The 71,259-nt window shown below is 41.5% G+C and overlaps 4 protein-coding genes across 5 annotated transcripts; 2 read left to right on the top strand and 2 right to left on the bottom strand.

The window, feature by feature from the left end:
* Positions 1–15,056: 15,056 nt before the first annotated feature.
* On the bottom strand, positions 15,057–23,863 carry LOC137346440 (transmembrane and immunoglobulin domain-containing protein 1-like). The gene is made up of 5 exons (XM_068009890.1): positions 23,785–23,863; positions 21,168–21,446; positions 17,761–18,045; positions 16,318–16,421; positions 15,057–15,134 (listed from the first exon to the last, which is right to left on the bottom strand). Exons 1-5 carry the CDS (start codon positions 23,861–23,863, stop codon positions 15,057–15,059), a joined length of 825 nt encoding a protein of 274 aa, XP_067865991.1.
* A 13,432-nt stretch (positions 23,864–37,295) lies between these two features.
* Positions 37,296–49,764, top strand: LOC137346704 (uncharacterized). Of its 2 annotated transcripts, XM_068010429.1 has the most exons (4): positions 37,296–37,616; positions 39,267–39,371; positions 45,491–45,560; positions 46,109–49,764. In XM_068010429.1, the coding sequence occupies exons 1-4, from the start codon at positions 37,317–37,319 to the stop codon at positions 46,399–46,401; spliced, it is 768 nt and encodes a 255-aa protein (XP_067866530.1). In that variant the 5' UTR covers positions 37,296–37,316; the 3' UTR covers positions 46,402–49,764. The 2 variants fall into 2 exon arrangements, with proteins under 2 accessions (XP_067866530.1, XP_067866531.1); XM_068010430.1 differs by lacking the exon at positions 39,267–39,371.
* LOC137346707 (beta-crystallin A1-like) lies at positions 46,857–51,447 on the bottom strand. The gene is made up of 6 exons (XM_068010431.1): positions 51,339–51,447; positions 51,046–51,102; positions 50,819–50,937; positions 48,856–48,997; positions 47,542–47,684; positions 46,857–47,155 (listed from the first exon to the last, which is right to left on the bottom strand). Exons 1-6 carry the CDS (start codon positions 51,390–51,392, stop codon positions 47,008–47,010), a joined length of 663 nt encoding a protein of 220 aa, XP_067866532.1. The 5' UTR covers positions 51,393–51,447; the 3' UTR covers positions 46,857–47,007.
* An 8,228-nt stretch (positions 51,448–59,675) lies between these two features.
* On the top strand, positions 59,676–70,274 carry LOC137346702 (beta-crystallin B3-like). The gene is made up of 5 exons (XM_068010428.1): positions 59,676–59,741; positions 60,624–60,742; positions 63,867–63,999; positions 68,587–68,729; positions 70,106–70,274. The coding sequence occupies exons 1-5, from the start codon at positions 59,676–59,678 to the stop codon at positions 70,272–70,274; spliced, it is 630 nt and encodes a 209-aa protein (XP_067866529.1).
* The last annotated feature ends 985 nt before the right edge of the window (positions 70,275–71,259 follow it).

The following is a 71,259-nucleotide window of genomic DNA, read 5'->3' as shown; positions in this document are numbered from 1 at the left end:
GGAAGCGCTCCATCCCCGTAATGAGTTGTACGGTCGACAAAAATAAGGCTATTGCAAACGTTTAAAATGTATTTATTTCATCATCTTATTTTGATTGGTGTTGAAGGACGCTCCCATAAGTTGAAAGAGCCATGCATTCAGTGGAAGGTCCTCCTCCCCCCACCCAAAGAGTGCACTTTTCATAAGTGGCAGTGGGGGTACAATTAGCATCAGTGGCCCGAGGTTCGGAAGGAAAGAAACAGTTAGGGCTTCTACTCCTCCTTCCTTTCCCATAGCCCTGGTTGGAGGTACGCATGGGCCAAGATGGGGAGGGTGAACAGGCAGCTGTCGTGGTCCACATCGGAACCAACAACATAGGTAGAGGGATGTGGTCCTGCACTCAGAATGTAGGGAGCTAGGTAAGAAGTTAGTAAGCAGGACCTCAAAAGTAGTAATCTCTGGAATATTCCCAGTGCCACGTGCGTGAGTATAGAAATAGAAGGTTAAGACAGATGAATGCGTGGCTGGAAAGATGGTGCAGGAGGGAGGGCTTTAGATTCCTGGGACGTTGGGACCTGTACAGGCCGGACAGGTTGCACCTGAACAGAGCCGGGACTGAGTTCCTTGCGGGACATTTTGCTAGTGCTGTTGGGGAACGTTTAAACTAGTTTGGCAGGAGGATGGGAACCTGAGGGTAGACTCAGTCGGGACAAAATCAGAAATGAAAATGGAAAGCAGAAACTTAATGGATGAGTCTGAAAGACAGAGGAAACAAAGGTTAGAAAATAAAAAGAGTTTGCAGTGCTCAAGGGTATCGACTTCAATGCAAGGAGTATAGAAAATAAAGCAGATGAGCTGAGGGCACAGATAGACGTGGCTGTATGATATCATAGCTATTACAGAAACATGGCTTCAGGAGGGACAGGAATGGCAGCTCAGCGTTCCTGGTTACAGGGTTTTCAGACGCGATAGGGAGGGGGATAAGAAAGGAGGGGGAGTGGCAATTTTATGTCAAGGAAACTATTACAGCTTTGAGGAGGGATGATATGTTGGAAGGTTCATCAAATGAGGCCATATGGATTGAGCTAAGGAACAAAAAAGGGGCAATCACACTGCTGGGAGTATACTATAGACCCCCAAACAGTCAGAGGGAGATAGAAGAGCAAATATGTAGGCAAATCTCTGAGAAGTGCAAGAACAACAGGGCAGTAATAGTAGGGGATTTTAACTGGGATAGTTTTCGTGTGAAAGGAATTGAGGGAGCAGAATTCTTGAGGTGCATTCAGGAGAACTTTATTGGCCAGTATGTAGCAAGTCCAATAAGAGACGGAGCAGTTTTAGGAAATGAAAATGGGCAGGTGGAAGGAGTGGCAGTGGGAGAGCATTTTGGTGGTAGTGATCATAATTCATTCAATTTTAACATAGTTATGGAAAAGGACAGAGATAGAACAGGAGTTAGAGTTCACAATTGGGGCAAGGCCAATTTTACTAATCTGAGTAGTGATTCAGTGAAAGTGAACTGGAAATAGCTACTTGAAGATGAATCAGTGTCAGAACAGTGGGAGGCAGACAAAGGGGAGATTCAAGGGGTTCAGAGTAAACATGTTCCCACAAAGAAAAAGGGTGGGACAGCCAAATCTAGAGCCCCATGGATGTCAAGAAGCTTACAGGGTAAGATAAGGCAGACAAGGAAAGCTTATGTCCAACACCGAGAACTCAATACTACAGAAAGCCGAGAGGAGTATAGAAAGTGGAGGGGTGAAATCAAAAAGGAAATTAGGAAAGCAAAGAGAGGGCATGAAAGAATATTGGCAAGCAAAATCAAGGTGAACCCAAAGATGTTTTATCAATACATTAAGAGTAAGAGGATAACTAAGGAAAGAATAGGTCCCCTAAAGACCAAAAAGGTAACCTATGTGTAGGGGCAGAAGATTTTGGTATGGTTCTTAATGACTGCTTTGTGTCTGTCTTCACAAAAGAGGGAGATGATGCAGATATTGTAGTTAAGGAGGAGGAGTGTGAAGTATTGGATGTGATAAACATAGGGAGTGAGGAAGTATTAATGGGATTAGCATCCTTAAAAGTTGATAAATCACCAGGGCCAGATGAAATGTACCCTAGGCTGTTAAAAGAAGCAAGAGAGGAATTAGCAGAAGGTCTGACCGTCATTTTCCAGTCCTCATTGGCTAAAGGTGTGGTGTCGGAGGACTGCTAATGTTGTACCTCTGTTTAGGAGCGAAGGATAGACCAAATAATTACAGGCCAGTCAGACTAACCTCAGTAGTGGGCAAATAATTGGAATCTATTCTGAGAGACAGGATAAACTGTCACTTAGAAAGGCACAGGTTAATCAAGGATAGTCAGCATGGATTTGTTAAGGGAAGATTTTGTTTGACCAAATTGATTGAAATTTTTGAAGAAGTAACAAGGAAGATAGATGAGGGTAGTGCAGTTGATGTGGTCTACATGGATCTTAGCAAGGCTTTTGACAAGGTCCCACATGGCAGGCTGGTTAAAAAAATAAAATCCCATGGGATCCAGGGAAATGCAGCAAGGTGGATACAAAATTGGCTCAGTGGCAGGAAACAAAGGGTAATTGTTGACGGGTGTTTTAGCGACAGGAGGGCTGGTTCCAGTGGTGTTCCGCAGGGCTCAGTACTGGGTCGCCTGCTTTTTGTGGTATATATTAACAATTTGGATGTAAATGTAGGGGGCATGATCAAGAAGTTTACAGATGACACAAAGATTGGCCGTGTGGTAGATAGTGAGGAGGGTAGCTGTAGACTGCAGGAAGATGTTGATGGTCTGATCAGATGTGCAGAAAGTGGCAAATGGAATTCAACCTGGAGAAGTGTGAGGTGATTCATCTGGGGAGGTCAAACAAAGCAAAGGAATACACGATTAATGGGAAAATACTGAGAGGTGTAGAGGAAGCGAGAGACCTTGGAGCAAATGTCCACAGATCCCTGAAGGTAGCAGGTCAGGTCGATAAGGTGGTTAAGAAGGCATATGGAATCCTTTCCTTTATTAGCCGAGGTATAGAATATAAGAGCAATGAGGTTATGCTGGAACTGTATAACTCATTGGTTAGGCCACAACTTGAGTGCTGTGTGTAGTTCTGGTCACCTCATTACAGAAAGGATGTAATTGCACTAGAGAGGGTACAGAGGAGATTTATAAGGATGTTGCCAGGACTGAAAAAATGCAGCTATGAGTAAGGATTGGATAGGCTGGGGTTGTTCTCCTTGGAACAGAGCAGGCTGAGGGGAGATCTGATTGAAATGTACAAAATTTTAAGGGGCCTGGATAGAGTGGAGTGAAGGGGTTATTCGCCTTAGCAGAGAGGTCAGTGACGAGGGGGCATAGATTTAAAGTGATTGGTAGAAAAGTTAGAGGGGAGATGAGGGAAAACTTTTTCACCTAGAGGGTGGTGGGGGTCTGGAACTCACTGCCGGAAAGGGTAGTTGAGGCAGAGACCCTCAACTCATTCAAAAGGAGTCCGGATATGCACCTCAAATGCTGTAATCTGCAGGGCTACGGACCAAATGCTGGAAGGTGGGATTAGAATAGGTGGATGGTTTATTGGCCGGCAAAGACACGATATGCCAAGTGGTCTCTTTCTGTGCCTTAAACCTTCGATGATTCTATGAAGGGAGGATAGTGCTTTGAAACCTCTCATGGTCAAATCACTCAACAATTTTTTTTGTTGGAAACCATTTAGATATTTTTGGTAAAATGAAAGCAAAATACTGCAGATGCTGGAAATCTGAAATAAAAACAAGAGATGCTGGAAATACTCAGATCTGGCAGCATCTGTGGAGAGAGAAGCAGAGTTAACGTTTCAGGTCAATGACCCTTCATCACTGCAGTAAGAATGGATCTGACGCAGATAAATTGATATCAAAGGTTAGCAGGCAAAACGGTAACTGAACAATGGGCTGCCTTTAAAGAAGAGATTGTTCTGGCATAGTCAAGATATGTTCCCACCAAAGGGAAAAGGTAGGGCAAATGAATCCAGAGCTCCCGGATGATGAAAGCCATAGCAATTAAGATGAAGAAGAAAAAGTGTGCTTATGACAGATGGCAGGTCGCAACATAACCGAGAACCGGGAGGAATATAGAAGGTTCAGAGGGAAAGTGATAAAGCAAAAAAGAGAGGCAAAGAGAGAGTATGAAAAGAGACAGGCTGCTAATATAAAAGGGAATCCAAAAATTTTCCATGGGCAATCTAATAGTAAAAGGGTAGTGGAAGGAGGAGTGGAGCTGATTAGGGACCAAAAAGGAGATTTACACATGGAGGCAGGGGGCATGGCTGAGATAGTAAATGAATACTTTGCATCTGTCTTTACCAAGGAAGGAAATGCTGCGCAGGTCATGGTGAAAAAGGAGGTAATTCAGACCTCTGTAATTAAAGTTGATAAGGACCAGATGCAATGCGTCCAAGGATAATGAGGGAAGTGAGAGTGGAAATTGTGGAGAGACTGACCATAATTTTCCAGTCTTCCTTAGATTCAGGGATGGTGCCAGAAGACTGGAGAATAGTAAATGTTACACACTTGTTCAAAAAAGGGTGTAAAGATAAGCTCAACAGCTACAGACCAGTCAGTTTAACCTCGGTGGTCGGGAAGCTTCTACAAACAATAATTCAGGACAAAATTAATGGTCACTTGGTCAAATGCAGGTTAATTAGGGAAAGCTAGCACAGATTTGTGAAGGGTAAATTGTGTTTAGCTAACTTGCTGGAGTTTTTTGATGGGGTAAATGAGAAGGTTGATCAGGTAATGCTATTGATGTGGTGTACATGGTCTTCCAAAAAGCATTTGATAAAGTGTCACACAACAGACTTGCAGGCAAACTTATAACTCATGGGATAAAAGGGACAGTACCAACATGGATATGAAATTGGCTGAGTGACAAGAAACAGAGGGTAATGGTTAATGGATGTTTTTCGAACTGGAGGATGGTTTGTAGTGGAGTTCCCCAATGGTCGGTGTTAGGAACCTTGCTGTCCCTGATAAATATTAATGATCTAGACCTTCGTGTACAGGGCACAATTTCAAAATTTCCGGATGATATAAAACTTGTAAACATTGGCAATAGTGAGGATACTGTAAAACGTCAAAAGGGCATAGGCAGGTTAGTGGAATGGGCAGACAAGTGGCAGATGAAATTTAATGCAGAGAAGCATGACGTGATTCATTTTGGTAGGTAGAACGCGAAGAGACAATATAAAATAAAGGGTGCAATTCTAAAGTGGGTGCAGGAGCAGAGTGACCTGGGTGCGTGTGTTCATGGATCATTGAAGGTGGCAGGACAGGTTGAGAGAGTGGTTAATAGAGCATACAGCATCCTAGGCTTCATTAATAGGGTCACAGTGTACAAAAGCAAGTAAGTTTTATTAAACATGTGCAGAGCACTGGTTTGGCCTCAACTGGAGTATCGTGTCCAGTTCTGCATGCCACACTTTAGGAAAGGTGTGAAAGCATTGGAGAGAGTGCAGAAAAGGTTCATGAGAATGTATCCAGGGAGGTTTTCTTTGAAGATGAGAAGGTTGAGAGGAGATTTGATAGAGGTATTCTAAATCATGAGGCATCTGGACAGGGTAGATAGGGAAAAACTGTTCCCTTGGTGGAAGGATCAAGAACAAGAGGGCACATATTTAAGGTAATTGGCAAAAGAAGCAATAGCGGCATGAAAAACTTTTTCATTCAGCGAGTGTTTAGAATCTGGAATACACTGCCTGAGAGTGTGATGGAGGCAAGTTCAATCGAGGCATTCAAGAGAGAATTGGATTGTTATATGAAAAGGAAGAATGTGGAGGGCTACGGGGAGAAGCACTCAGTAAACTGCTCTTTTGGCAAGCTGGCACAGACATGATGGGCCGAATGGCTTCCCCTCTGTGCTGTAACAAATCTGTGATTCTGTGATTGGTAGTTTTTCAGGGAAATGAGTGAGTGTACTATGCTGGGATTGCTTAGAAATTCGAGCGTAGCTTTTAAAAAGAGTGCAGCGGCACGCTGAGTGGCTAAGTTCTTGGGTCATTAAGTTGACTGTTATGGAGTTGCACTATATGGCTGATGTGTGATTTTTTTTTTTCCCACTTTGCTCCTATGTTGTATTTGCAACACTTAGAGGGGTCGTTACCCATGGCAACAAGGGACGATCTGGCCATTTTTAGTTTTCTCTTTTTGAAAAAGTGATTAGAGTTATTGGGGATGAATGCATCCGGGCAACTTTGAGTATTCAAGAAATTGATGGGGTTAACCATTGGAGCTCATAAAATATGGGTGCCATTTATTGCATCCTGCACTTTGGGAAAGCCAACAGCACCATAAAACCGGATACTTCTACATTGTTGCTGCCTTGCTGTGATGTCAAACTTGATGAATTCCCTTCACTGAGTATCCATTCTTGTCGGATTATATCTCTGTGAAGTACCGTCAAACATTTTTCATCTCCCAGTGGGAAACCTGCAGGATATAGATCGAGCGAGTGCAAAGGCTACCCAAAGGAGGGACCCATCCCAGTTTCCAGGTCCTCTCTAATTCGCATGCTTGAGATGAGCAGTGTAAAATGCACTCTCCACAGTCAGCTCACCAACTAGGAGGTGGGAAATCAAGTGCTGCAGCAGATTGTTAAGGACCTTCAGCAGCTTGTTTTTTTTTTGTGGCCAAATCTGAGTAGCAACACCGGACCAGCAGGAAGATGTGTGAGGGCAAACAGATTTCCAGTAGGGCTCCATGATTTTCAGATACACCCCTGGAGATGTTAGTGGACAGAATCATGATAGAAAGGAGGTCCTCGCCCACATGGATGGTCAGTGGGTACCACAGCTGACCCCCTTGCCTCACTGGGGCCCAGCCGATTGTCCCCATCGCGGTCCCAGAAACTTACCATCTTTTGGAAGCTGTCCTTCCTCTTCCTGCTGAAGCTGGGTGCAGTCCCAGCAGTGGCCACCACTCCCAGTGGCACTGCTGGGACTAAGCTGTCAGCCCGCTGATTGGCCAACTGCTCAATTAGGCAGGACTTCCTGCCTCAAGGAGGTGGAAGTCCCGTCCAAGACCAATTAGGGGCCTGGGGAGCGAAAAATCCTGGTGTGGCTCCCCTGGCCCAGCAGAGGCGGGCACATCACTGCCTCTCACCCAACGTAAAATTCTGGCCCTTATAATGACTCTCAGCAGCATCCAAGTGCTTCATGCATACAGTAAGAGAGTGGGTATGTTATTTGTCTAGTCATCCAGATGCCTGGAATAATGATCTAGAGACATGGATTTAAATCACACCATAGCAGGAATTTAAATTCAGTTAATTAAAATAAATCTGGAATTAAAAAACTAGTAAGAGTTAGGGTGACTGTAAAACTATGGGACTGTTGTAAATCTGGCTTATATGTAACTCCAGACCCACAGCAATGTGGTCTCTCTTAACTGTCCTCTGAACTGGCCTAGTAAGCCTTGTGTAAGAGTCCACCTCCATCTGGAATGTGCCTTTGCAAAGCAAGTGTGGAAAGAGATGCAGTGGGTTTTGTTGAGGTTCATCCCAAACAGCTCCGCAACACAGGAGTCTGTGCTCTACGGGCTGTTCCCAGGGAAGCACACCGAGAGTAACATCAACTGCTGCTGGAGGACCATTAACTCGGTGAAGGACGCACTTTGGTCTGCCCAAAACCTGCTGGTCTTCCAGAGCAAAGAGTTGTCCACAGCCGAGGTCCAGGACAATATGCTGAGGGACGCACTAAAGCTTGGGGCAGCTGCTTTCTAGGGTCAATGGGGAAAGATCACTGTGTAAGGTCTTCCCGCCAGAGTATACCAAGGGGCTGAAACCCGTGTAAAACCCCTCGGGCTGTATGCACTAAATTTTTTTTTTTTACTCTTCTTCTTCTTTGGCCTTCTTGTCTCGAGAGACAATGGGTAAGCGCCTGGAGGTGGTTAGTGGTTTGTGAAGCAGCGCCTGGAGTGGCTATAAAGGCCAATTCTAGACTGACAGACTCTTCCACAGGCGCTGCAGATAAAATTGGTTGTCGGGGCTGTTACACATTTGGCTCTCTCCTTGTACTTCTGTCTTTTTTCCTGCCAACTGCTAAGTCTCTTTGACTCGCCACTCTTTAGCCCCGCCTTTATGGCTGTCTGCCAGCTCTGGCGATCACTGGCAACTGACTCCCACGACTTGAGGTCGATGTCACAGGACTTCATGTTGCGTTTGCAGACGTCTTTAAAGCGGAGACATGGATGGCCAGTGGGTCTGATACCAGTGACGAGATCGCTGTACAATGCATCCTTAGGAATCCTGCCATCTTCCATGCGGCTCACATGACCAAGCCATCTCAAGCGCAGCTGGCTCAGTAGGGTGTATATGCTGGGGATGTTGGCTGCCCCGAGGACTTCTGTGTTGGAGATACGGTCCTGCCACCTGATGCCAAGGATTCTCTGGAGGCAGCGAAGATGGAATGAGTTGAGACATCACTCTTGGCTGACATACGTTGTCCAGGCCTCGTTGCCGTAGAGCAAGGTACTGAGGACACAGGCTTGAAACACTCGGACTTTTGTGTTCCGTGTCAGTGCGGCATTTTCCCACACCCTCTTGGCCAGTCTGGACATAGTAGCGGACTATATAATGCCAATGTACATTGCATTTAAAATGGAATGACAAGAATTGTGAGGCACTTCATGTTTTCTCTATCGAACAAATCTGATCTCTATTGTACTTTCCGAAATGTGAAATTTGAATTGTTTTGTAATGTATTTTTGCAAATTTTTATGAATAAATTATATTTTTGGAAAAAAGAAGATTTTGCCAGGAATCACAGGGGTTGAAGTCACAAGTGGTTTAAAGCAGTTTATTTAGAAGCAACAGTTTAGATATGATATATATGCTAAATAGATAGATGTATAACCTGTAACAGGTGAGAACGGTTTACCAGTCCCAAATTAGATGAATGGATGGATGAAGCAGAGTGGTGCTGAGATGCTGATCTCCATAGCTAGCAGTGGCAGTCTCAGTCTCTTCTCCTCTCCGTCTTTTTGAGCTAATAGGGTGTTAGGCTGAAGACAGCATGGATCCACCACAAAAAGCTCTCCCTTGTCCAATGTACCTTTCCCCTCCTAGTACCCTTTTCTTTACCTTATTTCTCGGGGGCTGGTGGGTGTCCTACGCCAATCACTCATTCAATTGCATCTTCTCATCCAATTGTTCAATTACTAAGGGAAAGGTAACCAAAGTATACCCCTCCTATCTCAGCCCTCCAGCCCATGAAGTCTCCTTGTTGCTTATTGTGTTATAAGAACATCTTGTTAGGTTCACCAAGCAGTTTAAATAAGCTGGCATGAGTTCCCATCTTATCAGGCCCAGGAAGCTCTATGCCTAATATAATAATAAAAACAAGAAATGCTGGAACCACTCAGCAGGTCTGGCAGCATCTGTGGAAAGAGAAGCAGAGTTAACATTTCGGGTCAGTGACCCTTCTTCGGAACCCTAGGTCTATGCCTAATGCAGCTCTGTGTCTGGGTGGTTGACCTAGATAATGATTGTCTGGAAAACACTATCTATCGAGACTGCTGTGTCGCTGCTATCTCCAGCAGGCAGCTGGAGGATTCTTGAGGTGGGAGGGGGTGGAAAAGAGAAACCTATTGCTCAAAAGCCACAGCCCAAGCATTTCTTCTACAACTACCATTTCTAGTAATTCTATAATATTCTCAGAACAATCATTTCTTATCATTGTATTCAAGAAGGCAGCTCACCATCACCTTCTTGAATGCAATTAGGGATGGGCAAAAAATGCTGGCTTTGCCAGCGACGCTCACATCCCATGAATGAATCAAAAAAATTACTTTGCAGTGCAATGATTGATATTTAGCCAAATGCAGGATCCATTTTCTGTGCAACATTGTAATGAGATCAATGACTAATTAACTTGCCTTTGGGGATGTTAGCAGAAGGAGGAATATTGGAGGAATACCAGCAGAATTCCCCAATCATTAGTGCTATGGGACTTCTAATGTCCATCAGGACAAGAAGGCTGGGTCTCTGTTTAAGGTGTTACCCAAAGGATAGTACTTTCAACAAATGAGCACTTCCTCTGTCAACCTAGGTTATGCGCTTGGATCCAGAAGTAGGGTATAAACCTGCAACCTAAGTCAGAAGCAAGAATGCTACCACCTGAGCCAAGCTGTCATACAAACATATTACAGTAGATTTTCCTAACTGGACAGGAGAAAGTAGGTCAATCAGATCTTCATTACACATATGAAGGAACCATACATTGAAGTAAATGGAAGAAGTGCCCAAACCTCACTGGAAAAATTATCAAAGAGGTCTACAATACTTCACAAATTTTAACAGCAAATAAAATATTTATCAGCACATTTTTCCCAAAGAATATTCTTGGCTTATTTTACAACACAGCTTTGAAATTAACATATTTTACCTCAGATAAAGACACAAAACAGATAAATAATTTTGATTATTCGAGTAGAAATAAAATCAGTAAAGTTAGTATGTTTACTAAAGAACAAAATCATTTAAAATAACAAATGATGGCTTATAAAAATCTTGCAAAAATATAAGATTTTTATTTCAAGAATGAAATGGCATGGAGAAGGTTATAGACGTGTTTAATCTAATTAAATAACAGAATAGTAATTCAAGTGTTCAACGCTAATAATTGGGGGGAGGGGGCGAGAGTAAGTGAAATTCTACATGTACAAAGCAATATTAGGCAGAGCTGGCATCAGTACATTCCTTCTTCTTACACTGCTTTATACTTTAAAGATTTTCTTCATTACTTTTGTCTTTGTTCCTTTGGCATTCTGCAGAAAAGAACATTTTATCTTGGATTAAATTTCCTTTGAGGAATTTGTGGGTTTCCTCCAAGCTACTCTGTAATAAATGTGCAAAGCGTAATTACAATGTGTCGGTAGCTTGTCTTTAATTAAATATGAAGCACAACAGAAGATGAATGGTACTTACAGCCTTGCCTTCCTACTCAGTATCAGTGCTCATGTTGGTTTTCTATCTGCAGGCCTGAAAAAGAAATTCCACCAAGTGAAATTTTTCTGTGGCTGTAGCAGTAAGTTAGTATGTTGCTCAGTAAATCTGTTTAGATATTGCCTATACAAGTACAATAGCAGATTCCACCACCCACCCCCCAAACCCCGCCTCCCCCCCGCCCACTGCCCCACAAGACTGGACAGTAATAGTTCATTTACTAATATAATGCAGCATAGCATCGTGGCTAAGGTGCCACTTATCCATATGAATGAAACACAAGGCTCCTTTTATCTTAAAGTTATGGATTGTTTGTGCAGTTTCCACAATTGCCAACATTGAAAGTCACAGGAAAAACTGGAACTGACAGGATTTTAGGGAATAGTTCTGTTACTACCAAAGTGGGGTAAAAATTCCTAAAATAAAAATGAAATACTGCAGATGCTGCAAATCTGAAATAAAAACAGAAAATGCTGGTAATACTCAGCAGGTCAGGCAGCATCTGTGGAGAGAGAAACAGAGTTAACATTTCAGGTCAGTGACCCTTCATCAGTTCTGATGAAAGGTCACTGACCTGAAACGTTAACTCTGCTTCTCCCTCCACAGATGCTGCCAGACCTGCTGAGCATTTCCAGCACTTTGTTTTTATTTTAGGGTAAAATTCCTCTTTTCGTAAGAAAGGGAGAATGCTGCTTCCTCCATAATTAAGAACCTATTAACAAAATTGTAGGAACATTGTTCTGAAGCATTTGAGTTCTGAGTGTAATTTCATTAGCAAAATATTGATTATGAAAAATAAAATCAGCCACACTCTTATTTTCCATTAAAACAAGAATTCCCTTCTCATCCATCTCCTATTGGATTTACTACCATGTTCAGGGAACAGAGAACTTTGGTCCGAATCTTCTTTTATAATTGCAATAAATGTATCTTATTTCAACAGCTTTTAGCAGAATACGCTGAAAATTTTGGCTGTGAGCTAATCTTGAGCTGATGTATTAACCTGTAGCCCAATATAAATCAGTCACATTTAACTAAAGAAGTGTATAATTAAACAATTCAATGGCCTTAAGTTCATGAACTTGCAGAGCATTGCTCAATACAATATGTATCCATATTGCTGGGAGTGCTCACATACTTTACACTGTACTTAACGGAGTGAGGTGTAAAGTACAAGTCACTAATTCTATGTAACATTCTGTAACAGTGAAATCCTGTGCTTGAATTCTCACACATTTAATATGCATCTTTCCTGAAATTAATTAAGTGCATAGCTCAGAGAGCTTCTGTACTGGTTTTGCTGAGTCAGTCTTCAACCAAACATATTACATTCAGTTACTTCTCTTTCCCATCCTGAAATACCCCTTAAGTTCTTTTATATTGAGAGTTTTATGTAACTGTTCCAACTTTTAGCTGGATGGGCAACTGAATTGCAGGCTCTTATGTGGCTTCTGAAAGATAATCCGCTGAACAAATACCATATTTGTGGCACGAGGCAGGTACTATGTCAGTTTTAACTACCACCTACAGCAATAGGTAATTAAAGAATGGATAAAGTTCATTCCAAGTACAACTGATGGTTTCAAATGCTCTACACCTCTTTGCATTTGAACCAATGAGCACTTTGATCATTCTACTTCCATTTGGGAGAAGAAATTGTTCCTTCTTCAACTTTTCAGTTTTAAATCCCAAACAAAGTCCATTTTTCCCATCTTGTCACCATTCCAGAGGGCTCCATCTTTTTGAGGATAAAACCACCTGTGACTAATGCTCCAAAATAAAGATGGTTACATTTGGAGTAAGTAAATCATAAAATACCTTTCTTAGAATGATGTTTCAAATTTTGAAATACACTCATGATACTATATATTGAGGAAAATATTGAGAAGCTCAAAATATTGGGAACTGTGGGTCAGAATGTGTCTTATTGCCATGTGTCACAGTGAACAAAGGTGTCCTTTAATGTATATAAACTTTTCCAGCAGTCACTGTGATCAGTTTATTATAATTCCTACCATAAAAAAGTACAATCAATGCTGCAGGAACCTCTAAGCCAGGGCAAAAGATAGTTTTCAATAGCATGTAAGCCACCCCTCAAGTTTGACAGTCATAAAAATCCATAATGATAGTGGAGTTATCCTGTTTCATTCCATAAGGGACTCCATACTTGAATATTGGAATTGATATATCGGCAGTTTTATGAAAAGTTTAAAAAGTCCCCACTACTTCCTGGAAGGACATTTGTCTGAACTGAAGGAAACACACATCTTAACCAATGTTTTAAAGTCACTTCAAAGAGGGTTGGCAGATCCTGCTAAGGTGGATTGCCTAAAAAGTATCTGAAGACTGACATTAACAGTGCTGCATAGCCCATTGGGGATTTGGCTATCAGTCCAAAACAGAGTTGCTTTGTTTCACATTATGGGAGAAATTGTAACCCCTTCATGATGGTTGGGAGAAGATCGGAATTGGGGTGTTGGTGGGGAGAAGCGGTGGAGTGGTTAAATTGGTAAAAATGTGAAACCCAAACCCAACCCACCATGAATGCGCCGACTTCCAGTTTAACTGTGACGGTCTTGAGGGCGTCTGAGTTACCTGCTCTGGAGAGGCCACTTTCCTCAAATTTTGTGAGGCATTTAAATTCAATAGCTGTGGGCTGGGTTTCCCAGCAGCTGAGGGGAGGCAGTTGCTGCCAGGACCCAGTAGGTAAGTGCTTTTCCAGCCCTGTTCATGGGCCAGGAAAAGCAAGAATGCTAGCTCCCAGCACCTCAAGCAAACCTTCTGCTGCGATATTTCCCTTCCTGTGATCAGTCGACCCCCCCCCCCCCCCCCACCGCCATGAAATCTTTAAAGCCCCTACCCCAGGATCTCAATTACCCAACCCCCCAACTACCACTCCTGCAATCTTGCCCTCCCTCCTCACTGTCTCACTCTGGCAGCTTCCCTCACCAATCCCCAATCTTCTCCGGTTGTCAGGGCAGTTCCTAGTGGTTCCCAACTGCAACCTTCTACTGCAGGCTTTCCTGCCCAGCTGGTCAGTCCGCCAGTTGTGGGGCAGGAAAGGGAGTTTAAAAATTCTAATGACGTCCTGCCGTTATATCTGGCAGGACCTCTACCTTCCTGGTATTTCTGGGTTTTCTGACCGCATGTATGTGCCCTCTCTCACTCTCTGCCTCTCTATAAATTTGTGGGCCTATACATTAGGAAAAGCTGTAAGATAGCTACTTTGAATATCACTTCAGTTGGCAGTGTTATTTAATTGGGAAGGATACCTTTATCTTGCAGACTATGCTTTGAAGCAGAGAGTTATTGCACTGTTTTTGCTAAATAAGTCAACAACTGGATTCCCACATCAAGTTTTGTTTGTGAATCTCTGCTTTCATAGCAGCAGACAAGCGGAGGATGGTGGAACTCAACGATTATTGGTCCAAAGTAAAAATCTGATATCACAGAGAATTATTAGATCTCAAAGGCCTGGATTTTTGCAGTCCGTGGCAAAGGGACACAGTAGCCGCTCACAACTCTGACAGCTGCTCACTGAGATTTCTCGCAGATTTTTGAGTGGCAACTTGCTGTCACAGGCATCTGATCTAGCACTGCACCCACTGTGGTGTGTGTTGGCAAGCAACAGGGAAGCTTTTCAACCAATCAGAATGAAGAATCCTCACTGAGCCACGCAGAATCTAAACTAGGAGGTATAAAGCAGATTTAAATCACGTCCAGAAAGCAAAATAAAAAAAGGAATGGAAGAGCGGATTAAGAAAGAGACAAAAGAGACAGAAAGATAAAGTAATAAAAAATCTTCAAGACTAATTAAACTCTGTAGGAATGAGACTTCACGCATATAAAACTAAATTTTCAGTGCCAGAAAGGTTGGCAATAATTATGACTGATCATGTTATTAAAAATTCACTTACAGCTGAATACACCAACCCTGGCATTTTCTGCTGTGTTTAGTAGGTAACTAGTGGGTAAGTACAGTAACTTCATGCCTTTATATGTATTTCAAAGCTGAGTCCATCAATGAGGTACTGTTCCAGCGCAGCATGTGGAGGAGCAGTGTAGCTTGGACCATAACTTCTGGATTTCCGTGTTTAACTGCATATGTATTTGGTAGTTGCTGTCTGATTTATCTCATTATAACGGTAAGTGCTGTTAGCCTTACCTTTATTCTCAAAGCAAAATCCAGGCCAAAATGTTACATTATTTTGTAATAGGTTTTGTAGGCTAAGTGCGAAACACGGTTTCATCTATCTGCTGTTGTTCTTACCTATGCTTCTGCTCATTTTATTTCCTATTAAACTTGATTTTTAATTCTTGTGTGACCTATAGTCTATCAAGCCTACTAACTGTTCATTAGTGAGGTCCAATGTTATGATTTCCAGTGTACAGATCAACAGTAAATAGAGTTACTGGTGATCCAGGGATTTCCTCTTCACAGTTTATTTCACATATAAAATCTGGTTTCAATTCATGTTAGTGTGGGCATGCCTGTTGAAGTGGTCCTTTGCATAGGGCATGAGAAAAAGTATTTGGAATGTGATAAGATGTGATTTATGCACCACTTTTTGCAGTAAGTAAAATAATAAAATGATCCATGCCTTGGGTCAGTTGTTTGTGATTTGAACAACAGTCTCCCTGCACAGATTATGGATTTCTGTCTCTTTTATCTATTTCTGAGTTTACCTGTAATACAAACCATTCATTCCCAGGTCTGCAAGGCAGGTAGATGAACAGCTCCCAGACTTCTACTAACTCTACTTTTGAACTAGTTGCCAGATTCACAAAAGCAGTGAAGCTTGTTTCAATTTTTCCTTCCTGCTTGTGATGCTCTCCATTCAAACCATGGGCGGCACAGTGGCGCAGTGGTTAGCACCGCAGCCTCACAGCTCCAGCGACCCAGGTTCAATTCTGGGTACTGCCTGTGTGGAGTTTGCAAGTTCTCCCTGTGTCTGCGTGGGTTTCCTCTGAGTGCTCCAGTTTCCTCCCACAGCCAAAAAGACTTGATAGGTAAATTGGCCATTATAAATTTCCCCTAGTATAGGTAGGTGGTAGGGGAATATAGGGACAGGTGAGGATGTGATAGGAATATGGGATTAGTGTAGGATTAGTATAAATGGGTGGTTAATGCTCGGCACAGACTCGGTGGGCCGAAGGGCCTGTTTCAGTGCTGTATATCTAAATCAAATTGATGCCGTGGACAAAATTGAGAATTCACTGTATTGGGATTCCTCACCATTAATTGGGGTGTTACATTTCCATCACAGAACACTGACCAGTCCATACCTTGGGCTGCATTTTTCTAAATGCTATTCAGCTCTTGTTTTAAAAGTTTCCATTTTTTGGTACACTCACCTCAATAATTACTTTTCTCCGTGAAACGACTCCGAAAGCAATGGTTAGGATAAGAACCACTAACCCAGCAATGATTGGTTCAAAGGGTACTTTATATGGTTTATCTGTCAAAGAATATAATGACTTTGTTACAAGCTGCAGTAATTAAAAACGTGCCAATTAAAGATGGATAGATGGATGGATGGATAGAAAGAAGGAAGGAGAAAAGAAAGACTTGCATTTATACAGGGACTTTCTTTATCTCAGGACTTCCCAAAGTGCTTTACAGTCAATGAAATATTTTTGAAGTGTGGTCACTGTTGCAATGTAGGAAACATAACAGCCAATTTGCCCACAGAAAGCTCCCACAAACAGCAATGTGATAAGGACCAGATAATCTGTTTTTGTGATGGTGAGGATAAATATTGGCCAGGACACCAGGGATAACTCCTTACTCTTCTTTGAGATAGTGCCATGGCATCTTTCACGTCCACCTGAAAGGGCAGACTGGGCCTCGGTTTAATGTCTCATCCAAAGATGGCATCTCAGACAGTGCAGCACTCCCTCAGTACTGTACTGGAGTGTCAGCCTAAATTTTTGTGCTCAAGTCCCGGAGTGGGACCTGAATCCACAATCTTCAGACTCAGGTGCAAGTGCTACCAATTACACCACAGCTGACATCTCAACTGAGCCATTGCTACCATACAAGTTAGGAACAGAAGTAGGCCATTCGGCACGTTGAGCCTGCTCCACCATTCAATGAGATCACGGCTGACCTGTTTCTGTCTCGAATTCCACACTCCCATCTACCGTGGATAATCTGATTCCCTTGCCGAGCAAGAATCTATCCACCTCCGCCTTAAAAATATTTAATGCCCCTGCCTCCACCATTGAATAATGAATAATGTGCTCATACTTTGTTTAAAATAGGTAGCCACCGAATGATAGCAAGCATTCAGTAAAATATTTTCAATTTATGCACTTCTAGTACAGTTCAGCCACATCTGCATTCTCTATAATAAAAGCAAAATACTGCAGATGCTGGAAATCTGAAATTAGAACAAGAAATGCTGGAAATACTCAGCAGGTCTGGCAGCATCCGTGGAGAGAGAAGCAGAGTTGAAGTTTCAGGTCAGTGGTCCTTCTTCAGAACAGTTCTGAAGAAGGGTCACTGACCTGAAACGTTAACTCTGCTTCTCTCCCCACAGATGCTGCCAGACCTGCTGAATATTTCTAGCATTTCTTGTTTTTATTTCTGCATTCTCTATGCTCCGCGCATATATTTGGTAAACTGTAACTGCCAAGGGAGAGAAGCCAGTATTTGATAGTGGAACAAATCATTATTTGTATTGGATAATAAACTCAGTACAATGCAGATTAAAATAGAATATAGGAAAGGGAATAATATATTTGCTCATTTTAATTTAGCTGTTCTTCTAAGCTATGGGTTTTGGTCATTCCTACCTTTCACATTCAGGTGGAAGGCCAAATTGCTGCTTCCGAGCGTGGAGTCTGCCATACAGACGTACGTCCCACCTTCCATTTTCTGTACCTTCTTAATAGATAATGTAAAAACACCACTGTCCCAGTACACACTGTGTCTGCCAGCCACCATCTTCAGGGTATTGTTATCTTTATACCAGGACATTACAGCCGGTGGATTGGACTTCACATTGCATGTTAGTGTCACATCATTATCGACATGTACTTCTATTTGATCATCACCATCCCTACTCAGAATAGGGATAACTGCAACAATTTAAGCACAAAATACTAACACAAATATAAAGGTATTTTAACTTGCTACTTTATGTATTATTTCTGAAAATGAAAACATTAAAATAGCTAATAAAATGATCAAACACTATATATACTAACTTGCTTTCCTGAATGTTAAAGAAGGAAATGTTCGTGCTGTTTCTAAGCATATTGGACATCTCACAGACAACAATAGTAGATGGCCTTCAAGGTGCCTCCACAATGTATCAAAGGTGTTATTTTTCAATCTCTGCAATTCATTTTGCCAGACTGAGTAATTTTGCTGAACTGGAGAAATTTTGGACCATAAATATCCATTGGCGCTAAATTATATGAGACCTGAATAAATCATTTCATAATAGAATGTAGGATTATGAAAAGCAAAGGAGATTTACTGAAATGGTACCAGTGAGGAGAGACTTCAGTTATGAGGAGAGAGTAGAGAAACTAGGATTGTTCTCCTTAGAGCATGAAAGGTTAAGGGGAGATTTAATATGAGTGTTCAAAATTATGAAGGGTTTTGATAGAGTAAATAAGAAGAAGCTGTTTCCACTAACAGGTGAGTCTGTAAACCTAAGGAAACAAAGTTGAGATAATTATCAAAAGAACTAAGAAGGAGATGGAGTATTTTTTTCAACCAGTTGTTACATACTAACATACGAATTAGGAGTAGGTGTAGGCCATTCGGCCCCTCTGAGCCTTCTCCGCCATTTAATAAAATCATGGCTGATCTGATTGTGGCCTCAACTCCACTTTCCCACCTATCCCTGATATCCTTTGACTCCCTTGTTAGTCGGGAATTTATCTACCTATGCCTTAAAAATGACCCTGCCTCCACCACTCTCTGGGGAAGAGAGCTCCAAAGACTCATAACCCTCTGAGAGAAACAAATTTCTCCTCATCTCCATCTTAAATGGCCAACCCCTAATTTTTAAACTGTCCCCCCTAGTTCTAGTCTATCCCACCAGGGAAAACATCCTTTCAGCATCCGCCCTGTCAAGTCCCCTCAGGACCTTATTTGTTTCAATAAGATCTGGTTATGACCTGGAACACCTGAAAGAGTGGTGGAAGCAAAACAATAGAAACTTTCAAAAGGCAATTGGAAGTATACTTAAAGGAAAAAATGCAGGGCTAAGGGAAAAGACCAAAGGAATGGGACTAACGGGATAGCTCTTTCAATGAGCCAGCACTGGCATGATGGGCCAAATGGATTTCTTCTGTTCTGTAGCTTGAAATGCTATTAATTCATGTACAAGACCCGCTCACACCGTTTGCCTTTCCCTCCTATTGCAGGACGAATACTGTACACTTCTATTCTCAACTGAACCATGAACATATCCATTTACTTTTAGAATGCTTCAACCAAAGTTTGCATTCAGTGCTTCCTGGAATGTGATCAGAAATCTACTGGGAGCCCCTCTCCTTGCTTACCGATGCCCTCCACCACTTCTGGGATTTTGGTGAGTGGACAGTAATGGCAAGTAAATAATGGGAACATATATTTGCTGCCATTTGTATCTTTACAACACTGGCAGCTAGGAGTATCCATAACATTCCTGGCATCCATGCCAGTGACAGAGTAGCTGGTGGTCATCCATCTACCATTTCAAACTGGCACAGCATCAATACCAGTGTGGGGCAATTTAAATAAAGGGACACTTTAGTCTCTACAATTGATTGCAAGGTGAGCAATTGCATAAACTAAAGCATTATTTTAAAACAAAATTCCATTTTGGGGCAATTCATTTTGTCAATCTGAGTTAATTTTTGAGTTGCCTCAAATGTGATCTACTATTGCTCGGGTCTATTAGGATGTCCCATATAAGGATAGCTAGCACTGTCACACGGTAGCTTGCTGCAGCCATTTGTTTTCCACCTAAGATATGCAATATGGCCCGAGCCCTGGGTAGACCATTGGGGCCATGACCTCCTGCTATGACCAAGATTTGCTGGGCTTCCCCCAAAGTGAAAAATCCTGGCCAAAATCTACATGATGACTAAAGTTCATTTCTACTATGATGTTGTGATTCTATAACTTATGTTTAGCTCAAAATGTCCTTAACTTTAACCATCGGTCCCCAAGTTTTTTTTCTATTTTTTGGCAAAAATATTCTCGCTATAATCCAGCCTAACAATTTCAATTACATCTTGAGAAACTTTGGGTTATATCGTCTCCTCTTTACCAGAATAGTTGCAGGGGTGGGGGATTTTAGTTACAAGGCTAGGTTGGAAAAGCTGGATTGTTCCCCCTGGAGCAAAGGAGATTGAGGGGAGATTTGATAGAGGTGTACAAGATTATGACAGGCTTAGATAAGGTAGACAAGGAAAAACTGTTCCCATTAGCTGATGGTACAAGGACTAGTGGACACAGATTGAAGGTTTTGGGCAAGAGATGCAAGGGGAATGTGAGGAAGAATTTTGATGCACAGTGAGTGGTAATGACCTGAAACTCACTGCCCACTAGGGTAGTGGAAGCAGAAACAATCAATGACTTCAAAAGAAATGGATGAGCACTTGAAGGAAATAAACTTGCAGGGTTATGGGGATCGAGTGAGGGAGTGGGACTGACTGGATTGCCCCGCGGAGAACCAGCATGGACTTGATGGGCCAAATGTCCTCCTTCTGTGCCGTAAATGATTCTATAACTCTTCCACTCACTCTATTTTCATCAAGAGTAGATTTTACTCAGTTACCCTTCCTTCACAGCTAATTTACTTAAGACCTGGCATCATCCTTGATGTCCAGTTTCGCACCTTGCCAATACCTTTACCTATCTTTTTAATTTTAAGTACCAAAGTGGATAGCATGCCTCCAGTATGATCTCACTATTGCCTTAAATATCAATATTGTCTAATTGAATTTTCAATCTACTGATCTACTGATTTATCATGCCATTCTATTTGTGTTGGCAACTGCTGTCATATAATGCAACAACACAATCAATATTTCGTCAACTCCAAATCTTTTTCTTGCTGTATGAAATTTAATTAATACTGTGACTGGATGCAAACTAGAAACCTTTTTGATTTCTTCCTTAGCATTATCACTCTCCCTCGTAAGTTTCTTAAAACAATTTCATTCTTCTGGCTTCTTAAAATTGGTACGTTACTCACATCTGATGTCCAGGAGTACAGTTGTATTAATGTCGTAATTTTTGTTTAAATGGCAGCTGAAAATAGCTTCATCATCATTTTCTGTGATTGGATCAATACAGACAGTACTAACGTTGATCCGATTCATAGACTTCAAGTCAATTATTCGGTCTCCACGAAACCAGATTAACTCTTCATCCTGGGTGTTGTTGACTGCTTTGCATGTTAATGAAAGAGGTTCTGAGATATTCATGATGATTTTGTAGTCAGTTGTGTTATCATTAATAGCAATGTCCACACCTATATAAGGAAGAACAGCATTATTTTCCATATATGTAACAAGAAAAGAATCAACTAAGGAAATAATAAGTACAATAACCCTACTGTAAGTTATATCATTGTATTGTATAAGGGTTCTTCAACTGTCTCCAGGGGTTACTACAGTAATAGTGAGATTTCTACCGCATGGAAATACTATGAAAGTCTGCATCTTTGCAACAGAACAGAACAGCATTGTTATTTTGATAACTCAATTTAACCAGCTGATCCTGAAAAGGAAAAGTATTCTTAAAAGAATGCCATGTACCCAGTTCTTTCCAAGTCTAAGGATATCCGAAAGAGGCAATTCTTAACTAAAGCCTATTATGCCATTCTCATGAAGAGAGACCCAATAGACCTGAAAAGTTGCCAGTGTGCAGCAGTGTGCCTGTTTTCCAGGTGGAGAATGGGGGGAATAAAGGACCAGTTTTGTAGGATGATGTCCCATGCCATTGCTGTCTGAAATACAGCCAATCACACGAGCAGCTTCCTAAAACAAACCTTTTTGCACATGCTAATAAGGGTCCTAATGCCCTTTTTCAGATCCCTTGCTGGATTGGGCTGCTTTGAACAGAACAGGTACCAGCCCTACTCCACTCAGATTTTCCTGTTGTAAATGCAACAGCAATTGCTCCCCCCCCAACCTCTCTTCCCATTCTCTTCCCATGCACCTGTCCCACCCTGGGTTGCTGCCAAAGAGCAGGCAGCCAAAATGGAAAGATGGAGGTCCATGGCCCAAATTCAATTATTTTATTGGACTGTACAGTATTTTTCTAATGTTTTTGGTGAATTGTTTGTATGAATAAATTCGATCACTTATTTTAGCCTGTATCCATTTGTGCGTCCAAGACTGACAAATACTATCTGAATTTCAGTTGCATTGTTAAACTGCTAGCCCTGGGATACCCATCTAAGATATACCCTACCTAATCTAGAGGGGTTAAACTAGCACTGTACTCTTATCAGAACACAAATGGTATTTTGTAGCCTGATCCATAACACCATTTTTTAATATTAATTTTTCTGTGAAATGAACTGTGCTGTGTGTATAAAATCCTACCAAATAAAGTTTAATTTGCTAATCATTTTCCTTTAGTTGTGACACTGAAGTGAAGAGTTTCTGGCTCCATTAAAAAAAAATTCTTATATCTGGTAGTGCATAACAGTACGTGAACAAGACATGCAATTGGTTTTGGAGAGTACAGGGTAGTTTTTGCTTCTCAACTATCCTACCCAAAAAGATATGTACTGGGGAACAGCTATTTTGAAGGACACAAACAAAAAAAATCAGAAGAAAGGAAATGAGATACAAAACCCATTTGCAATGTCAGTAAATTGGAATATAATGTGTCTGCTAATGTTCAGAATTTGTCCAAGAATTACGTTGCTCACATCAGTCAAGTTCAGTCTTTAGGAACATCTGAACAGGAATAGACCATTCAGCCCCTCAAGCCTGTTCCACAATTTATTGAGATCATGGCTGATCTGTACCTCAACTCCATTCACCCACCTTTTATCAATATCCCTCAATACCCTTACCTTATAAAATTCTGTCAATGTCAGTCTTAATCATTTCAATTGACTACAGCATCCACAGCCTTTTGGGGGAGGGAATTCTAGATTTCCACCAACCTTTGAGTGAAAAAATGTTTACTGATTTCACTCCTGAATGACTTAGCTCTAATTTTTCAATCAAGGTTCTGTGCCCAGGTCTTAAGTTTGACAAATGTAATGCATGGCAATTCATTTCACACAAATATCTCTTCAGGAAGGGAACAGATAGATGATATACACCAGAGAACAATGGAATATTAATATTCAGTGATTCATTCATTTGCCTGTTTAATGCAGGAGCAACAAAGCCACTCACATACTGACTGCTATTGGACAAAAGTTCGATGCTCAAAACCTAATAAATACAAATTCACATTTTCAAAAAACATATCAAGCTGTTGCAACATTATCAAGTTACAGAAAGTATAAATTCATTAATTGTAGATTTTTAAAAGCCAGATTTTGTTAACTTTTACAAACTAAATGCACCCGGCACACTCTTAATACATATTCAAAGCAATAGAAGAAGCAAAATTATTGTATCAAATTCTATTTAAAGTGATATTACTAAGATACATTCATAATTTATATTGAGTTTAACATTTACTTTATCAAACACTACTGGTGGCGTTAATCCAAAATATGATAAGCACCAAATGAACAAACAATGAAATAAGTAAAATAATTCACATGGTTCAGTTGAGTTTGGAATGTTTCCACAATCTATGCTGGGCACTGTAAACAAATTAAGATGTAACATACATACCTGTATATCCAGGAACAAAATGTGATGCCACAATAAAACTTAGCCCAAAAATTAGATTCTCAAAGATCCACAGAGCCATATTTCATGAATAAACAAAGAATCTGTAAAATGCCAAAGAGCCTTTGTATTCCTGATAAAATTCTGAAGATAAACAAGGATCCAGAAAAAAGTGGAAATTTATTAAAAATTACTTCAATTGTTGTGCTGACATTTTTCAGTGGTTTGTCTCAGCAGATCTATTACCAACAGAATATCTCAACAAAACTGTACAGAATGTCATGAGAAACAGTCTTAAATAGCTGGATCCGATGCTTGCGTCTCCAACCTTTATATATAATCCTTTAACATAAATGCTTCTTGACGACTTTTTATAGCATCAATAAAGTATATTTGAATTGCACAGTTTATATCATCCCATTTTTGTTTTATAGTTTTAATAAGTGAGAGTCAATAAAGATTAACAACTGAGCAAGGTCATAAGATTTACCAAAAATCAGGCCGACCAAAGTGTTCAGTATTACTGCAAGGACACAGTTACATTTATTTTGATGATGTGAATTTATTACTTTTCTGAAAGAATATTCACTCATCACAACAATGTAAATAAGGAGTAGGTTTTATAATATAGCAGTTCAAGATAAGTTGTGTTGCTCAATATATGTAATTAAAATTAAATTTTAACCATGTTCTATTTGAACAGGAATCCCAAATCGATGCTTTCTCACTGCAAAAAACAACATTGACCTGTCAACAAATTGTTCAAACTTTTATTTGTCTCAATGTCTGCTGTTGCCTCCCTTCAACTAAATACCTTGGAACTTGTAAATTCCTTTAGCTGGCAGCAATTAACTGTGATGCATGAAGTTATCTTTGTCATTACTAGAGGGCAGTTTAAGAAATGAGTAAAATCTTGAGGACATGGTTTACAAACAGAAACTGGAGTCCCAATAAATGTTAATTAAAAAGGGTAGAAATTCAGAACAAAAATTATAGATACTTAAATCATAAATTAAGGAACGTGGGATTAAACTGACTTTAGTCACATTGGTGTTTGTGTGGATGAATAAGCATTAAAAGGCTTGGAATGAGCAGCATAAAAAGTTTGGATTGAGAAACAGATAATTTGCTCATTGAGGCCACTCCTTTTAAAAGACAGTTTGTAATAACTTAATCTAAAGAGGAACACAAATAACCACAATCAGTGAAGAGCATAGGACAGCATGCAGAAGCACCACCAGGCACACCTAAAAATGAAGTGTCAGTCTGGTGAAGCTACAACTCAGGACTACTTGCGTGCCAAACAGCGGGCGCAGCATGCAATAGACAGGGCTAAGCAATTCCACAACCAACAGATCAGATCTAAGCTCTGCAGTCATGCCACATCCAGTCGTGAATGGTGGTGGACAATTAAACAACTAACAGGAGGAGCAGGCTCCACAAATATCCCCATCCTCAGTGATGGGGGAGCCCAGCACATCAGTGCGAAAGACAAGGCTGAAGCATTTGCATCCATGTTCAGCCAGAAGTGTTGGGTGGATGATCCATCTAGGCCTCCTCCTGAGGTCCCCAGCATCACGGATGCCAGTCTTCAGCCAATCTGATTCACTCCACCTGATATCAAAAAATGGCTGAAGGCACTGCATACTGCAAAGGCTATGGGCCCTGACAACATTCTGGCAATAGTACTGAAGACTTGTGCTCCAGAACTTGCCGCGCCCCTAGCCAAGCTGTTCCAGTACAGCTACAACACTGGCATCTACCCAGCAATGTGGAAAATTGCCCAGGTATGTCCAGTGCACAAAAAGCAGGACAGATCCAACACAATCAATCACCACTCTATCAGTCTATTCTCGATCATCAGTAAAGTGATGGAAGGGGTCATCGACAGTGCTATTAAGCGGCACTTGCTCAGCAATAACCTGCCCACTGACGCTCTGCTTAGGTTCTGCCAGGACCGCTCAGCTTCTGACCTCATTACAACCTTTGTCTGAAAATGGACAAAAGAGCTGAGCTCCAGAGGTGAAGTGAGAGTGACAGCCCTTGTTGTCAAGGCAGAATTTAACTGAGTATGGCATCAAGGAGCCCTAGCAAAACTGGAGTCAATGGGAATCAGGGGGAAAACTCTCTGCTGGTTAGAGTCATACCTAGTACAAAGGAAGATGGTTGTGGTTGTTGGAGGTCAATCATCTCAGTCCCAGGACATCACTGCAGGGGTTCCTCAGGGTAATGTCCTAGGCCCAACCATCTTCAGCTGCTTCATCAATGACCTTCCCTTCATCATAAAGTCAGAAGTGGGGATGTGCACTGATGATTGCACAATGTTCAGCACCATTCGTGACTCCTCAGATACCGAAGCAGCACATGTCCATATGCAGCAAGACCTGGACCACATCACCTCCTGTCTCCACAGAACCTGTCCACCACCTACAAGATATAAGTCAGGAGTGTGATGGAATACTCTCCACCTGCCTGGATGGGTGCAGCTCCAACAACACTCAAGAAGCCCAACACCGACCAGGACAAAGCAGCTCACCTGATTGGCACCCCACCCACCACCTTCAACATTCACTCCTTCCACCACCAACTCACAGTGGCAGCAGTATGTACTATATACAAGATGCACTGCAGCAACTCGCCAAGGATCCTTCGAAAGCACCCTCCAAACCAGCAACCTTTACCACCTAGAAGGACAAGAGCAGCAGATGCATGGAACACCAGCATCTGCAAGTTCCCCTCCAAGCCACACACCATCCTGACTTGAAACTGTATCACCACTCCTTCACTGTCACTGGGTGAAAATTCTGGAACTCCCTTCCTAACAGCACTGTTGGTGTATCTATACCTCAAGGACTGCAGCGTTTTAAGAAGGCAGTTCACCACCATCTTATCAAGGGGAATTAGGGATGGGCAATAAATGCTGGTCTTGCCAGCAACGCCCACATCCCATGAATGAATAAAAAAAAACACATCTAAGACCTCTAGAAGAAAACTTGAAAAGGAAGACACTGCATTATATAAATCTAACATATTAAACATTCCTGACATTAAATATTGTTCATTTTCATGATTGGAGTGTATTGACAAATCTCTCAAATCCCTAAATTCAACTCAACCCCTTTTCACATGCACATTTCTGTAACTTATTCATAACCAGAAATAGCATAAAGTTTGATTTTCAGGGAAGGAAACTTCCAAATTGGTACAGGTCATAATTTCCCCTGGTAGTGTACTGATTAACATTAATTAAGGGGGCACTACCCTGGAGGCCATACACACAGTGGGTCATCAGGAAGCACTACTCATACCTTAATTTCACCAAGGAACAATGTGTGAGGTCTCTGTGCTTCACCAATGAGACAGTCACAGAGCTGCAGCTACAATCAGGTCATGGACATCTTTGTCTGTGGTTGTCAAGGTCCTTAGTCCTTAACATATGTCATTGGGTTACTCCAGGCTGCAGAAGGTGACATCAGTGACACCATGCAGTTTGCCATGTACCACTGTATCAGCGAGATGTTTGAGGCACTCTATACCAGAAGGAACATACACATCACATTCCCATTGACAGAGTGAAACAGGACAAGAGCGCACTATGCTTCAGCCACTTTGCAGATTTCCCCTGAATCCAAGGTGCCATAGATTGCATCCACATTGCCTTTTGTGTTCCCCATCACCAGCCTGATATCTCTGTGTATATAGAAAGGGATACCACTTGCTGAACGTGCAGCTTGTTTGAGCCCACAGGCGGGTTTTTGTTTAGCTTAATTAACTATTCATTAAATTTGAACCAATCAGCAAAATTGTCAAATATTTTATTCTTTAAATACAAACCAAAAATCATTCACTGCACAAGGAAAGCTATTAATCAACAAGCAGCTGTCATTATAAAGTTAATCAATTAAATTGTGCAATTGTTTTGCAAAGCCAAAATTCACAATCCACCAAATATCACAAATTTGATTTATCAAATTCTCAGAATAATTTTCTTCAAATCCTATAAGCAAATATTTTGTTTCCATTCATATTCATGTTATAAAGGCCAAAAGAAAATTAATTTAAGTATTTATTTGAGTCAATTACAATTTTTGCCTTATTAATGTACATTGTCTTTGTGATTAGAATCCTTTAGGATTTGTGATGCTATAACTGGGAGCTGAATGCAAGACTTTTAATTGTTAAGTTCTTTGTGATTTTCACACAAACATTTAATGGATTCAATTGCACTTTTCAAACAGCCCAAAAACAAAGTTAGTGATAAAATTGCAGTGGATTCTTAACAGGATTCTCATGTATCATTTTGTAATTTTCCAGACTGGCTAAATTGCAAACTTACCCAGATTTAATCAAAAATAAACACTTGTAACTTTTTCAATAAAATACAGAGATGTTTATAATATCCTCATCTGATAAAAATAAAATACATTTTTAAAATTAATTTAGAGGAAAGAAAATGAAGTATGCAAAACAGAATCAGGGTCCTTCATACATATTTTGGAACACTTTCCAAGTACATGGAAAAGAACCAAATGGGAGTGGTCCTTTTATGCTGATTTGCATAATGATTTACCACATGTTCAATATAGCAATATAAGGTCCAGCAACTCCTTTGGCAAACAGTGATCAACATTCCGATGGCAGTTCATCATGCTGACATCTTTAAGGGTTACTGGCAGGTAAAATGAAATGGAAGGGTTGTGAGGCAACTCACTCCTGTATTGAAGGAAACTGATCTCCCTGGACTCTTTGTATTGTTGACTTTGTGCTGTTTTTGAACTGTTTTGTAATGTATTTTATACAGTTTTTTACGAATAAAGTATATTTTGGAAATTTAAAAATCGTTAAGGATTACTCCTATTTCAAAAATGATTAAAACTAGAGTCCTATAGGTTCCCTTAATTAGTTATTAGTCAAACTGCTAAGTAACATGGGTTATATCACTTGTATAATTATGACATGCATTGGAACATAGTAACAGGAATAAGTCATTTAGTCCCTCGAGCCTTTTCCGTCATTCAATGAGATCATGGCTGATCTTTATTCCAACTCTATCAATACATATTGGCTCCATATCCCTTAATACCTTTAGCTAACAAAAAACTATTGAGCTCAGGTTTAAAATTATAATTAATGTTATTAATTATAAAAATTAAGTTAGCATCTACTACATTCTGAAGGAGAGTGTTTCACACTTCGACCACCGTGCAAAGAAGTATTTCCTAACTTTTCTCTTGAATGACCAGGCTCTGATTTTAAGATTATGTCTCTTTGTTAAGTGTCAGCTGTGGCTCGGTTGGTAGCACTCTCACTTCTGAGTCAGAAGGTTCCTGGATTAAGTCTCACTCCTTGACTTGGGCACTAAAATGAAGGCTAACACACCAGTGCAGTACTGAGGGAGTGTTGCAATGCCGGAGGTGCTGTCTTTCCACTGTGGCATATAACTGAAGCCCAGTCTACCCTCTGAGGTGGATGTAAAAGATCTCATGACACAATTTCAAAGAAGAGCAGGGGAGTTATCCCCAGTGTCCTGGCCAATATTTATCCATCAATAAACATCACATAAACAGATCATCTGGCCATTATTGCATTGCTGTTTTTTGGAGTTTCCTGTGTGCAAATTGGCTGCCGTGTTTCCTATATTACAACAGTGACAATACTTCAAAAGTACTTAATTGGGACTGTAGAGTGCTTTGAGATGTCCAATGGTCAGTGAAAAGTGCTATATAAACACAAGTCTTTCTTCCTTCTTTGTCCTAGATTCCCTCATCAGCGGTAGAAGTTTCTCTGTACCCTACCAATTCCATTCAAAATTCTAAAAACCTCAATCAAGTCACCCATGATCCTTCTATATTCCAGGGAATACAAGTCTAGTGTATAGAAAAGCAAAATACTGCAGATGCTGGAAATCTGAAATAAAAACAAAAAGTGCTAGAAATAGCAGGTCTGGCAGCATCTGTGGAGAGAGAAGCAGAGTTAATGTTTCAGGTCAGAACTGATGAAAGGTCACAGACCTGAAATATTAACTCTGCTTCTCCCTAGTGTATATAATATCTCCTCATAATTTAATCCGTGGAGCCGTGGTAACATTCTAATGAATCTGCGCTGTGTCCAGAATTGTACATAGTACTGCAGATGTGGTCTAACAAGGGCTTTGTATAGCTATAGCAAAACTTCCTCCCCTTTATATTCTAAACCTCGACTTATAAAGGTTAACATTCCATTAGTCTGTCTTATTATTTTTTGAACCTATCACATTTTACTGATCTGTGTACATGAACTCCTAAATCTCTTTGGAGCTCCACTGTTCCCAACTTTCCACCATTAAAAAAATACTCAAATCTATCCTTTTTTGGAGCAAGATGGCTCACTTCACATTTACCTGCGTTGAAATCGATCTGCCACAGTTTTGCCCACACAATTGATCTATCAATGGGTCTTTGTAATTTTGAATCTTAGTAATCTACACCATGTACTATGCCACCAATCTTTGTGTCATTGGAAAATTTGGATACATGCCTCTCTACTGTGTTATAGACAACATTAATAAATATAGTGAATATTTGAGGCCCCAGCACAGATCCTTGTGGGACGTCACTAGTCACTTCCTTCTAATTCAAGTACATACCTATTATCCCTACTCTCTGTCTTCTATGATCTAACCAATCTCCTAACCAGGTCAATAATTTGCCTTCAATTACTAACCTTAAATTTTAGCTAACAATCTCTTATGTGGAACCTTATTAAATGCCTTCTGGAAGTCTGCATAAATTACATGCATAGACATTCTCTTGTCTGCTACTTTAGTTACTTCCTCAAAAAAATCAATTTGTTTCATTGAACATGACCAACCCTTTACAAATCCATGTTGGCTTCCTCTAATTAGCTCAAATTTCACTAAGTGCACAGTCAATCTGTCCTTAATTATGTATTCCAATAACTTCCCCACAGTAGATGTTAGACTAACAGGTCTATAATTTCCTGATGCAAATCTAATCACATTACAGTGCACACAACAGCACCATAATGAAAAAGAGAAGTAAAATACTGCAGATACTGGAAATCTGAAATAAATACAGAGAATGCTTGAAATACTCAGCGGGTGGCAGCATCTGTTGAGAGAGAAACAGAGTTAATATTTCAGGTCTATGATCTCCACAGATGCCGCCAAACCTGCTATTTCCAGCATTTACTGTATTTATTTCAGATTTCCAGCATCTGCAATATTTTGCTTTTGTATGTCTTTTTTCCCCCTCTCAATATAGCACCCTTTGTCTCCTGTGCGTATCAATTCTGTCACTTAACCATTTCTTGTTCCCCACAATAGTACTTAAACATAGAAACATAGAAAATAGGAGCAGGAGTTGGGCATTCGGCCCTTCGATCCTGCTCCGCCATTCATTATGATTATGGCTGATCATCCAACTCAGTAACCTGTTCCCGCTTTCGCCCCATATCCTTTGATCCCTTTAAAGCCAAGAGCTATATCTAACTCCTTCTTGAAAGCATACAATGTTTTGGCCTCAACTGCTTTCTGTCGTAGCGGATTCCACAGGCTCACCACTCTCTGGATGAAGAAATTTCTCCTCATCTCAGTCCTGAATGATTTACCCCGTATCCTTAGACTACGACCCCTGGTTCTGGACTCCCCCATCATTGGGAACATCCTTCCTGCATCTACCCTGTCAAGTCCTGCTAGAATTTTATAGGTTTCTATGAGATCTCATCTCACTCTTCTGAACTCCAGCAAATATAATCCTAACCGACTCAATCCCTCCTCATACGTCAGTCCCGCCATCCCAGGAATCAGTCTGGTAAACCTTCGCTGCACTCCCTCTATAGCAAGAACAGCCTTCCTCAGATAAGGAGACCAAAACTGCACACAATATTCCAGGTGTGGCCTCACCAAGGCCCTGTATAATTGCAGCAAGACATTCCTGCTCCTGTACTCGAATCCTCTCGCTATGAAGGCCAATATACCATTTGCCTTTTTTACCGCCTGTTGCACCTGCATGCTTACCTTCAGCAACTGGTGTACGAGAACACCCAGGTCTCGCTGCATATTCCCCTCTCTCAGTTTATAGCCGTTCAGATAATAATCTGCCTTCCTGTTTTTGCTACCAAAGTGGATAACCTCACATTTATCCACATTATACTGCATCTGCCATGCATTTGCCCACTCACTCAACTTATCCAAATCACCCTGAAGCCTCTCTGCATCCTCTTCACAACTCACCCTCCCACCCAGTTTTGTGTCATCTGCAAATTTGAAGATATTACATTTAGTTCCCTCATCTAAATCATTAATAAATGTTGTGAATAGCTGGGGTCCTAGCACAGATCCCTGTGGTACCCCATTAGTCACTGCCTGCCATTGGGAAAAAGACCCATTTATTCCTACTCTTTGTTTCCTGTCCGCCAACCAATTTTCTATCCATTGCAATACACTACCCCCAATCCCATGCGCTTTAGTTTTATACACTAATCTTTTATGTGGGACTTTGTCGAAAGCCTTCTGAAAGTCCAAATAAACCACATCCACTGGCTCCCCCTCATCAACTCTACTAGTTACATCCTTGAAGAATTCTAGTAGATTTGTCAAGCATGATTTCCCTTTCATAAATCCATGCTGACTCTGCCCGATTCTACCACTGTTCTCCAAGTGCTCTGCCATAAAATCTTTGATAATGGACTCTAGAATTTTCCCCACTACTGACGTCAGGCTGACTGGTCTATAATTCCCTGCTTTCTCTATACCTCCCTTTTTAAATAGTTACATTAGATACCCTCCAATTTATAGGAACTGTTCCAGAGTCTATGGAATCTTGGAAGATGACCAACAATACATCCACTATTTCTAGGGCCACTTCCTTAAATACTCTGGGATGCATACCATCAGGCCCTGGGGATTTATTGGCCTTCAATCCTATCAATTTTCTCAACACCATTTCTCTAATAATACTGATCTCCTTCAGTTCCTCTCTCTCACTAAACCCTGTGTTACCCAAAATTTCTGGTATGATATTTGTGTCCTCCTTTGTGAAGACAGAACCAGAGTATGCATTTAGTTGGTCAGCCATTTCTTTATTCCCCATAATAAATTCCCCTGTTTCTGACTGTAAGGGACCTACATTTGTCTTCACTAATCTTTTTCTCTTCACATACCTATAGAAACTTTTACAGTCAGTTTTTATGTTCAAAGAACAAAGAACAAAGAACAAAGATAATTACAGCACAGGAACAGGCCCTTCGGCCCTCCAAGCCTGCGCCGATCCAGATCCTCTCTCTAAACATGTCGCCTATTTTCTAAGGTTCTGTATCTCTTTTCTTCCTGCCCATTCATGTATCTGTCTAGATACATCTTAAAAGACTCCATCGTGCCCGCATCTACCACCTCCGCTGGCAATGCGTTCCAGGTGCCCACCACCCTCTGCGTAAAGAACTTTCCACGCATATCCCCCCTAAACTTTTCCCCTTTCACTTTGAACTCGTGTCCTCTAGTAATTGAAACCCCCACTCTGGGAAAAAGCCTCTTGCTATCCACCCTGTCTATACCTCTCATGATTTTGTACACCTCAATCAGGTCCCCCCTCAACCTCCGTCTTTCTAATGAAAATAATCCTAATCTGCTCAACCTCTCTTCATAGCTAGCGCCCTCCATACCAGGCAACATCCTGGTGAACCTCCTCTGCACCCTCTCCAAAGCATCCACATCCTTTTGATAATGTGGCGACCAGAACTGTACGCAGTATTCCAAATGTGGCCGAACCAAAGTCCTATACAACTGTAACATGACCTGCCAACTCTTGTACTCAATGCCCCGTCCGATGAAGGAAAGCATGCCGTATGCCTTCTTGACCACTCTATTTACCTGCGTTGCCACCTTCAGGGAACAGTGGACCTGAACACCCAAATATCTCTGGACATCAATTTTCCCCAGGACTTTTCCATTTACTGTATAGTTCACTCTTGAATTGGATCTTCCAAAATGCATCACCTCGCATTTGCCCTGATTGAACTCCATCTGCCATTTCTCTGCCCAACTCTCCAATCTATCTATATTCTGCTGTATTCTCTGACAGTCCCCTTCACTATCTGCTACTCCACCAATCTTAGTGTCGTCTGCAAATTTGCTAATCAGTCCACCTATACTTTCCTCCAAATCATTAATGTATATCACAAACAACAGTGGTCCCAGCACGGATCCCTCTGGAACACCACTGGTCACACGTCTCCATTTTGAGAAACTCCCTTCTACTGCTACTCTCTGTCTCCTGTTGCCCAGCCAGTTCTTTATCCATCTAGCTAGTACACCTTGGACCCCAAGCGCCTTCACTTTCTCCATCAGCCTGCCATGGGGAATCTTATCAAACGCCTTACTGAAGTCCATGTATATGACATCGACAGCCCTTCCCTCATCAATCAACTTTGTCACTTCCTCAAAGAATTCTATTAAGTTGGTAAGACATGACCTTCCCTGCACAAAACCATGTTGCCTATCACTGATGAGCCCATTTTCTTCCAAATGGGAATAGATCCTATCCCTCAGTATCTTCTCCAGCAGCTTCCCTACCACTGACGTCAGGCTCACCGGTCTATAATTACCTGGATTATCCCTGCTACCCTTCTTAAACAAGGGGACAACATTAGCAATTCTCCAGTCCTCCGGGACCTCACCCGTGTTTAAGGATGCTGCAAAGATATCTGTTAAGGCCCCAGCTATTTCCTCTCTCGCTTCCCTCAGTAACCTGGGATAGATCCCATCCGGACCTGGGGACTTGTCCACCTTAATGCCCTTTAGAATACCCAACACTTCCTCCCTCCTTATGCCGACTTGACCTAGAGTAATCAAACATCTGTTCCTAACCTCAACATCCGTCATGTCCCTCTCCTCGGTGAATACCGATGCAAAGTACTCGTTTAGAATCTCACCCATTTTCTCTGAGTCCAAGCATAACATTCCTCCTTTGTCCTTTAGTGGGCCAATCCTTTCTCTAGTTACCCTCTTTCTCCTTATATATGAATAAAAGGCTTTGGGATTTTACTTAACCCTGTTTGCTAAAGATATTTCATGACCCCTTTTAGCCCTCTTAATTCCTCGTTTCAGATTGGTCCTACATTCCCGATATTCTTTCAAAGCTTCGTCTTTCATCAGCCGCCTAGACCTTATGTATGCTTCCTTTTTCCTCTTAGCTAGTCTCACAATTTCACCTGTCATCCATGGTTCCCTAATCTTGCCATTTCTATCCCTCATTTTCACAGGAACATGTCTCTCCTGCACGCTAATCAACCTCTCTTTAAAAGCCTCCCACATATCACATGTGGATTTACCTTCAAACAGCTGCTCCCAATCTACATTTCCCAGCTCCTGCCGAATTTTGGTGTAGTTGGCCTTCCCCCAATTTAGCACTCTCCCTTTTGGACCACTCTCGTCTTTGTCCATGAGTATTTTAAAGCTTACGGAATTGTGATCACTATTCCCAAAGTAGTCCCCTACTGAAACTTCAACAACCTGGCCGGGCTCATTCCCCAACACCAGGTCCAGTATGGCCCCTTCCCGAGTTGGACTATTTACATACTGCTCTAGAAAACCCTCCTGGATGCTCCTTACAAATTCTGCTCCATCTGGACCTCTAACACTAAGCGAATCCCAGTCAATGTTGGGAAAATTAAAATCTCCTATCACCACCACCCTGTTGCTCCTACATCTTTCCATAATCTGTTTACATATTTGTACCTCTATCTCACGCTCGCTGTTGGGAGGCCTGTAGTACAGCCCCAACATTGTTACCGCACCCTTCCTATTTCTGAGTTCTGTCCATATTGCCTCACTGCTCGAGTCCTCCATAGTGCCCTCCTTCAGCACAGCTGTGATATCCTCTTTGACCAGTAATGCAACTCCTCCACCCCTTTTACCTCCCTCTCTATCCCGCCTGAAGCATCGATATCCTGGGATATTTAGTTGCCAATCATGCCCTTCCCTCAACCAAGTCTCAGTAATAGCAATAACATCATACTCCCAGGTACTAATCCAAGCCCTAAGTTCATCTGCCTTACCTACTACACTTCTTGCATTAAAACAAGCTTGCTCTCGTACTCTATTTTCCCCTTCTTAATCAATCCCTTGGTCCTCCTTTGCTGAATTCTAAACTGCTCCGAATCCTCAGGTCTGTTGTTTTTTCTGGTGAATTTATATGGCTCTTCCTTGGATCTAATGCTATCTCTAATTTCCCTTGTAAGCCATGGTTTGGCTACCTTTCCCGTTTTACTTTTGCACCAGACAGGGATAAACAATTGTTGCAGTTCATCCATGCGCTCTTTAAATGTTTGCCATTGACTATCCACCATCATCCCTTTTTGCGAGCATTAACTGGGAGATTTTACTTTCGGCTGCTATCTCGATTTACTCTTCAGCACCAGATACTCTCGCTTTAAACCAGTTCATCTTTGATACAGTTCAGTCTGACCTGTGCACATTTCAACGCCAAGTAAATGTTAGTGCACACACAGCAAACTATTCAATACATACAAGAATTTAAGAATTACTTGCATTAAATAATTTCAAAAATCAAAATCAACTCGCAGCACTTCAATCATTTGAATTGATATTCATGTTTGTTTAAAAATGTCACTTATTTTAATGCATCTCACTCTTCAAGGTGGCAGGACCGCATCTCCAACACAGTAGTCCTCGAGGCGGCCAACATCCCCAGCTTATACACACTACTGAGTCAGCGGCGCTTGAGATGGCTTGGCCATGTGAGCCACATGGAAGATGGCAGGATCCCCAGGACACATTGTACAGCGAGCTCGTCACTGGTATCAGACCCACCGGCCGTCCATGTCTCCGCTTTAAAGACGTCTGCAAACGCGACATGAAGTCCTGTAACATTGATCACAAGTCGTGGGAGTCAGTTGTCAGCGATCGCCAGAGCTGGCGGGCAGCCATAAAGGCGGAGCTAAAGTGTGGCGAGTCGAAGAGACTTAGCAGTTGGCAGGAAAAAAGACAGAAGCGCAAGGAGAGAGCCAACTGTGTAACAGCCCCAACAACCAATTTTATCTGCAGCACCTGTGGAAGAGTCTGTCATTCTAGTATTGGCCTTTATAGCCACTCCAGGCGCTGCTCCACAAACCACTGACCACCTCCAGGCGCTTACCCATTGTCTCTCGAGATAAGGAGGCCAAAGAAGAAGAGAAAAAGTAGACTCTTCAAGACTAAATAACATTTCTTGTAATTAAATGGAGTGGCAACGAGCCTCATTTTTTTGCCATCATAAATCTCACTCCTAATTGCCAGTTCTCATCATTCCCAGATGATGGTAAAATAACTAGTACAAAGATTTTAAAAAACTGGTGTAACTAAATTAAACAAAATCAATTAGCTTCGTGTTTTATCATTCTAGTTGTTATGCAAGTCTGGAGTTTTGCCTGAAGTGATTTGTTTTTCCTCAGGGAGGTGCTGTATCGCTGATAGTTGTGCATTAATCGTGTGCTTACTTCCTACTTCGTCAGAGAAAGCGACAGTTGTACAGCTAGGAATGGAGTCAGATAGTAATGGTGAAATACAGTGGCAAACAGTCGAGCAGAGAAAGTGTGGGGGAGAAAACCTGTATTACAAAATGTATTGCGTTAAAATGGAGCAATTTCCAGCAGACATTCACAGGTTCTGCGATCCTCAGTTACAACATGGGCGAAGAAGAGAGCTGGTTCAGCTACTGAGGGATATTGATGAATTGAGTTGCCAAAAACTGCAAATATTATTTTCTTTTTCCATTCCAAATTCAGAAGCAATTACCTTTATTGCAGACTTAAAGCAACCTGTGGTTTCAGCTGGTGCTGTAAGTACTTCTAAAATTACATGATCGTGTTGTCACTTCTGCTGGTAATTGGTCGCAACAGCTGGGTCTGGACTCTTGTGTTGCCCACCCCCTTCCTGTCATATAGCTCATGTGCAATAGTTAGATAACCACAGAAAGTGCAGGAAATACTCAACAGGTCTGGCAGCATCTGTGGAGAGATAAACAGAGTTAACGTTTCAGGTCTGTGACCTTTCATTAGATACTGCCATATCTGCGGAGTATTTCCAGCACTTTCTATTTTTATTCCAGATTTCCAACATCTGCAGTATTTTGCTTTTACAATATCTTGATCATTTGCTTATTTTCCAAGGCTATAGATTGCACTAAAATACATTTATCAACTCAAAGCAGGCTCAGGGAAGGCATGTTAACCAAGGTGCATGCCTCGGTCCCCACAGGAAAAGGTGCAGCAAAATTTGACTGACAAAAGTTACAATCTTGCAATCCTAGACATAAATCCTGGGATGTTTGAAAATGTCATTACCTTTCCTAATTTTAAAATCAATTGAGTCCACTCCTATTAGCTTCCTCTCCCCTGGACAATCAGTATTTTCTAGTTTCACCATCATCATCCCTTGCTGTCACTGATACCATGATGCAATGATCCAATGTTCCGAAGAAGGGTCACTGACCCGAAACGTTAACTCTGCTTCTCTTTTCACAGATGCTGCCAGACCTGCTGAGTGGTTCCAGCATTTCTTGTTTTTAATGCAATGATCTCTGCCTCAGTTACTCCATGTGGTAAATCATTTCATGTTCCAACAATCATAGAGTCATAGAGTTTCACAGCACAGAAACAGGCCCTTTGGCCCAACGAGCCTATGCCGACCATCAATCACCTGTCCTAACTAATCACATTTCCCCGCACATGTCCCGTAGCCTTCGGTGTAAAGAAATTTCCCCTATCTCTCTCTCTTTCAAAGAAGTGACTATTTTAATTTGATGATCCCTAGTCACGGACGACCCAATGAGAGGAAATATTTTTTCCCAAATTCAATTTATCAAAGCGCCTCATAATTTTTTAAACCTGAAATTAATCTCCCCTGAGCCTTTTCTCACTAACATAACAGGTATTTTGAGAAGTTGCATCTCAAGTTAGGAAGTAAGCCATATGACAGAGTAGCTAAACTTCCAAGTGATAAAGTACCACATGAAAGACTCTTACAAATCAAGATAAAACATGGATTTGGTTTGTACTGAATGGGCTGCCCAGAGGGCTGTTACTGCTAAGTAAGAAGAGCTATGGAGGATGACTTGATAAGCTTGAGTTCTTCAGTTTTGAAAAGCAAAGTCTCAGAGGGAATTTTATAGATGTATAGGATATATGGAACAGGGAAAGTAAACCAAGACAATACTTACAGGGCAGCGCACCAGATTAAGAGGCCACAGTTTCAGCATTGTAAAAGCCAAGTTTAAGCTGGATGTCAAGAAGCATTTCTTTACAGAGGATAGTTAACGGTTGGAACAAAGTTGCTAGGAAGGATGGCCGCGGTCAGGATACTGGATTAATTTAAGAAAAGCCATACACTTTAAAGGTAATATTCAGGAAGGATGACATCAAATGGTTGAAGGACTAACCATTATTTGGGATTTTAACATGCCATGTTTAATCTTTTTTTTTATATAAAGGGAACAGGATACTGGGAGTATTTGCTTCAGTGCCATGGAGTAGATGTGATATCATTTGATACAAATATTGTTTACCCGCCAGAAATGCGATATTCAGAGATTTTGGTATGTACAATGCTTTTACAGAGTGACTGGAGCCATGAGTGAGCTGGTGGCTTTTATCTGTCACTGTGTGTGTTTAGATCTATAAAATAACAGATGATCAGGGATGACTTACAGACAATTTTGCGTTTCTTATTCTGGTTCACATTGTTTGCCTTAAATTTTCAAACTGCTGCTAAAACAACAGTTGCTTTATTTTATCCTCATTTTAGTTCAAAAGAAATAGGCTAATTTGCCAATAACTCAGCTTTGAAAAAAAAATCTAAGCCCTAAGCAGACCTGCTTCAACATAAATTGTAGATTTCATTTCTGCACGTAATAATGATGATCTGCATTTATGTTAACAACTTTAATGTAGTATGTCGTCCCAATGTGCTTCACAAAGGCCAAGCATGGTAGAAGAGTTAGGCGAGGTGAATAAAAGCTTGCCAAAAAGGTCTGTTTAAAGGTAGTGAGGCAGTTAGCAAAGCAGAGGGCTTGAGAGAGAGAATTATAGAGTTTGCTGAGATAGCTGAAGATCCTGAAGGTGGAGCAGGAGGGAAGGATCGAAAGAGAGTCAGAGTCAAGAGCAGGTGACACGTGATTGGAAAAGGTTGCAGAGTTGGAAAGAAGTAAGTCAGGGAAAGGAATTGTAAATGAGATGAGGATTTTTACTCCATTACATGGTGCAGAAGCCATTGGAGGCTGATGCGGACAGGGATTTATTTTATTTATTGAGAGATACAGCACTGAAACAGGCCCTTCGGCCCACCGAGTCTGTGCCGACCAAAAACCACCCATTTATACTAACCCTGCAGTAATCCCATATTCCCTACCACCTACCTACACTAGGGGCAATTTACAATGGCTAATTTACCTATCAACCTGCAAGTCTTTGGCTGTGGGAGGAAACCGTAGCACCCGGCGAAAACCCACACGGTCACAGGGAGAACTTGCAAACTCCGCACAGGCAGTACTCAGAATCGAACCCAGGTCCCTGGAGCTGTGAGGCTGCGGTGCTAACCACTGCGCCGCCCTCCACAGGAATGTGACTTAATGAGCAATCGGATGTGGTCAACAAGTTTTGGACTGGTAAATGTCAAACTGAACTGAGGTCAGTCTAATAAGGACTAGCTTTCCAGGAACGATTTACACATGCTCTTTTTTCTGTGCAATCAACAAACCTTTTTCTCTTCTAATTTCCTAATTTGTATCCATTAGTGAATGGGTGAGGAATTGGGTGCTACAGATGCCCCTAGAGCTCCAAAATGGTGCTTGCGATATGTGCATATACCATACTCGTGCAGGCATTAGCTTGTGCACATTGACTGTTGGGCAGAATTTTGCAGAACAGGCAGAACATGTTGTCAATTAGCATGTAATGCTGATTTGATGCTGCACTGCCATTTTGGAGCTCAACCTGTAGCCAACACCCTCTCTTAACCTTGCACAGGTGAACACATGTTCAACAGCGAGAAGGACCACTGACTCTGCACTACCTCTATTTAAAGGGATTCTGCCCTATACGGGAACCAAAAGGGATTCCACTCCCTCAACATCCAACTGATATGTGACTATAAGCAGTGAATAATGCAGGTCAATGCCCAGCAGCCTGGCACCAATCATGATGCCTTCATTCTGTGGAAGTTTGCTCAGGTGCAGCTGGCACTGTATAGCAAACCAGAGGATGGCTACTGGGCAACCAGGGCTATCCGTTGATGACATGACTGCTGAATCTGATGCACAATTCATGCACACGTGCAGCATGCATACAATGAAAGCCATGCTGCCACATGCAATGTGGTTGATTTTTAACTGCCTTCTGAAATGGCCTAGCAAGCCACTCAGTTGTCAAGGGCAATTAGGGATGGGCAACAAATGCTGGGCCTTGCTCGTGATGCCTACATCCCATGAAAGAATTTTAAAAATGTTATAGAACAGACCATTGGCATGCTGAAATAACACTTCTGCTGCCTGGACCGCTCAGGAGGAGCCCTGTGTTACTCGACAGAGAAGGTGTCAAAATTCATTGTGGTCTCCTGCATACCATACAACCTTACAATCATGAGGGGACAGCCCTTGCCACAGGCTATATGGCGAGCAGCTGAGGAGGAGGAGGAGGTGGTAAAGGGAGGAGGTGACCTAGACAGTCCCTTCCTTCCTGGGTTGTCATCTGAGAGCGATACCAGTAACTGCAACCCCAGTTGTCTATTCACCTCCAGTCCCAGACCTTCCCTTCCCTCTGTCACTGACCATCCCTGCATCCACTTGGCCACAATGCAGGAAGAAAAGCCAGCACAAAATAAACATTCTAAACCAAATGTATACATAAAATCATGCCTTATTGTGTGCAAAAGTCAACTAATCATCTTTGTGCATTTTCTAAGTGCCTGTCTTTTGTGTGTCTTTGCCTATTCTAGTGCTCGTATGAAGTCTTACCCCAGTGGCTGCAGCATGGCTAACTTTCAGTGGGGGAGATGACCTTGGAAGACAATCTCGAGCAACTCTGGGCCTAGAAGGCCTGGGTTTGGACTTCACATTTCAACATGGGTGGCAGTAGTCTGGGCTGGCTGGCTTACAGGCAACAGCAAGAGGAGTGGCAGGAGTGGGAGGATGATTGCTGTTTTCCTGAGAGTGGACAGCAGTTTCATGTACCATGGTGCCACATCACTCCCCACGGGAGGAGCCTCCATAATCCTAATAATCTGTCGGAGGACAAATTCCTGGACTGCTGTGACACCCTGCAAGCCCCTTTGCACACTGTAATCCACATCCATGATGGCAATAGTCTGAGCTTGCACAGCAGCAAGATGACCTTGCATGACAGCAGTCTGAGATTCCACTGCAGCGCTCAGATGTTGGGTAGCTGCTGCTTGTGCTGCAGTAGAAGCTGGAACATCAACCATCAGATGCTGTATCATGGTTTGGTCCCCAACTAGAACAGAGTTACCCACCACTTCCAGGCTGAAAAAGATGGGTTACAAGCTCTGCGCAAAGCCCCGTGCCATGTTGGTGCTGGATTTCTCCATGCTCCTTGACTTTGACTGCAGACTTTCTGGCAGGCTGCCCAATGCACCAAGCATTTCACTCTGTATATCCATCAGCATTCTTTAGGCTGCCCCAGAAAAGTCCTATCTGAGTACCCTGTAGCAGAACCTGTGTGTGACCTTGCCCTCTGTGGAGCTGGTGCTTGCACTATCCTTGCCCCCTGCCCTGGCTGCAGTCCACGTGCCCAGTGTCTCACTGTGTGCAGATCCTGCTTCTCATCTATCCTCTAAGGTGCAGTGTTAGCAACAACTTGTATTTATATAGGGCCTTTAATGTAATAAAATGTCCCAAGGTGCTTCACAGGAGCATTATAAAGTAAAATTTGACACCAAGCCACCAAAAGCTTGGTCAAAGAGGTAAGTTTTAAGGAGTGTCGTAAAGGAAGAAAGAGAGGCAGAGAGGTTTAGGGAGGGAACTGCAGAGCTTGGCAGCTAAAGGCATGGTCACTAATGGTGCAGCAATTAAAATCTTGAATGCTTGAAGGACCACGTTTAGAGGAGCGCAGATATCTGGGAGGGTCATAGGCCTGGAGGAGATTACAGATATCTGGGAGGGTCATAGGCCTGGAGGAGATTACAGAGATGTGGAGGGGCAAGGCCATGGAGGGATTTGAAAACAAAGATGAGAATTTTATAATCGAGGTATTGCTTTACCAGGACCCAATGTCGGTCAGCGAGCACAGGGGTGATATTTGTTGCAAGAAATAGACACAGCAGCAGAGTTTTGGATGACCTCAAGTTTACGGAGGATAGAATGTGGGATGCCGGCTGGGAATGTGTATCTGAGCTGGTGGCAGTAAATGTGAGATCAAGTGATGGTGCTGTGTCTTCATCAACGCTCTCTTCTTGGTGTTTCTCCATTACCTAGTCAGGTTGCTTCACTTGGGTATCTGAAAGGAGAAAGGCACAGTGTTATGTTTTTTGAGCAGGGAGGAGGGAAAGTAGAAGTACATGCTTATACCATTTGCAGCTTGTAAATAAGCAGAGTATGTGGGATGAGGGGGAGATGGATTGTGAGAAGGTAAATTAGGTATGAGGTATCATCATCTTTGGTGTTTTCCTGCTGGTGCCCGTCGCCTCAGCAATGGGTGTCCCAATAATGGCTAACGCCATCACCATGCCAGTCCCCTTCCGGTTAACTCCTGCTGCCCCCAGTTGTGCACTACCTTGTCCTGCAAGACAGAGGGAGGTATGTCAGAGAGTGTCATGCAACCTTGTCTGATGTGGTTGGCATGGTTGAATAGCTGGCTATCTGCTCCATTTGACTATGCGTCTGGAGGGTCTCCGTCCCTCCTGCGGATTCAGGGCGTCCCACTCCCTTTCCACCTGCTCCACCAAGGCCTTCAGTGCAGCATCCAAAAACCTTGGAGCCCATTCTCTCCCCTGTGTGGCATTCCTTACTCTTTCCTCGGTCAGATTCGCTTCAACCATGATCCAACCACAATGTACCTCCCCTTTAAGGGGTACAGACAAGTTTTAAACAATGCAGGCCAGCTTTAAGTGGTGCTATGCTTTCACTATATTGACCCTTTGCAAATGCTTGCAGCCAATGAACTGTATGGTTAGTGCTGGATCATGGAAATGAGTCAACAGCTTAAAGTTGGCATGCTGCCTGCCTTGCAATCAGTGGATGTGGGTTAATTGTGCATCGCAATCCCCATACTCGTTTCTGGGAGCTAGCCAATTGGACCCCCTTTACCTTAGTGCTTTCTGATTTCACTCTTGAATGACCCAGCTCTAATTTTAATATAGTGCCTGCTTTTTCTGGATTTACCATCAAAGGAAGTAATTTCAATGGATCGACCCTATTGAATCCCTTTATCATTTTCAACACTGCAATTAGAGCACCTTTCAACTGTCTAAACTCAAACCAATTTCATACAGCCTGTCTTCATAATTTAACCCTTTTAAATCCCCAAAATGGAATGCAGTGCTCCAGATGAGTTCTGTTCAAGGTTCAGTGCATTAATTCCTCCCCTTAGAAATAAAGGCCAACATTCCATTACTCTTTTACATAATGTCCAGATCTGTTGAGAAGCAATTAATTTTTCCCACTCATTCTAATAGTAAAAGAATAAAACCATTTCTTAGTGAAAGGGCTGGAGTGAAACCTCCATCCCCCCAAAAATGGAATAAATGCTGTTCTTAGAGAAAACTCACTCAATGTGCCTGGGAATCAGTGTTGGGTCTTGCTGTGTTCCAGCAAGCTGACACTTCATGGCTGATTGCTAGCTGTTATCTTTGGCTGAGTGCAACCTCAGCCAATGTCACAAAATCTCCTAGTAGCTTGATCCAAAGGTTAATTGGGGGAAGGAAGATTCCTGCCCAACCTGACCACATTAGTGTAGCCTAAAATTATATATTAATAAAGTTTATTGTTTGTTTTCAATTACTTCTAAATCCACTGGTCTGGTCTCATTGAATTTTCACAAAAAATATTCTGTAGCAAGTGTCTGCACACATTTTTACATACAGCACAATTCAAGTCACATCCCATTTCCCAACCAGAATACTATTGGTATTGAATTCTACGATGGAGAGAAATATATGATTTGCACAGTCATTTTGAAGCTTGGGCTCGAATAGCATGACATAACTAACATTGTTAACAAGCTAGGGAGCTGTCTTTCACATTTATCAGATGTGATGAGAGGGGAGTCAACATCATTTGCCAAAAAGTGAATACAGTTCAAACTGTGATTAATTGCCTTTGAGATGTACCAAGGGCATGAAAAGAGCCATATAAATGCAGCCTTTCTTTGTTAACTGATTACCTTTAACATTTCAATTCATTTAAATGGCCAATGTAGAATATATAAATTATGCCCATCTGGGTAAGAAAATAGATTATTAAATATATATTAACTTTGAATCGATATGGATTTTTTCCAAATATTATGTGTAGTTCAATTGTACAAATTGTGTACTGCATTACCAAGTACAATTTATAATATTGATCATAGTTTGCAATCTATAGGTGTTTAAAATAGTTGTCAGGTGACTAAAGTTCTCTGTTATTACAAATAATTAGCCTAACAATAAGTTGGGGAAGAAAGCATTTACTGCTAAAGGTGACTTCTGTTTTTATAACTTTAGACCAGTGGTCCTGAAATCCTGGAACAGTTTTCTGACAGAGTGCTTTTTCTGGCCTGGCCGGATATAGATGGTAAGAAAGGAAGGGCTTTACACTCCTACTCCAGGGGGAATTTTCCTTGGCTCAAAGTAATTATTATCCCTTCCCAATGGCGTGCTGAGTAAAATAACTTAATCTTATGTACAATATTCAAAAAAAGTTCAAGTGGGGTTTCAAGTGGTACATTCCTAGAATTCATAGCAATTAACTGATTAAAGCTTAATTGAAGCTTAGAGAATAGAAAATAGCAAGGTGAAACTGTTTTGTACAATGCTTTTCCTAATCAAGAAGTTTAGATTCTATTTTTATTGCACAATCTCGTCCTTGATTTCAAGTGCGCAACATGATTATCTGAAAGTAAGCATTGTAATTTATTTAAGACATTCAATTGCATTGTTTTTAAGTTTTCGTATTTTAGCAAATTATTAAAATAACAATGCAATTGCCTGTAATTTGGGCAGGAAAACATTTAATGATAGTAAATAGCGAAAGTGGTTAAAAGGTCATGCCCTCATTTCTAAGTACAGGAAATTGTTCTGCATTTTTGAAGAACATTTGATAACATTGTTTTTATTCTGCAGAGTCTTCAACATTTTCACTTGATTGCTTGAGCCATTTCAAAGGGGATATCATCCTTCATGCTGGGGAGTTACTGGGTGAAACACTATCAGCCAATCACTGGGGACAATCAACGTCTCGTAATTTCCAGCTGGCACTTGCGGAAGAGTTCTGCTGTCTGAGCAGGATTAAACTCTCAAACTGGCCAGGCCACTTAGACTCCTTAACCATGTGGAGAAGAAAGAGCGCTCAACCAGTTGTGTGTGATGGAGCAAATTTTAATTACGTGAACACTAAGTGCAGAGTGTATTTATAATGAGTAATATTGATTATTTAGTTTATTAGTCAGTCTCCATCTGGGAAATGCAGTCTCTCATGGACTTCATTTAAATAGTCAACAAAATAATAATATTCAAGCTGCCACCTTGAATTACTTTGAAGCATCGGGATATATATGCCTTGTTGGATTCTTACTGAAAAGCAAAGCATAAATCAAATACAAACTGACTGTCAGTGTATTTGAAAACCAAGATGTTTGTGATACTGGGAACACGAACCAATCATGATTAATGTGCTTTAAGCCTCATGGCCGATTGCCTTTCTGTGGTTCATTTCCAGAATCCAACTACCTGCTTTGTTTGTCTGCGGTATTTCATCACCTAGTAGAAAACGAGTCTGATGAGTCTCTTCAGTCAAGCAGTATTGAAACTTTAGAACAAGTAATTGCTCATGTGCAACTTGAGACAGAGAACGGAAACATTTTTATGACTTTTATTTGAATATTTCAGTACCCCAAGTTATTGCGATGAGATCTTAAATCAATCACAGCGCACAGGTTGTTGTTCTACAACAGAATGCAGTATCAAGTATACCAATAGATTTCTTCTGCAGACCCCCTCTGATGCTCTGTTAATGTGTTGGTTTACTCCTGAATGCGACGGAGTGACTGGATCTGGAAGGTCTGAGCATGGGATCCCCACTCTCTCCAGTGCTTGTATTCTCCAGCATGACGATCACATTCCATGATGTACTGGAAGCCACGGTATCCTGGGTATTGGTAGCACACCCATCTGGAGTGGGAAAACAGCATACTTTACTAAATGAACTTTGAATCCATGTTAAGTTTCACAAATATGAACCAGGGCATGTAACTGGAAATGGGATCACGTGCCAGGGCTTCCAGGACTGGATTACAAGGGCTCAGGAGCTGCAAAAGGCCCATAGGCACAGCTTGGATAGCCCTGCTCTGGGTACTTCTGAGCTAGTTAGAATTGATCAAATAGGTTATTTTCTTCAGGTCTAAGGTAAACTGTTATTTTAGAAGCAGAAACAGTAAAATGGATGTGATCAACAAGCCCTTAAGATGTACAGGACTTGACTGGATCCAGCTAAGTTTTCATCCTTAAACTGCAATAACCCAACTTTACTGTTTTTTAAACATGAAAACACAACTTACGCGCCAGCTTGAACCTTCATAGATCCAACTTCATTGTTGCACCAGCCCATGGCTTGCAAAGAGGGGTAGTCATCACACATCTCCCACTGTCTACCAATGAAGTTTTCCTTCTCAAAAATAATAATTTTGGACTCTTTATGGTGCTAAAGGATAATGATAAACATACATGCTGAGTGCATTTGTAGATGCTGCAATACATTTGCAAATGAACAGAACAAAGTCAGCATTGCAATAATCAGGGTCTATCTCTACTGTTTAATATTTTGCATATGTCACAAATGTTACCCTCTAGAATGTAAAACTTAAGTTTCTGTAAGCTTTTCTTATAGCACATCACTTTACACTTGAGATTAAGCTTGTTGCTTCTGTGCCCTTTTAAATTCAATTATATTTTTTGTATTATGATGACTGCAACGAAATACAATATCACATGTATGGTCCAAAATTGCATTGTAAAACTTTTAACATAAATGCCACAGACTTCTGTTCTAGATCTATATTTCAGCACAGTTAATTTTTTAATTGTATTGCAACACTCAGATATTGACAATGACATTACTCTACCATTATTTCCAGATCCCTTTCCATGTCTCTGTGCTAGTGGTTAAAAAGACATCTGGGATCCTAGGCTTTATAAATAGATACATGGAGTACAAAAGCAAGGAAGTTAGGATGAACCTTTATAAAACACTGGTTTGGCCTCAACTGGAGTATGAGGATAGATTGGAGAAGCTGGGGTTGTTCTCCTTGGAGAAGAGAAGGTTGAGAGGAGATTTGATAGAGGTGTTCCAAATCATGAGGGGTCCAGACAGAGTAGATACGGAGAAACTGTTTCTGTTGGCGGATGGTTCGAGGACCAGAGGACACCCATTTAAGGTGATTGGCAAAAGAAGCAACGGCAAGCTGAGGAAAAACTTCTTTACGCAGCGAGTGGTTCGGATCTGGAATGCACTGCCTGAGAGTGTGATGGAAGCAGATTCAGTTGTGGCTTTCAAAAGGGAATTGGATAAGCACCTGAAGAGAACACAATTGCTGAGCTACAGGGAAAGGGTGGGGGAGTGGCAGAGCTGCTCTTGCAGAGAGCCACATGGGCAAGATGGGCTGAATGGCCTTCTTCTGTGCTGTAACCATTCTATGATAATTCAGTTTCTGAAAGCTGGCATAGTGATGAGGTACCAAGAAGATTAACCGTATAAACTTCTGTTAATGAGTAACATTACCTTATTTGGTGATATATGTTGCATTGTCAGTTATGTGAAGTATGTGCTGTGCTAGCATCAAGCCCTAGAGATACTGAATAGTGAACCAACTTACAGCAGAGCAAATGGGGCGGAAGGACATGAGTCTCTCAGTGTGGTAAGCATTGCTGCCACTCCAGGCATCCCAGCGAGGGTACTCGCCTTTCTCCAGAATAAATTGTTGCCCAAAGAAGCTGGAATGTTCATAACCAGCCCACCTACAAGAAGAAAATAGCTTTCATGTCAACTTTTCAAAAATAGACATTGTTACACTCTCACCCTATGTTAAAATTGAGAAACACAAATAATTCCTAACATTATCTATTAGCAATAATTTGCTGATTCATTCATCAGCAAGGTCACTACATCTACACAGCGATGCAGTAAATATAAGCAGTGGCCTGAATTTGCTGAGAAGCAACTGCTTCCCCAAAGAGAATCTTCAGGGAGCAGTGCAACTTCTATTGAGTTCATCTCTGCAGCAATAGTTAACGTGAGACTTTTAAACTATCTAAAACTGATTGAGTTCCTCTTGATGAGCAAGCTCTGAGATTATAGACTTGTTCTCAGAATAATTGCTTTAAAGACTTGAGTATGTGCCTGAATCTCGCAGTGTTGGCCTGTGCTTCTTGCCATCCAGAATATGAGTCACATGCTTCTGCCTCAGTCTGAAACCATGACCCAACTCAGCCCTACAGCTGTTACCGAGACCTGCCCACTAAGCTGGCAATAATTATACCGCACAAATTCAATACGGCCAAATTTCCTTGATCTTTTACTTCCGTCCATCAAACCCTACATCTGAACAAATCTCCGCCCACAAAACGGGCCACAATCCTGACTCTCAAATGTACTTGGTTGATGGGTTAGGGGATCTGTCGACATGTGACCACATTTTCAAGCACAGCAGGAAACAAAGTAATTTTTCTGGTCTTTTAATTGCAATTTTTGTATGCTTTGAGAAAAAAATTCCTTCACTGAGGCCTTCTGTATTTTCTGTTTTCTTTTGATGCATTCTTATGGAAAAAGTATAAATTAGATTAAAAATTGCAAAATCTCCTCGATTGCAGGTTCCTGGATGTGCTGAGCTTGATGCGCTTGAATGATGGTTCAATTAATTGAATTATACTGGTGTGGGTTCAGCATTTCCTTGGGCAGTGATTGTTTATGATGCTTTATGCCCATTTAAAGTTTGGACATATTCTAATGAGATTGGAAGGATACTTTTGCATAACTTGACATTGGCAAAATGGGCACAACATTGGGCACATTTTTAGGTCTACCTTCTGGGTTGCACCCAAGGAGGAAACTCCAGGCCGTACTGTCCTGAGATCAAGACAAGTGTATGTGCAGTGGGTTGATAGACCAGAGTTAACTGTCACTCAGCTCTTACATTTCTTTTGCAGAAGGAAAGACAATTTTAGGCCTCACCACATGCACACACCATGGATATTGGTGAGAGATGTGCACATTCATGTATAGATGTGTGTGTTATGCAAACTAATTTGAAAATCTGTGATATACTTAATAATAGAGGCAAAAAAAGTTTCCGGCTGTATGCCTGAACTAAGGCAGGCTTGAATTATATTGTCACCTGACCATTGCAAATTGGGCGTGAGACCCCAGCGCGAGGTGCTTTCACTCCCCCAGCTTTAGTGTGTCACTGCCATGTGGAAACTGCTTTGCATCAAAACAAAAGTAGCAGTGTAACTGCACTCTAAATACATTGGTACTTATTTTAGATCAGAAACACATATGAAGCTGATCGAATTCCCTCCTATGTTATCAGTGTCTCAATTAGCCAAGCTGTGTTGACAGCAAATGAACATCAGCAATACTGATTTGTATGAAAGTGTGTAAGGGTAAAAAAAAAAATTTTGTGAGCTGATTACTTTAATTTGCAAATGACAGTGGAATTTAAAAAAAATCGATGATTGCATTTTAATTAAGCTTGATAAGGTTTGTTTTGGAATAAGTTCGACAGTAACGGTTAAGGCTGCATTTTTTGTTCTAAAAATATGTAAAGGCTGTTGACTCACACTCCGCAATCAACTTTGATGGATCGAATATTGTCAAAACCGCAATCCATAATATTCTTGCAGGATGCAGTAAATTCCATCCTCTTGCCCTGGAAATTTTCTTGATCATAAGCAGTAATCTGCAATAATCACAATTTTTACTCTTCTCATGATATTCAGGAAAAAGAGCGATAAACAAAAGCAAAAGTTTCAATTCTGATTAAATATTCTAGAAAAGTAAACAGTACCTTGAAAATTCCTGCGGGGTTTGTTTGCGCCATGCTTGTAGTTTGGAGGTTTTTATCCTAAAAGAAGTCAAATGGCACAATTTCTCTTCACAAGGTGACAGCTTTTAGAAATTTATCAACATTTTATACATTAAAAGCTTGGCCACAGCCTTTATAATGTTCCAATATATCTAGCTAAATTGGTGCAATGGAGTAATTTACGAAGCAGAAATAAATGTCAAACAAATTGAGGCAAATTAGAGGAAATTGAAATTAAATTGGAATGAAATAAAAATGAGAAACAATCAACTTACCAGAGCCGAGCTGTATGGGGTAGGTTCCAAAAACGATTCTGTGTTGAGTTTCATCTCTGCTATTTATAGTCAACCATTGAATAGAAAGTGAGAAGTGAGCGAGTCTGATTCGTGGTCTAGTGAGCAGCAGATACTGAATGCCAACATCTCATTGTTTATGGTTGATCCCATGGATTTCTGTTTCAACTCTGTCCTGGGGTATGAGCAGAAAGATTAAAATCTGCATGTCCAGTATATGCGTGAATAACCTTTAGCTAAAAATGTGAAACAAAACTGTGTTTAATACAGTTTGTTAACAGAAAATAACTTGGAACACAATATGGTTTATTTGAAAATACTGACCCTGAAATTATACCATGGGATGCTAGCAAACTATTGCTAACGTTTGTTTGAAATTTCCCCCCTCTGCTATTTCAGTTAGCCCATTTAGAATAACTGTTGCTGGTAAAGTAACAGAGAGGAAGAAATATTGGACAAACATGGTTAGCTTTCAACTGGTATTATCACACGGCCTATATACCTGAAAAGGATTACTATATAAAATTAGGTGTTTGGATTTTCACTGAATAGCTAAGGCTGCAATTTTATATACATAGAATATTCACATGCACAGTGTTCTGCCCCTGGACAATATGTTTTGAGAGCATAGACAAACAATCCACACTACTGTTGTAAATTTATGAAATCCCCAAGTTGTTCAAAATACTCCACAGCAATATTTAACCCACTATATTAGAGCACTAAGATTTGAGGGTTTTAAAAATGTAAATACTGAAACCTCTATAAGCAATTGATTAACTATCAGAATGATGTTAGCAATTTCAGTTCTTCAAATAAAAATAATCTTGTTTTAGTGAAAATAAACAATGGCCTGGATTTTGAGGTAAAAATAACCGAGGCTATCAGCGTTCACTGTTATTGAAGTGTAATTTGGACAGCAACTTCCAGCAACCACACACGGGCAGTCAAATGCAGAAATCAGGAAGTTGCTGTGCAAGTGGTCCTGCTCCTCCAGAAGCTCTGCTGTGCTGGTATCTCACAGAGAGACTTGACATTGAAACTCGTGGAAGGACATGACATTGCAGTACTTACATCATAGATACCCACTTCGCTCTCCTAATTACTTTAAGTACCCCCCTACACTTCCTATACTTCTCTAGGACCGCCGCTGTTTTCAGCCCTCTGAATCTGCCGGAAGCCTTTTTTTTCTTTATCCAATCCTCTATATCTCCTGACATCCAGGGTTCTCTGGACTTGTTGGTCCTACCCTTCACCTTTACGGGAACATGTTGGCTCTGAACTCTCACTATTTCCTTTTTGAATGACTCCCACTGGTCTGATGTAGACTTTCCTACAAATAGCTGCTCCCAGTCCACTTTGGCCAGATCCTGTTTTATCAAATTGAAATCGGCCTTCCCCCAATTCAGTACCTTTAAGAACATAAGAACTAGGAGCAGAAGTAGGCAATTCAGCCCCTTGCGCCTGCTCCGCCAATCAATACGATCATGGCTGATCTCATCTCGGCCTCAACTCCACTGTCCTGCCCGTTCTCCATAACCCTTCAACCCTTAACTAATTAAAAATCTATCTCCTCCTTACATTTACTCAATGTCCTGGCATCCACAGCACTCTGGGGTAGTGAATTCCACAGATTTACGACCCTTTGAGAGAAGTAATTTCTCCTCATCTCTGTTTTAAATCTGCTACCCCTTATCCTAAAACTATGACCTCTTGTTCTAGATTGCCCCAGTAGAGGAAACATCCTCTCTACGTCTACTTTGTCAATACCCTTAACCATCTTGTATACCTCAATTAGATCTCCTCTCATTCTTCTAAACTCTAGAGAGTAAAGGCCTAAACTGCTCAATCTCTCTTCATAAGACAAACCCCTCCTTTCTGGAATCAATCTAGTGAACTGGCTCTGAACTGTCTCCAATGCAACTACATCCCTCCTCAAGTAAGGGGACCAAAACTGTACGCAATACTCCAGGTGCGGTCTCACTAATGCCTTGTACAGTTGCAGCAACGCTTCTCTACTTTTATATTCTATTCCTTTAGCAATAAATGCCAAAATTCCATTTGCCTTCCTTATTACCTGCTGCACCTGCATACTAGTTTTCAGTGATTCATGCACTAGGGCACCCAGATCCCTCTGCACTCTGCAGTTTCTCTCCATTTAGATAATAATTTGCCTTTCTATTCTTCCAAACAAAATGGATAACCTCACACTTATCCATGTTAAACTCCATTTGCCAAATTTTGGCCCATTCACCGAACCTATCCATATCCATTTGTAAATTTGTTATTTCTTTATTGCAACTTACTATTCCACCTATTTTAATGTCATCTGCAAATTTGGCTATGGTACTTTCTATCCCTGCATCCAAGTCATTAATATAGATTGTAAATAGTTGGGGCCCGAGGACTGAACCCTGTGGCACCCCACTAGTTACATCTTGCCAACCAGAAAAGGACCCATTTATCCCGACTCTCTGTTTTCTGTTGGTTAGCCAATCCTCTATCCATTATTTCAGGTCCATCTTTGTTCTTTTCCATAGCTACCTTAAATCTTACAGAGTTATGGTCACTATTCCCGAAATGCACCCCCACTGACACTTCTACCATTTGTCTGTCTTCATTCCCTAAGATTAGGTCTAGTATCACCCCTTCTCTTGTAGGACTTTTTATGCGCTGGCTCAAAAAGCTCTCCTGGAAGCACTTTAAGAATTCTGCTCCCTTTAAGCCTTTTGCACAAAGACTATCCCAGTTAATATTGGGGAAGTTGAAATCCCCTACTATTATTACCCTATTATTTTTACACCTCTCTGAGATTTGCCTACATATCTGCTCCTCTATCTCTCCCTGACTGTTTGGAGGCCTGTAGTACACACCCAGCAAATGTATGCGGGCAAGTGTAAGTACAATGAACGGCTGACATCATTCATTCATAACTGACTACAAAATCCAGGCCAGTGTTGCATATACAAAATGAAAATGCAAACTCATTTAAGAACTCAAATGGATACATATCAGCAGAAACAGGCCAGCTTTAAATCAGTGAATTAAGATGGGAAAATACATTACGCTGTTGTTTCTGGCACCACATATTACAATTTTATGTTGCTGTGCTCAAGTGGATGTCAATAGTGGAGATTATGTGAAATGATTCCATTTTAGTTATTCAAGTTCACCATCTTATCCTGAAGTTGTACTAATTTATCTTGTATCATTGCTTGGATCCCAAGACCCATGGGACAGCACTAGTTGAAATTGAATTTGCCTTTGTTTAGTTTCAATGATTTTCAGTGGAAGACTAATTTAGATAAATTTTCCATTGGGGTGTCACCCTGTCATGTTACACCGAGCATTTTTGATATGCTATTCTATATTGGCAGCAGCCTCAGAGGCATAAAAAAACTAAACATCTCAGAAGTAGTGTTTCACACATTTATTTAGAGATACAGCACTGAAACAGGCCCTTCGGCCCACCGAGTCTGTACTAACCCTACAGTAATCCCATATTCCCTACCCCCTACCTACAGTAGGGGCAATTTACAATGGCCAATTTACCTATCACCTGCAAGTCTTTGGCAGTGGGAGGAAACCAGAGCACCCGACGAAAACCCACGCGGTCACAGGGAGAACTTTCAAACACCGCACAGGCAGTACCCAGAATTGAACCCAGGTCCCTGGAGCTGTGAGGCTGCAGTGCTAACCATAACACAAACTCTAAATTTAAAATATTTACACTACAATTGCCCTGAGTTTATAAGGAAAAATCTGCTTCACATGGAGAAAAATCTTGCCGCTCTCACTTATGATCACTGATTATGAAAAAGTCATCTCACCGCCACCTTCTCAAGGGCAATTAGGGATTTGCAATAAATTCTGGCCTAGCCAACGATGCCCACATCGCATGAACAAATAAAAAAAAAACTAACTTGTGATTTCTGCTGGACCCCTTCCATGATTAAATAGCCTTCCAACACACAATCTAGGCTCACACATAAAGAATGATCACTGAAAAGAACTACCAGAGGATAGCAAGCATTTGCTGAATCATATCCCGACAATGTCTGTGTGACTAGGAAGGGAGGGTAAAAATTGAACGGGAATAATTAACAAAAAAAAACACATTGCAAGGCCGATTGCATGCAATACTTATGTAGTAAGAGGACCCAATATCATAGTTAACTTGAGACTATTATTTGGCCTGTTATTGCCACTAGATAAATGTGTTAAATGGGACCCTGATATACAGCACATATCACATACGTCATATAATTTAATAATGGCATTTGGAAGCAGGCAACTCAATGTTGACAATGCATTTTCAAGGATTCCTTTGAATGTTAGAACTATGGGAGTTTCAGTGACTGGCTGTACCATATAGGAGAAAGTCAAGAAAAGGCATCCTCGGCACAGTGGTAAGTGCTACCAAGTACCAACATGAGTAGCTGGAGCATTGTTGCAGTATTACAACTGGCTTTAGTGCTCTGGATTAGGGTGTAATAAAATGGCCATCATGCCCTGTTGTTCTTACCAACTGAATGCCTGCTAGAAGTTTATGTGAGCACATACTCAATGTAAAGGCTTAACCAATAACAATAATTTGCATTTATAGGGCATCTTTAACATAGCAAAATGACCCAATGTGGTGCACAGAAGTGTAATCGGATAACAATCAGCATCAAACCAAAGCTTGGCCAAAGAGGTGTGTTTGAAGGAGGACCTTAAAGGACAAGAGAAGGGTGGAAAGGAGGAAAAGTTTAGGGAGGGAATTCTAGCCATTTGGGCCTAGATAGCCGAAGGCATGGTTGCCAGTTGTGGGGCGCCAGAGTTGGAGGAATGCAGAGTTCTCAGAGTGTTAAAGAGAGAAGGTAAATAGATTTTCTTTTAATTAAATAGAATGTGCAGCACAGAAATAGGCCATTCGGCCCAACAGCTCTACGCCGATGTTTATGCTTCACACAAGCCTCCTCTCACCCTCCTTTATCGAACCACCTATCAATTCAATCTTCTATTCTTTCCTTCCTGATGTGTTTATTTAACTTTCTCTTAAATGCATCCATGCTATATGCAACAGCCACAGTGTCATTAATATATACATACATTCTTGTCTGTAAATGATAATTCATTTAATGTGTGGTCATAATAATTTAAACCATAAAGGGATTTTTTTTTGATTTTTTTCTGTATAATAAATTGAGGACCTTTGTTCCAAACCAATGTGAAGAGGACTGATGACCTGTGCTGACAGTTCACTATCTGTTCCTTGTACTGAGGCTGTGGATTCTCCTCCAGGTATTTCCTCAAAATCCAGAAGCTAATGCATGCCTTGCAGTCCTCCTCTCCCACAAAGTTCAAGGCAGCCTGGGCTAGCTGCATGCCAACTCCTTGTCCCCTGAACACAACTGGCACTGTTGTGCTCTTCAGATCAATCATTTTATTTCCAATGTATTGTAATATTAATAATTAATCTTAAATAAAAAAATAAATAAGAAATATAAAAACAATAAGAAAAAATGAAGAAGGTTGAGGCTGTGAAGGGATTTGAACACAAGGATAGAAATTAAAATTTGAGGTACTGTGGGACCAGGAGCCAATGTCAGCCACCGAGCAGAGGGGCATGGGTGAGCGGGACTTGGTGCAGAATGAGTTATAGGCAGCAGAGTTTTGAATGAGTTGGTGTATGAAGGGAGGCCAGCCAGGAGAACATTAGAATAGTTGATCTGGCTGTGACATAAGCGTGAAATAGGGTTTTGGCAGCAGATGGACCAAAGCAGGAACTGAGAGGAGCAATATTATGGTAATGCATGTCGGTTGTCTTTGTGGTTGGCAGGATATGAGGTTAGAAGTTCAGCTCTGGGTCATAAATGACTCTGAAGCTGTGAATAGTCTGGTTCAACATGAGACAGTAGCTGGGGAGAGGGGTGGAATCATTGGCGTGGGAATGGAGTTTGTAGCTGGGGACGGTGACGATGACTTCAGTCTTCCCAATGGTTAACTGGAGGAAGTTGTGGCTTGTCCAGGATTGAGTATCAGAGAAGCAGTCTGATAACACAGAGGTGGTAATGGAAATGTTGAGCTGGATGTCACCAGCATACATGCAAAATCTGACCCCATGTCTTCAGATGTTGTTGCCCAAGGGGCAGATTGTTGATGAACTGAAGGCGTCTGAGATTAGATCCTTGAAGGACTATAGAGGTAATGGTGCAAAGGTGGGAAGATTTCTGGAGCTGCACTGGCTACAGTGGGATAAGTAAGTTAAACCATGCAATGAGAGTTCCATTGAGCTGGATGGTGGAGGAGAGGCATAGGAGGAAGATGCTGCTTGACCATGTCGGAGGCTAGAGAGAGGTTGAAAAGAATGAGGAGGGGTAATGCACCATAGTCACAGTGGATGTCATTTGTGGCTTAGGACTATTTCAGGACAGCAAAAGGGGCCAAAGCCTGATTATGGAGATACAAACATGGAGTTGCTGGAAAGATAGGCACAGGTTTGGGAGGTGCAATACAGATAAGGCCTTCAGCAGGGAAAGAGAAGTTTGAGATGGGACAGTAGTTTACAACGACAGAGGGGTTGGAGGTGGGTTTATTCAGGAGGAGGGAGAGTGATGATGGTGAAGGAGAGGAACTACCTGAGGAGAGGGAATCATTTACAATGCGGTCAGCATTTTAATGGGGTCAAGAGAGAAAGAGGTGGGTCTTATGGATAAGATAAGCTTAGAGAGGGCATGGGGAGAGAAATTAGAAAAAGATGTGGTCTCTGGCTAGGGCAGGGAAACCTTGGAGGAGATTTGGTCTGGAAGGGAAGTGGAGGTGGGGAGATGTGGCAGAGGCAGCTGAATGAATGTTTTCAATCTTATTGAGAAAGAAGTCCAAGAACTCCTCTCAATTATTATTGGAGGTGAGAGAGGAGCAGGCAAAAAAGAGGATTTAAGGAGATGGTTAGTAGTGCAGAAAAGAAGCAGAGATTATCTTTGTTGTTCAGGAAGATCCTGAAGTAATAAATTGTCTTTGCAGAGTAGAGCAGGCCTTATAGTGATTGATGTGGTCCAGTCAGATCTGGTGATGGAGAGTTAAACTAGTTGTGTGCCAGATATACTTAAGTCTGTGCCCTTGGACTTAAGGAAGCAAACATTGGGAAACCATCAGGCTGGAAAAGAGAAAGGGGATGAGGGTGGGTAAGGTGGAGGTGAGGAATTGATTGAGCAGATCAACAACTGTAGAAGTGTTATGGCAAATGGAGAGCGAAAGGGTAGGCAGTTGGGAATTTGAAAGTGACATGGAAGAGACTTTTTCCTGAGGCAGATGCAGGAGGAAAGGAGTTAGAAGGAGGTAAGGGCATGTGGGTGATGAGGGATTGAAGGAAGTTCTCTGTGATTGTAATGATGGGAGTAGTGAAGCTGTATGCAGTAAATTTCACCATATTGCAGAAAAACTGCATACAATTACTGGATCAAAATATTCTCGCATTTTAAAATACTGTCAAAAGTGGAGGAGATAGGGCAGAGATGGCTGATTTAGTTACAGTATAAATACTGACATTTGCTGCTGCAGTTCACATTTGTGTTTTTATATTTGTGTTTTAATGGATGGGGAATAGGTGTTATGTGAAAGGGGCCTTAAATATTCTTGTGTTCAGGTCTCAGGAATATTTAGTCCAGCTCTGATCAGTGGGTGTAGGCTTGCCACTTCCACATTTAAAACACTGGTTGCAGATTTTAAATAATTAAAGTACTGCAAGTGTGTAAGGTGAAATTTGTTAGTTAGAACAATACATACTGTCCAAAGCATTGGCTTGTGTTCTTGTTAAACTCAAACTTTTTATGATACTTGCAGCATAAATTAAACAAAAGCTGTACAAAGCTGTCTACCAGGACAGCTCTTTGTTCCAGGGTGCACTTGTGTCTACTGTAGACTGTAGTTTTTGCTGATCTGTGCGATGTTGCAAAGTGAAACAAAGCAAAGAGCTGGTGTCAGCTTCTGCTGCTTCAGTGCAATACCATTTTGTTTTGTTTATCCCTTTATGATCTAACCTGGTTGAAAAGAGAGAAAAAAAAGCAACAAGCAAGTCCACTGGGCATATAAATAGGATGAGCTGAGGTTTAAACATCACTTTCCATATTTTCTCTTGTCTGGCAAAAGATTGAGCTGTTTTTAGGTGAGCCATTGGATTACTTTCAAAGGGTTAAACTTAGTATCTGGTGTAAAAACTTCATATAATATGAAATTTAGAAAAAAACCATGTTAATCAAATATGTATAAAATGTTTTTAGCAACCAAACCAAATACACTTGTTATATCTTGATTATTATTTTAGCAGTTGCCACAATGTCTCACAGTGGAACTCCGGGTAGCATTGGAAGCCATTCTGCTTCAGGTCTTCGCAATAACAGGGTAGGTGTATTGGTGTGCTTTGATTTACATGTTATTAATAACCTATTATTAATATTAGTTCAGGTGCAGATCAGTGCAAATGAGCATTTACTATTAAGCAACAGTTCCTGCTTGTGGCAACATCTTAATGTGAGCGAACTTGTGGGTGGTGAATAGAAAGTTTGCTGCAGGTAATGACCCAGTGCCAGACGACTAACTGACTAAGTCTACATGGCATGCACAATGGGGTCTTGAAATCATTAAGGTTTATTATAGTGAGGTACTCTATATTGTATTTTGTTTTACCATGGAAACATCACATTTGCCCAAGATAATTTTAGCACACTTACATTTTCCTGCCAGTTTGAAAAGAGCACAGGGTGAATATAGTGTCATAGATCATGCTTAATCTTCCCCATTATTCTTTTGAGTTATAATTACTTGGGGAAGAGCAAACCGATACAATATTGCTCAAGTGATCATTCTTCATTGGTGAGCTGAGACAGCAAGCATCAGTAGGTTATTTCACCATGAAGTGCTTTTCAGACAAAACCAGTCCTGTCCTTAATATTATCCACACATGAGCCCTTTCCAGTAGCAGTCATTGGATAACAACATTGAATAGGAATCCTGGCTAATTACTTCCTACTCCTTTACCCAAGCACTGAGACCTCAGCCAACTTAGCACACACTGGTTGTTGAATATAAGACCTTGCTGATCCATATGCTTGGTGCCACACTAGCAGTCACTTACCCAGTGAACCATTATGGCTGCTGTATATGGTATGCTTTTTTGAAATAATGATACAAAGATAGGTTTTAAGTGTGTGATTTGCATTTCACGTTCAGTGCTTCAATTATATAATGGTAATTGAGGTTCATTCTTGCCTCTTTTATTCTTAGATTATCATCTATGAGTATGAAAACTTCCAAGGTCGCAGGATGGACATCAACACAGAGTGCAGAAACATCTGCGATCGGGGATTTGATAAAGTGGGGTCCATCCGCGTTGAGTGTGGACCGTAAGCGCTTTCTATAATAGTCTAATCCTGTGTCCTGGAGTACAGCTGCATGAGAGTTTCCGCCAACGTGTAAAGAGTGGCAATAGGCCAACTAGTTTTTTTTAAATCAATGGGTCCTGCCTACTTGTGATTCAGCCCATAGATAGTCAGTCAATGAGACTTATTTCCTTTAGAGTGCATTTTTGATGCTATATGTATGTGAATCTACAGCTTCTAGAGTTTATGAAGCTCCATCCCATGGTAGAAGTGTACGGCTGCAGATGTAACATGTGTCATAGAAAGGTGATCCTCAAATAAGGAGTGCACAACATACTTGTTATACTCAATTATTATATTTGATAGTTTTGAAGATGAGATCCTTACATTTTGATTGCATGTAAAGGGAGACAGTTGCACTTAGATAAATGTGAGTAATACTGAGCATAAAATATTTTGTCTCCTGCTACTGCTTTCTCAATTTATGCTACAATATGGTTGCATAAGGAGCAGTAGCCCTCTAGTGCCTTTCCAAAGTGGTTATTTCATTCAAACCATTGGATGTCAGCAGGATATTTGTGCTACAGTCATAACATTATATGGTACTGCTTTAAAGTTGTGAAACAAATCTTAACTACTTTATGCTATTCCTTCTGAGCATTGTGAATCTTTAGAATTCTCTACCCCAAGGCTGTGGCTGGGGATGCTCAGTCAATGAGTATATTCAAGACTGAGATCAATATATTTTTGGGCATTAAAGGGATATGGGGATAGGGTGGGAAAGTGGAGTTGATGTAGAAATGCAACCATGATCTTATTGAATGGCGGAGCAGGCTTGATGGGCCGTAAAGTCTACTCTTGCTCCGGTTTCTTATGTTTTTATATCCTAGAGATTTTACGACATTGTAGAATTGATTATGACCTCATTAAAACGACACCCAGCTCAACTCACCGCCACCATCTTTCTTAAATCTTCCACTGTCCCTGATTTGTCACACTCCTTGTCCGACATCCAGTAATGGATGAGCAGAAATTTCTTTCAACTACATGTTGTAAAGACCAAAGCCAATGTCTTCAGCCCCCACCACAAACTCCTTTCCCTAGCCACTGAATCCATCTATCTTCCTGGCCACTGCCTGAGCCTGAACAGACACGTTCGCATTACCCCTCCCACCCTTGGCAACAGAGTATAAAGAGGCAGGCGTCTTATGTATTCCCCGCACAGAGTGTAACAAGGTTGGGGTCTGTGTATTCCCCTCAACACAGAACAAAAGAAGACTGGGTTCTGTAAACCACCCCCATTCACAGAGTTTAAGGAGACTGGGGTCTGCATATTCTCCCCACACAGAGTGTAAGGAGGTTGGGGACAGCATATCTGCCTCCTCCCCAATATATGTCATATTTGACCCCAAGCTGAGTTTCCAACCACATATCTGCTCCATGAGCAAGACCACCTACTTCCACTCCCATGACATTGCCCATTTCCACCCATGCCTCAGCTCATCTGCTGCTGAAACCCTCATTCATGTCTTTGTTACCTCTAGATGTGCCTATTCCACTGCTCTTCTTGCCAGTCTCACACCTTCTACCCATAAACTTGAGCGCATCCGAAGCTCTGCTGCCCATATCCTAACTTGCACCAAGTTTATATCACCCCTGTGCTTACTGATGTACATTGACTCCCAGTCCAGCAATGCCTTCATTTTAAAATTCCCAATCCCTCCATGGCCTCACCCCTCCCCATTTCTGAAACCTCCTCCAGCCCTACAAACCTCCAAGATCTCTGTGCTGCACCACTTCTGGCCTCTTGTGCATTCCCAGCTTTAATTACTCAATCATTTATTTTATTTATTTATTTTTAATTTATTTATTTAGAGATACAGCACTGAAACAGGCCCTTCGGCCCACCTAGTCTGTGCCGACCATCAACCACCCATTTATACTAATCCTACATCCCTACCACATCCCCACCCACCTACCTATACTAGGGGCAATTTACAATGGCCAATTTACCTATCAACCTGCAAGTCTTTGGCTGTGGGAGGAAACCGGAGCACCCGGCGAAAACCCACGCAGACACAGAGAGAACTTGCAAACTCCGCACAGGCAGTACCCAGAATTGAACCCGGGTCGCTGCAGCTGTGATGCTAACCATTGCGCCACTGTCCCGCCCCTTTTTTCACCTTGCAGCTTTCCTGTGATGTCACTTATTTATTCGGCTGCCCAACCTCCAAGCTCTGGAATTCCCTCTGTATACCTTTCCACCTCTCTCTCATCCTTTTAGACACTCTTTAACTAAGCTTTTGGTTATCTGTCCTAATATCTCCTTATGTGACTCAAATTTTGTTTGCTCATGCTCCTGTGAAGGACCTTTGGTCATTTTACAATGTTAAAGGTGCGATATAAATGCAAGTTGTTGTTGCTGATATCATGTACTCACTAGTTGTAATGCAAAACAAAAATTATCCCATGAAATGAAGATATTCAAAGCTGAATATATAAATATAGGTCTTTTTGTAATTCCTTGTTTGCTTCACCAGACGCTATTATACCTGTCATAACCATAGTTTCCTATTCCTGGTATCATCCTAGTACATCCACACTGAACCTTTTCCATAACTATGATATTCTGTTTGTAATGGGGTACCCAAACTGTACATAATACTGTGGCCTAACCAACGTTATGTACAGATTCATTATTACTTACTTTTACTCAGTGCTCCAATGCTTGAAACCCAGAATTCCATTTGCCTTGTTTATGGCTTTTTTCCATATGCCTCTTTTTTCAGATTTGTGTCTATATCCCTAAATTTTCCTGTTTTTCTACTCCACTGAAAATTATACCATTTAAGCTATATCTTTATTCGCTGTTCCTTTTCCCAAAATGTACTACTTCAGAATAACAATTTTGAACTGTTTCATCAATGTAATTTTAACACATTTTGAAACTGTTTCAAAATGTCATTGTTCAACTGCTGTGCTCTCAATGACCAATGACAAGTTGTATACTTCTAATTTTTTCATGTGAAACTTTTAACCTGAAAAGCATTTTACAAGGCACTATCCTTGCTTTTAAAGCATTAAATTAGTTGTATTTTGTTATGTGCAAAGGACAAACATGATTTTGTTGAAATCTGTTGTTTTTCAGATGGGTGGGTTATGAACAGCAGAACTTCTGTGGTGAGATGTTTATGCTGGAGAAGGGAGAATATCCTCGTTGGGACTCCTGGTCCAACAGCTATCGCACTGACTGTATGATGTCTTTCAGACCTGTCAAAATGGTAAGAAGAGAATTAATGCAAGACTTTATATTGTACTTCTGCAATGATTTTTATACTATGATATCTGAATTTGAAATGTGTTCAGTGATTTCATAAAAAATGGGCTAAATATTGGTTATGACCTGTTTTCGGGCTCGGTGGTTGTGTTTGTGACCTGTCCACACTGGTTGCCATTGAAGCTGGTAGCACGCAAACCTGGTGTCGCTTCCTCATTTACCTGATTGGAACTTTGGTTCAAGCAGGGCCTGCACTGCCAGCTGCCTCAGTGCTCAATACGGGGCTGCTCAGTGTCCACTGACAGCACGTTGTGCAGCCAGCCTGCTCCTTTTAAAGGCAGTCTGTCTCTCTTAAAGGGGTGCTGCACGCAGTGGAAGGGAGCTACTGCTGGCTGCCCGTACTAGCACTGACTGCATTTGGGAGCTGCACAAATGGAGCACCAGGGAAGCATGTTTGTTCATAGGTTCACCTGTGTGGCAGTGGAGGCATTTGTGGTGGAGGTGGACAGGAGAAAAGAAGTCATCTTTCCGCGGGAGCAGGAGGCTCTCAAAGACCATCCTCTGAAGGGAATGTGAGCGGGAGGTCAATGCAATAACAACCTAGCTACAGTACCACAAGAATTTTAATGTCCCCGCTCCACCAACTTCTCACGCTGCTCATTGCACCACAGTCCCATCACTAAGCAGTCCCTGGCACTCCAGACTCATGCAAAACATCCAGATACTCTACCTCACCCTCACATACATTTCAATGATGCCAGCCTCACGCCCAGCTCCCACCGCTTCCACATACCTCCAGCTTTTCAGCTTTGGCAGGCATATCACCCAAATACAGTGCAACACCATCACTGATATCTGCCCTCTCTGTTGTAGGACAAGGTAGCACACAATGGAAGGTAGAACAGCAGAACTGGCAGGGAACAAGGATGCCTTCATCTCCTGAGCTTTACAGAGGATATGGTTCTCCGCATCTTGGAGCTGGCTGCGACAAAGCGGGTGGCAGCCAGTGTCATTGAAAACATGGAGGATGAGGCTATGTTCCTGCTTTTTGCCCCTTCTCAACCTCATCCTCATCCTGCTACATGGCATGTTGTGCAAGCTGCTGATGGTGTGACTATCTTGCTTTACACCCCACCCCCTTCCCTCTCCACCATCCCCTTTTTGATTTTCAGCTTTTAGACACTCAAAAACTGCTGCCTGGCCAGCCATAGCACACCCAGGAGGAAGAGAGAAACATCACCACTTTGTTGTTGAAGAAGCACAGTCACTTGATCTGATACTCACAGCCACCAGCTCAGATACTGGCACTGCATGTACGTTAGATGCCAGTATGGAATTGGGATCTGCATGTGGTGAGCCACTGGGCATGAGTGGGCTGCAGTCAGGCCAGGGGGAAAGGATAATTCACATGCCAGCTCCTTGGAGGACGAGGTCGCAGACGAGTTCTGTTACAGCGGACTCAGATGAAAATGTTGATGGGAGCATGCTGTTGAGGATACACACCAAGATGCTGGGTACACTGGGTGGCCTGCCAGACAGCCTCCTGTCATTGTCAAAGAGTAGGGAGAAGTCTGGCTTCAACTTGGCAGAACACGTCGCACAGCACTTTCTCTCTCTGTAGCCTCTGCTCCATCTCCCTGTCATATTGTGGACACTGAGGCACTGTAACTGCAGCCCCCATAATTGTTGCAGCCTTTGTGCAGACAGGTCACCAAATCCACTGTCGTCCCTGTGAGGATGCAGCAACACTCCCTGCTAAATCCAGAAACTCACCACAACACCTTCAAAATTACTCCACAATACTTCCAGAGACTTTGCAATGGCAGAAGTTAGTGTAAATCCCCTTACCTGCAAGTTGCGTACCTGGCCCTCTAAACAATGCTAGTGGTGGATCCCTCTTGCAGCTGCGTGCATGTTCTTTGGTGAGTGACAGGCAAATGCTTTGAATGGACCTGTGTGGTCCAAGTTTGTAAATTCTGCATCAAATCAGCCGGTAAGGCTGTTGACGACACAATCTGGCCAAATGAGACACTTCTGGTGCATGCATCAATGCCTGTGTTAGTACCTTAACTGCATGGGGTGTCATGCGGGTCACGCTGGAAGTGCTGGGAACACTGTGCAGCCCATTCAGATAGCCGCTGACTTTTGTAGCGCTGCTGATCCAAACTTCATGCCGAATGAGTACAATGTTCCTTTTAAATTGCATTTTGCTATTTGAAATGGAACATTATTAAATCTTTATCATATAATTCCTGAGGACATTAAAAGAAGTTGTTTATAGCATAATATATAACATCTGTATTATAGAATTAAAAAGCAGGACTTTGAAGGTGACAATCTCCGGTGTGCTGACATAGGGGTAAACTAATCATGGATGTAAATGCATGGCTGAAAGAATGGTGTGGGAAGGATGGGTTCCAGTTTCACGGCACGGCAATCAGCCCCTATTTTTGCACTTAAATGAAATTTTATGAACAGCATACGGGCCCAATACTGTGTCAGGAGCCAAGCAACACATCGGGAGCGGCTTAACAGCTGGAAGTTGGAGCACCATCATAAGATTTTGCACATTCATGTATAAAGGAGCAGAAAGGTTTTATGTGGCACATACACAGCCAAATGCTTTCACCTGGAAGCGTTTCCGCTGCAGATTGATGCCCCTGACAGTTCTGGCACTTAGTTCCTGCATGTCATTTAGACCATTAGGTGAGTGCCTCCATCTTGGCACCCTCTCACTCTCCACCTGCCTGAGCAGCACTCACCATTCCCAGTGGGGCTGCTGATCCACCCTCCCTTTGGCCCCTGCGAATGGCCCTCGCATGTCTATATGCCATCTGCCATCCCTAATTGGATGACAAATGTGTAGGTTGGGCATGGGACCTGGGAATGGTCCTGATGTTGGGTTCCTGACACCCGCAGGAAAGTTCAGCTCAATGACAGTAGCAGGAAAGGACATAGCCAGCAAAGAGATAGAAAGAGAATCCAAATCAACTGAGATTTTTAAAAAATTTATTCATGGGATGTGGGCGTCGCTGGCCAGGCCAGCATTTATTGCCCATCCCTAATTGCCCTTGAGAAGGTGGTAGTGAGCTGCCTTCTTGAACCGCTGCAGTCCATTTGGGGTAGGTATACCCACAGTGCTGTTAGGAAGGGAGTTCCAGGATTTTGACCCAGCGACAGTGAAGGAACGGCGATATAGTTCCAAGTCAGGATGGTGTGTGACTTGGAGGGGAACTTGCAGGTGGTGGTGTTCCCATGTATTTGCTGCCCTTGTCCTTCTAGTTGGTAGAGGTCGCAGGTTTGGAAGGTGCTGTCTAAGGGGCCTTGGTGCATTGCTGCAGTGCATCTTGTAGACGGTACACACTGCTGCCACTGTGCGTCGGTGGTGGAGGGAGTGAATGTTTGTAGATGGGGTGCCAATCAAACGGGCTGCTTTGACCTGGATGGTGTCGAGCTTCTTGAGTGTTGTTGGAGCTGCACCCATCCAGGCAAGTGGAGAGTATTCCATCACACTCCTGACTTGTGCCTTGTAGATGATGGACAGGCTTTGGGGAGTCAGGAGGTGAGTTACTCGCCACAGGATTCCGAGCCTCTGACCTGCTCTTGTAGCCACGGTATTTATATGGCTACTCCAGTTCAGTTTCTGGTCAATGGTAGCCCATAGGATGTTGATTGTGGGGGATTCAGTGATGGTAATGCTTTTGAATGTCAAGGGGAGATGGTTAGATTCTCTCTTGTTGGAGATGGTCATTGCCTCGCACTTGTGTGTCGCGAATGTCACTTGCCACTTATCAGCCCAAGCCTGGATATTGTCCAGGTCTTGCTGCATTTCTACACGGACTGCTTCGGTATCTGAGGAGTCGCGAATGGTGCTGAACATTATGCAATCATCAGCGAACATCCCCACTTCTGACCTTATGATTGAAGGAAGGTCATTGATGAAGCAGCTGAAGATGGTTGGGCCCAGGACACTACCCTGAGGAACTCCTGCAGTGATGTCCTGGAGCTGAGATGATTGACCTCCAACAACCACAACCATGTTCCTTTGCGCTAGGTATGACTCTAGCCAGCGGAGGATTTTCCCCCCGATTCCCATTGACCTCAGTTTTGCTAGGGCTCCTTGATGCCATACTCGGTCAAATGCTGCCTTGATGTCAAGGCAGCATATATAGGAAGGGGCTATTAGAGGTACACTTCATACCACCAAATAGTGGAAGGAAAGTGGAGGGAGCAACATGTAGGCACACATATGAAATGAATAAAAAAACATAGAATCATAATAATGGGGGATATCAACTGCCACCAAATAAACTATCAGGGAGGGGGAGTGAAAGGACAGAAGTTTTTACAGGGTATATGAGATTTATTTCTGACCCAATATGTAAGAAGCCCAAAAAGTGAGGAAAGACTGCTAGTAATGGGTGATGAACCTAAACAGATAAGAGGTGTAAGAGTGAGAGAACATCTTGGGATTAGTGATCACGATATAAGGTTTAAGATATACTTTAAATGAAGCCAGAAAAATGTACCTTTTTGCTAAAAAAATGCAATTGAATCACTTTTAATTCTTAAAACTGCCAAACCATTATAGGATGGCCAGGACCACAAAATTTGTCTTCATGAATGTGCCAATTTTGATGGAAGAAAAATGGAGATCTGCGATGAGGACATTCCCAGCCTGTGGGCCTATGGCTTTCAGGACAGAGTTGCCAGTATTAAAGTCATTGGTGGAACGTGAGTAATGTTCTTTTCCTCATAGAACACGTTTTTAAAATTGAATCTTCTGTTTGGAAAATCTGAAAAAAAATGCCTTTATTATCTGAAATAAATCACATCTCAGTATTAGTTTTATGCATCAACAACTTGCATTTACAGCCACCTTGTGTAGAAGAATAGCTCAGAACACTGCCCAAGGGAAAAGAAGAGGATGCAAAACAAGAGATGGGAGCAATGTGGGAAGGAAACAAAAGCGTAGCCAAGGAGATTTTTGAAGGAAGGGAAAGAAGTTGCAAGCCAATTTGGATTTTGGGGAAGACTCCAAAAGAGCAGCTATACTTAGTGGCTGAAAGATCTGTCTCTGATGATTGTGTAAAGGGACGAGTAGATAAGCAGCAACCCAGAGGGAAGATTGTGGATTGGGACATATTGCTGGAGAAGATTACTAAGACAAGGTGGAGTAAGAGCTGAAGGGATTGAGAATGAATGCAAGGACCTTTAAGGACAGAGGATGGGATACAGGAGTTTGTTTGAGAGAGGACTCATGGGATTGTAACAACTGAAGGGTGTTATGGAGGGTGGAAGATGGATGCTTGAGAAATAATGCGTATATCAATACAGTTATAAAATTACAATACTTGATTTAAAAAAAAGCAAAGTGTCTTATGGTTTGATGATGACCATTTTTTAAAAGGTCATGAAAGGTTAATTTAAGCAGGAAAAATATTTAGAATAGTCTTTACAAGTTGTGTAATAGGCCATAAGTACAAAATTCATAACATTGTAAAGGTTCATATTTTTTCTTTAAGAATGTATTTAGTCTGATTAGATAAAAAGTAACTTTTCACATATTTTTATGTTTTATTGTTTGAATAAACAGGTTTTTAAAAAAAATATTTCCTGTTGCTGTTGCTTTTGCACCTTCTCACTGTTCCCCTCCAGCTGGGAGAGTTGGATGACCTGGGGCATAGTCTTTTCCGCAGCCTCTGTCGGTGCTGATCTCTACCAATCAATAGCTATTGTTCATCAATACATTCCATGTAAATCTTAATAGTTTTGTGCCTTTTTCTGTGTTACATATATACTATGTGAAAGCTGTACACAATTTGAACAGGAAAACATATACTGTTTGTACAGCAAATGCAGTTGCATCATTTTGAGAGTTAGCCACATCAATACTGGCTTCTCTATCACTGATAATTTTTTCAGGTCCTTTTCAACACAAACATAGTTTACAGAATATATGTACTTATACACAATTGAGACAACAGCAGATTTGAGGGGTTAATTTTATCCAATGTGCACAAGAAGTAGTGGTATTCGTTGTATTTACTTGGTAATATAATTGAAGACTTGCCCTTTAATCAATTATTTTGTTCTTTTGTACTTTATAGATGGGTTGGCTATGAATATCCAGGCTACAGGGGATATCAATATGTGCTAGAGTGTGGATCATACAAGCACTGGAATGAATGGGGTGCTCAACAGCCTTTGATTCAGTCCATGCGCCGTGTGAAGGACATGCAATGGTACAAAAGGGGTTGCTTTGAGTTTGTAAATTAAAATAAATCATTCTTTTAGACAGCCATGGGAATAATTTTATTGTTTTCCTATCAGGTCCACAGAAATTAAAAATCACCTTTCCAGCAAGAAGTATTGTTATATATAATTTCCCATTTTTAAATTATAGTGTAATTTTAATGTCCATTACATTATTTTCTTTTGCTGACAACAAATCTCAATTATCCTACAGTCATTAAAAAAATGACATCTAGTTTTAGTTCAGCTTATGTTTCTCAGCTCTGTCTTCAGAGCGCATTATGAATACTGTTTTTGTGGCCCTGAATATGATTTTGGGAAAACAGGGAATGAATGACCTCCTGCAGTATGGATGACTGTCCGCTGTGTCTTACTCAGGGATGCAGACATCTTGAGCAAACCTCGCATGCATACCATAACATTCAGTTTTTGTCTCTTTTTCCTTCCATTACTTTCAATATTTGTAACTCATGTCATTCCTTTTACCAATAAAAGTAATCTCTGCTGTCTTACAGAGATAATAAAATTGTAACTTCAAACAGCTGGCCAAAGTTTGTTAATTTTATCACACAACATATTTGTTGCCATTCAGGAGTCTTGATGAAACTAACAGTTAATAGCATTTGTCTGTAAGTGTCAATCTACAGGAACTTCTATTTCAACATTTTTTGTTAAAACAAAACATCAAAATTTAGTGACTTCTAAATTCCATAACTGGCCACATATCTACTAATTTGAAGAAACATGGCATAATATTTGGGCTTTACTGCCTGGATGTTAACCATCACCTGGGTGGAGTGCAGAAAGGAAAATCTGGTGGAGGATTGTGTACAGATTAACAGAACTTGCCTTATTTTCCTTTCATTCACTTCAAATGGAAGCAAAGTCAGGACAGTTCTGTTGCCTGTATGAAATCAACCCATCAGTACAATTTGTAGCAAATCCAATTAGACTCTTATAATTTACTCTCCGATGAATGTAATGTGGGCATTTAATTCCGTGGACCCCT

The sequence above is a fragment of the Heterodontus francisci genome, chromosome 30, assembly GCF_036365525.1.
Source record: "Heterodontus francisci isolate sHetFra1 chromosome 30, sHetFra1.hap1, whole genome shotgun sequence".
In the NCBI taxonomy this organism is placed as follows: Eukaryota; Metazoa; Chordata; class Chondrichthyes; order Heterodontiformes; family Heterodontidae; genus Heterodontus; species Heterodontus francisci.
This window is presented reverse-complemented; position numbering and strand designations above follow the sequence as displayed.

Bases quoted from the DNA above. Each gene is read 5' to 3' on its own strand.
- LOC137346702 (XM_068010428.1), top strand. From the start codon at position 59,676: ATGTCTCACAGTGGAACTCCGGGTAGCATTGGAAGCCATTCTGCTTCA. The intron at 59,742-60,623 runs GTAGGTGTATTG...TTTTATTCTTAG, and splicing joins CAGGTCTTCGCAATAACAGG to ATTATCATCTATGAGTATGA. The intron at 64,000-68,586 runs GTAAGAAGAGAA...AAACCATTATAG, and splicing joins CTTTCAGACCTGTCAAAATG to GATGGCCAGGACCACAAAAT.
- LOC137346704 (XM_068010429.1), top strand. From the start codon at position 37,317: ATGGAGTCAGATAGTAATGGTGAAATACAGTGGCAAACAGTCGAGCAG. The intron at 37,617-39,266 runs GTAAGTACTTCT...TTTTATATAAAG, and splicing joins CTGTGGTTTCAGCTGGTGCT to GGAACAGGATACTGGGAGTA. The intron at 39,372-45,490 runs GTATGTACAATG...TTATAACTTTAG, and splicing joins TGCGATATTCAGAGATTTTG to ACCAGTGGTCCTGAAATCCT.
- LOC137346440 (XM_068009890.1), bottom strand. From the start codon at position 23,863: ATGGCTCTGTGGATCTTTGAGAATCTAATTTTTGGGCTAAGTTTTATT. The intron at 18,046-21,167 runs GTGAGTAACGTA...AAATTGTTGCAG, and splicing joins TGTACTCCTGGACATCAGAT to TTATCCCTATTCTGAGTAGG. The intron at 16,422-17,760 runs GTAGGAATGACC...ATTCTTTGACAG, and splicing joins CTTCCACCTGAATGTGAAAG to ATAAACCATATAAAGTACCC.
- LOC137346707 (XM_068010431.1), bottom strand. From the start codon at position 51,392: ATGAAACTCAACACAGAATCGTTTTTGGAACCTACCCCATACAGCTCG. The intron at 51,103-51,338 runs GTAAGTTGATTG...GACTTCTTTTAG, and splicing joins CCCCATACAGCTCGGCTCTG to GATAAAAACCTCCAAACTAC. The intron at 47,685-48,855 runs GTAAGTTGGTTC...ATTATCCTTTAG, and splicing joins TCCGCCCCATTTGCTCTGCT to CACCATAAAGAGTCCAAAAT.